Source organism: Panthera uncia, chromosome C2, assembly GCF_023721935.1.
Source record: "Panthera uncia isolate 11264 chromosome C2, Puncia_PCG_1.0, whole genome shotgun sequence".
NCBI classification, from domain to species: Eukaryota; Metazoa; Chordata; class Mammalia; order Carnivora; family Felidae; genus Panthera; species Panthera uncia.
In genome coordinates this window covers 119,137,356-119,209,444 of record NC_064810.1, presented here as the reverse complement: position 1 = coordinate 119,209,444, position 72,089 = coordinate 119,137,356, and the positions used below count along the sequence as shown (strand labels likewise).

The 72,089-nt window shown below is 40.9% G+C and overlaps 1 protein-coding gene across 2 annotated transcripts; it reads left to right on the top strand.

The window, feature by feature from the left end:
* Window positions 1–51,360: 51,360 nt before the first annotated feature.
* On the top strand, window positions 51,361–58,034 carry RNF7 (ring finger protein 7). Of its 2 annotated transcripts, none has more exons than XM_049629782.1 (3): window positions 51,361–51,630; window positions 55,231–55,278; window positions 57,088–58,034. In XM_049629782.1, the coding sequence occupies exons 1-3, from the start codon at window positions 51,463–51,465 to the stop codon at window positions 57,142–57,144; spliced, it is 273 nt and encodes a 90-aa protein (XP_049485739.1). In that variant the 5' UTR covers window positions 51,361–51,462; the 3' UTR covers window positions 57,145–58,034. The 2 variants fall into 2 exon arrangements, with proteins under 2 accessions (XP_049485739.1, XP_049485738.1); XM_049629781.1 differs by having other exon boundaries at window positions 51,361–51,637; window positions 57,088–57,606.
* Window positions 58,035–72,089: the final 14,055 nt, after the last annotated feature.

Here is a 72,089-nt window from a genome sequence, read left to right as displayed (position 1 = left end):
CTTGAAAAAGCTTCATAGAGTACCTAAAGCCAGTGAGTCAAGGGGTAGAGACAAAACTAAGATCCCGGTCTTGTTCCCCTTCAAAGCCCATGTTCTTAACCACTATGGATATGCTGCCTCCAGGAAGTATGTCTATAAAGAGAACTATGCCATTTTAAAATCAGTATGTCTTTTCTAATATTTAATGCCCACCATTATTAATTGCATTCCTTTATAGCTGAGTTCCATGGGTTCTGCCCCCGTTTTAAAGAATCTAGAAGAAAGAACATGAATCCATGAATATAGAAATTGGAAATTGAACAATTCTGCTCAACTGTCTCTATGTTGATTTTCCACTCCCATTTTAAGATACATGAGGCACTTTAAAATTTTCAGAGAAGGGTGTGCAGCAATATTTGCCAATTTTTAGTGGGGGAGGTGTGATCTGCTGCTTAAAAAGACTTGTATGTATTGGGTTTCAGGGCAAGTTACAATTTTCAGAATCCATATGGAATCTAACCCTGTAAGACAATGCCAAGAGAGAAAGAAGGAAAACAAAAAACTAAAGGAACACCCCTGCCCATCGTTCCAATTCTTCAAAAGTTCCTGAAGACATATCAGAAGCATTGTGCACAGACTCAGACATCTGTGTGTCCAGCCATCAAACAGGACTTGAAAACCAGCATCAACAACGAACAGATTCTCAGGAAAGTGAGTGTGTGGCCTCCTCTTCTTACTCTTCTCTGAAAGGAACTAAGGTTTACTCCTTAGGAACATGGGTCCTCAGAACTCTCCAGCCCAAACTGGTGGTGTCATCCCCTCTGCTTCCTGCCTGAATGAAGTCCAAAGCCTGCCTCCGGTACCCAGGCTATGTTCAGTACTTCTGCCTTCCTCCTCCTACCTCCAAATCTACCCATCCCAGTCCTGCAGCAGGCCTGCCTTTTCTCATACCACTTTACATCTGGAATAGCCAACCTGCCCCTCCCACTCTACATGGAAAGCCCAGCTCAAAAGCACCATTTTTGTCATCACTGCCCCTCTCCCTAGGTCTTTCTGATTCCTTCCTTTGCGTTGCTTCTCTGGACTCCCCCACACACCTCCCTGCTCATCCCAAATTCAGGAGCTTCTCAGAGCCATCGTTTTATGGTAAAATAATTACTACTTTATTTGTATTCTATACTTCTTATCATTAACCTCCACTACTTAATCATAAGAGTTAATTATAAGCCTTGTTCAAATTTATAGTCCCTTCAGCAATGTTTTCTAAACATTTTAAATTACAATCACTGTCAGAAATACAATTAACTTTGGGATGCCTGGGTAGCGCAGTCAATTAAGTGTCTGACTTTGGCTCAGGTCATGATCTTGTGGTTCGTGAGTTTGAGCCCTGAGTTGGGCTCTGCGTTGACAGCACAGAGCCTGGAGCCTGCTTCAGATTCTGTGCCTCCCTCTCTCTTTCTGCCCCTACCCCCCCTCTCAAAAATAAATAAACATTAAAAAAAAGAAGAAGAAGAAATACAGTTAACATCATGACCCAATATTAAGTACTGAGGTGAATCATAAGACTACAGGGGCTGTTTATGTCGGGTGGGTTGCTTTGGTTGGGTCTCCATTTTGATTTTGAGCATCACTAAAATAAAAGTCTCATGAGATGTTTATTCTTTACTACATAGGATACACTCAGATAATTTCTCTTCTATTTCATTCATTCAAGAAAGAAGAAAAGCTGGTTACAGCCTACTCAATTTATTTCCTAACCCAATAATGGGTAGTAACCTATTGGAAAAATCACTGCCCTGTGAGATTTTTCACGGGGCTTTGCATATGGCAGGAACTCCATAAGTTTTTGTTGAATTACCACCCCAATGCACATGTGATCCAAGGTTAATTACTATTTTAAATGTTCTAATGTTGTCTAATGACAATATTCTTTTCCTACGTATTCAGATGCATGGACATGTCTTTATGATTCCCACCTGTAATTTTTTTCTGACACCCCAGTTTATGCTTGTAAGACCTGATGACTCCCCACCAAGCATCCTGCCAATTTCCTTGGAACCTTTGCTCATGACAATTCAAGATGAGTGCTACCTGCTGGGGAAAGAGATCTGTATCTGGGGCCTTCAGCTGAGTAACCCAGAGATTGCCAGACTGGTGAGTCATGCGTTTTAAAAATATTCCTTCAATTAAACTTAAAATTGAATATAAACATAATATATCTGTATTCCAGCTATAGTTCATTTGGTTATTGACTGATATGCTACAAGCTTTTCTTTTAAAATTTCTTTTAATGTTTATTTATTTTTGAGACAGAGAAAGACAGAGAATGAATGGGGGAGGGTCAGAGAGAGGGAGACACAGAATCTGAAGCAGGCTCCAGGCTCTGAGCTGTCAGCACAGAGCCCGACGCGGGGCTCGAACTCACGGACCGTGAGATCATGACCTGAGCCGATGTCGGACATTTAACTGACTGAGCCACCCAGGTGCCCCTATAAGCTTTACTTTAAAAAAACATGTATTTTTTAAATGTATATTTATTTTTTTTGAGAGAGAGAGAACACAAGCAGGAGAGGGGCAGAGAGAGAGGGAGAGAATCCCAAGCAGGCTCCACGCTGTCAGCACAGAGCCTGATGTGGGGCTTGATATCACAAACCCATGGGATCATGACCTGAGCCTAAGTCAAGAGTGGGATGCTTAACCAACTGAACCACCCAGGTGCCCCAAAACAATGTGTATTTTTTTAAATAAATTTTTTAATGTTTATTTTTGAGAGAGAGAGAGAGAGAGAGAGAGAGAGCATGCGAGCAAGTGGGGGAAGGTCAGAGAGAGGGAGACACAGAATCCAAAGCAGGCTCCATGCTCTGAGCTGTCAGTGCAGAGCCCGACACAGGGCTCAAACCCACGAACCGCGAGATCATGACCTGAGCTAACGTTGGACACTGAGTTGACTGAGCCACCCAGATGCCCCCCAAACAATGTATTTTTAATGAAGCATTTCAAACTTATATAAACGTGCAAAAAATAAAAAAGAAATTATGGTATATTCATATAGTAGGAAACTGTATAGCAATGAAAATACATCAACTACAGCTATGCAAAAACAAAATAGGATGACTCTCATAAGCCTAATGTACAAGTGAAGAAAGACACAAAAGAATACATGCTATATGTTGCATTTTATAAAGTTTAAAAACAGGTAAAACTATAATGTTTGACTTTATAAAATTACTTTTAGGGAGGAAAAAGGAGGTAGAAATTGGGAGAGGACATTAGTGCCCATTTTTCTAGTTTCTTGACTATTGGAAAATGCCTTGTTTTATGTCATTGAATGTGTTAAACTTCTCATCTGTGTCTAATAGTTTCAATAATCTGAATTATTTTGGAGTCTGATACTGCTGACTGGCTTCTGCTGGCTCCTACTCATGGGACATTTCTTCATGTGTTTTTGTGATTTCTTTTGTACTAGAAACTCATATTTCCTGGGGAAAGAGTTGAGGCAATTCCTTGAGCTCTGATTTGAAGATAGAATTCTCCCAGAGGGTTTGCATTTGCTTCTGCCACACACTCAGGGTGATACTAAATTACTCAGAGCTATACTAAATTACTAATTTTTTTTAAGTTATTTATTTTTTGATGGCGGGGGGAAGGACAGAGAGAGAGAGGGACTCCCAAGCAGGCTCTGATCTGACAGGGCTCGAACTCACGAACCTTGAGATCATGACCTGAGCCGACGTCATTTGCTTTAACCCACTGAGCCACTCAGGTGCCCCAAATTAATACATTCTTGATCTGAGGTCTCTGAACCATCCAGGTGGTATCAGTTCAGTGTGCAAATACCTGTGTTAAGACTAGCTTGTGAGTTCATAGTGGGTATATTTTTTTCTGTGTAGTCAGGCACAGTTTGAGAGGCAGTTTTCCCTGGGGAAAGAAGAGTTAGGTTTCTTTCTAGTTCATCCTTAGTCTAAGGACGTAGTGCAGTAGCTCACTTTTATGTTTGGGGCCATACCTTTATGCAGCATTTCCTCTCAGACTCCTCACCTCCAGTGGCCTTGGGCTTTATCCTTGTCCCCTGGACTACCTGATCCATGAAAAGCAAAACTTGACTCTGCTGCTTCACTGATGCTCTCAAACGGAAAGCTGGCTTCAGTGCCCTGCAAATCTCCCTAGGTTCCCATTTTCTCTCATGCACCGACCTTTGGGTATTCCTCACCAACCTGCCAATTGACACATTTTAAAAAGATATTTTTAAAACTCTGAGAAGAAAGCATAGAGGAAAAGCTTCATAATGTTGGACTTGGCACTCATTTCTTATATATGACACTAAAAGCATAGGCAACAAAACTAAATGATTTGGACAAAAAAATTTTCAACTTGCGTGCATCGAAGGACACAGTGAAGTGAAAAGACAACACGCAAAATAAGGAAAAATAATTGCAAATCATGTATTTGATAAGGGGTTAGTATTCTGGATGTATAAAGAACTCCTACAATTCGACCATAACAAAAAACAAACAACTGATTTAAAAATGGGCAAAAGACTTGAGTACACTGTCTCCAAAGAAGGTATACAAATGAACAATAAGCACACAAAAAATGTTCACCATCACTAATCTTTGGAGAAATGCAAGTCAAAACTACATTGAGATACTACCTCAGGTCAAATAGTATGGCATCTATCAAAAAAAGCAGAATAGAATGGGTTGACATGATGTGGAGAAATTGGAAAATTTGTACACTATTGGCAGGAATGTGCATTGGTGCAGCCACTATGGGAAATGGGATGGAAGTTCCTTAAAAAAATTAAAAATAGAATTACCATATGATTCAGCAATTCCACTTCTGGAGATATACCCAAAAGAATTGGAAGCAGGACCTCAAAGAGATATCTGTACGCTCATCTTCATGGTTGCATTATTCACAATAGTCAAAGGTGGAAGCAACCCAAATGTCCATTGGCAGATGAATGGAGAACAAACTGTGGTGGATACATACAATGGAATATTATGCAGCCCTACAAAGGAAGGAAATTCTGACCCATGCTACAACGTGCATGAACCTCGAAGAACTTATGCTAAGTAAGAGAAGTCAGTCACAAAAGGACAAATATTATATCCTTCCCCCGTATGAAGTACCCAGAGTAGTCAAACTCGTAGAGACACAAAATATAATGGCAGTTGCCGGAGGTTTGGAGGAGGGGAGAATGGGAGTTATTTTTTAATGGGTATAGAGTTTCAGTTTTACGAGATGAAAAAACTTCTGGAGGTGAATGGTGTTGAGGGTTGCACAACAATGTGAATATACTCAATGCCATTGAACTGTACACTTAAAAATGGTTAAGATGGGGGCATCTGGGTGGTTCAGTCGGTTAAACATCTGACTTTGGCTCAGGTCATGAGCAGGACTTTGGCTCGTGAGTTCAAGTTCCATATTGGGTCCTTCCCCAGCTTGTGCTCTCAGTCTCTCTCAAAAATAAATAAACGTTAAAAAAAATGGTTAAGATGGTAAATTTTTTAAATGTTTATTTTTGAGAGAGAGAACGGGAGTGGGGGAGGTGCAGAAAGAGAGGGGGACAGAGGATCCTGAGTAGGCTTCACAATGGCAGAAGTGGAGCTTGAATCTATGAACTTACTAGGTCATGATCTGAGCCAAAGTCAGCTACTTAACCGACTGAGCCACCCATGTGCCCCTAAGATGGTAAATTTTATTGTGTATTTGACCGCAATTAAAAAATAAATTTTAAAAAGTTATCTTAAATACAGAACCAGAATTTTTAGTTGTTTTTATTAAAAGGGTCAGTCCATTTAAGCAGGAATAGAACGCTGTCCATCCATGCATATTACAAGTGATCATTAAAAAAAAAGTGATCCTTAACAGTTCTTTAAAATGTAACCCTCTTGGTCACCTGGAGGCTGCTGAGGAATTCTGTTGTAGATGGCTGTGGTCTTGCCCACAGCAGTGCTGGTGCCCCAGGGAGTGACACTGTAAACCACTGGCCGAGATCTTTAGGACGTGGTCAAGAGCCTATTTGCACAGACCAGTGTTACCATAGGCAGTGACATGCCACATTGCCTCCTTGGTCAGAAACACAGCTTGAGAAATCCAATCCAGCACTTAAACTAGGTGTTTTCTCATTAAAGAGGCCTCAAGCACCAGCTCTCTATAGTTAAGGCTGCAAGGGCTTTTATATTCTCAACCGACATATAAATTTGGAATGTTATCTCTGACCAACATGTCATTACCTCAAGAAACCCTAAATCCTCCAAACCCCACCAAAGCCTCTTTTAAGTTTAAATGCTGAACTGAAGAAATCCTTAAGTTGTGGTGATTCTAATTGCTAAAAGGTGGCCTTTGTGATTTATAGCTTTAAATACCTTCTCCAGTTAGGTAGGGATTTAATTGTCACTGGAATCCTGTTACCACAAGAAATGGCCTTCCCATAGATCTCTCCATTCAGGAGACTGAGAGAACTTGAGATGGTTCCAAATGTTCACGTGTTGCCCCCGGTCCTGTGGCTTCACCATGAAAAGCACCTCATTGCTGAATTTACACAGTCTAGTTCTGCGTAGACCTCTAAATGCTAATATCTGGGGACACCTGGGTGGCTCAGTCACCTGGGCGTCCGACTTCATCTCAGGTCATGATCTCAAGGTTCATGAGCTCAAGCCTGACGTCGGGCTCTGTGCTGACAGCTCAGAGCCTAGAGCCTGCTTCTGATTCTGTGTTTCCTCTCTCTCTGCCCCTCCCCTGCTCACAGTTCCTCTCTCTCTCTCTCTCTCAAAAATAAATAAACATTAAAAAAAATAAATCCTAATATCTGTAATAATGGCTATCACTTGTTTAGGAGATAATTTAACTATTATAATTTTGCCTACTTGTAAGAAGATTGGCATAGCGATAGTTATCTACTAAAAAAAATACAACTGTTACAGGATTTTTTTTTACCTCAATACCCAGGATTCCTTGTCGCTTTGAGGAATGAAGAAGGGGACACAGAGTAAAATGAGCAGCAGGCAAAAGTATAAGATCAGAAAGTAAGAATAGTAAGAAAGCTCTTTTTGCAGAGAGGGAGCATTTGAAAATAAATACCCCCAACTATAGGCAAGGGTCTTTGTTTTTTAAGGGTTTGGTCAATGCCCCCTCCCCTTCCCCCTCGTTCCTTGTCAGGTTCCACCCTTACTGGCTGGATAGCTCTAGGTGCTGGGCTGTCCCTTCCAGATTGGCTTCATTCCATTGTGTGAGGAGTCAGAGCGGTCTTACTGTCCCTCAGATAACATAAATTTTATGGTTTATTTAGTTTCGTTAGGTATTTTGATTGTCCAATTCCTGAGGGGAACCTGAAGGGCAGTAGGTGGTGTTTGTTACATTCTTAAGAGGAACTTTATGCCTGAGCGAGTTTGCTGTGGTCAGATACTCCCAGCATTGTTCCAAAATATGTGTTTTTACCCCACCCAGGGACCTCAGGTCCTAACCTTTCCTTCTCTGCCTATTTTATCCTATCTCCCTATCATACAACCATAGGAAAATAAATTTGTTGGTTAGAGTATCAACATCTGTATTAGTCTGCTGGGGCTGCCATAACAAAGTACCACAGATTGCAGGGGTTAAACAACAGAACTTTCTTTTCTCACAGTTATGAAGGCTTAGAAGTCTGAGCTCAGGGTGTCAGCAGGGTTGGCGTCTTTGAAGGCCTCACTCCTTGGCCTGTAAATGGCCACTTTTTCCCTGTGTTTTCATGTTGCCTCCCTCTCTATACGTGCCTGTGTCCAAATATCCTTTCCTTATAAGAAAGTCAGTCATATTGGGTAAGAGCCCACCCTAATGACCTCATTTTAAATTCATACCTCCTTGAAGACCTTTTTCCAAATGCAGTCACATTCTGAGGTACTAGGGGGTAAGACTTTGGCATATGAATGAGGGGAATGACGCAATTCAGCCCACAGCATCTAAAAAGATATGCTGCAGTATATCTCATCACGGAGCGGCATTTCCCATTTAATTCTTCATAGTCTGCCTTTAAAAAAATTTTTTTAACATATATTCATTTTTGAGAGACAGAGAGAGAGAGAGACAGAGCATGAGTGAGGGGGAGGCAGAGAGAGAGGGAGACATAGAATCCGAAGCAGGCCCCAGGCTCCGAGCTGTCAGCACAGAGCCCTACGCGGGCTCGAACTCACGGACTGCAAGATCATGACCTGAGCCAAAGTCGGACACTTAACCAACTGAGCCACCCAGGCGCCCCTAGAGTCTTCCTTTTAATTTTTTTTTTTAATGTTTATTTATTTTTGAGACAGAGAGAGACAGAGCATGAATGGGGGAGGGTCAGAGAGAGAGGGAGACACAGAATCGGAAGCAGGCTCCAGGCTCTGAGCTGTCAGCACAGAGCCCGACGCGGGGCTCGAACTCACGGACCGTGAGATCATGACCTGAGCCGAAGTCGGACGCTTAACCGACCGAGCCACCCAGGCGCCCCTAGAGTCTTCCTTTTAAAGGGAAATTATTTTATCTTCATGTCACTTTCTCCTCGGACATTGGAAAGTTGTCTTAAAGGCAAAAATGTTGGGGTAATTAACGTAATCAACTTTTAAGAAACATTAAAACACAGAGCGTATTTGTCTTCATTGTGTAAGCCCTTTCTCACCTCACGTTCTTAGGCTTCACTTCTGGAATTGAAGGGGCGCACCACCTGCCCATTTACCACCCTGGAACTCATTGACTGCAGGATGGATCTGTGGTCTCTGCAGAGACTGGGCAGGGCTCTGCCATGCAGCTATTTGCATTCTCTTGTCCTGGATTACTGCAGGTGAGTTTGGAAGGCAGAGTTCCTTCAGGGCTCTGACTGCTGAGGGAGGCAAAGGTAAGGAGCTCAGGGTCCTGGTTCCTTGTGGCTCATCAGGTCATCACAACTCAAAAACCTTCTTAGAACTAATGTTTCTGAGTAAATGTCAGGGTTCTCTAAAGGATTCTTCCTTCCTCCCTCCCTCCCTCCCTCCCTCCCGCCCTTCCTTCTTATTCATTTATTCTTTTAACAAATATTTATTGATGGCTTGTTTTTGCAAGACACTGTGCTCAGTGCTAAAGAAGATACAAATATATATAAAGCAATGCCACTGTCCAAGGAAGTCCTCTGTATAGTGGAAGAGAGGAGATATGCTCTTGATTATGTATAATGGAAGGTAGATCACAAAGGATGTCCGTATAAATTTTTTTTATTATTTTTTTATTTTTTACAGAGAAAGAGAGCACATGTGCATGGGGCAGAGGGACAGAGGGAGAGGGAGAAAGAGAGAGAATCTCAAGCACACTCCATGCTCAGTGTGGAGCCCAACATAGGTCTCAATCCCATGACCCTGGGATCACACCTAAGCCAAAATCGAGAATCAGATGCCCAACCCACTGAGCCACCCAGGTGCCGGGTTTGTATAAATTTTAGTCGTGGTTTGGATAAGGGAAACCACGATTCCCTAAGGGACAAGTCATTAGTCACCAGCAGAGGAGGTGGGAGGAGAGGTGTGGTGCTAGGGAAGAAAGAGGAAGTCTTTCGAGGGCTATGGCACCAGGCTGTCAGGAGAGAGTCAGGGAGTAATAATAATAATGATAATACCAGCTAATTTTTATTGAGCGCTGTGTGCCAAGTACAGCACATGGATTATCTCATTTATTCTGCCGACAATAGATAGATATATACCGTTACATATGGACGTATGATATATGACAGACGTTTATCATTTCTATCCCTTGACTATAGATGAGCAAAGACTCAGGGGATTAATTGGCTTGTTCCAGGCATTCACCTCTTAGGGATAGAGCCTAGATGTGAATCTAGCTGGCTGAATCGGAGCCCACTTCTGATCCGTGATACTAGATTGCTGGGGGGTCTATAGTTTGCCATCCGTAAATAATTTCAAGCTGCTTGTGTGATGTGGGGTAGGTCCTGCAACCTCTCTGACCTATGAGGTGATCTCTTCCACTTCCCAAGTCTTTGATTCTGTGACTCTTCTTCTGGAGCCAGGTAGGGTCCTGTACTCAGAAGGCCAGTGGGTTGTGAACTGAAAGAGATGATTCGTGCCTGACAAATGGGACCACAGCGACACAAAGGCCCCTTTAAAGAACTAGGGTCTTATTAGGGCCCTGGTGGTGACAGTGGACAAGTCTCCAGCAAAAGCTGAGGAGAAGGACTATCTCTGGAGGTTCTCCATGTTTCTGAAAAGCTTGGAGGAGCCTGAGTCAGGGTCTCCTAACACAGGACAGCAGAAAGCCAGTGCCCTCAGGACACCCTGCAGTGACTGAAGACCGACTTGGGAGTCTCCCAGCTTCCCGCACTGCACTAGACAGACCCAGCCCTGCTGCTGAGACCCCTCTAGTCTCCAGCTCCTCCATTGGTGGGGAGAGAGAAGGAAGAAAGAGGGAATCCTCCTCTTGAGAAAACACCATATTTTAATTGTTGTTTAATATGTTAACACCATATTTTAATAGTTGAAATCCTGCTGCTGCCAAGACTCCTGGAGTTGTCAGTGTTGGGTGGTTGGGAATCACCACTGGTGAAATGGTAGGTTACGGAGGGACTGGAGTTCTTTCCTCCTATTTTCCCTGAGGCTGTGAACTCCACCAGGCAGGATGTCCTTCTTTCTCATACACAGCTACACCCCCACACCCACCACGGTAGCCGCCCACCGTAATTACTTATTGGATAAACTAGTAAATTTAAGAAGTTGTTTCTGTTAATACGACTCACCTCATTGGAAAGGTCAAGCCTTGACATTCCAAATTCCCTGAAGATATCCTTTTACCTCACTGATGCTCAGTTTCCTGACCTGATACCTGCACCCAGGGGCTGTGCTAGCATGATGCTTGTGCCTTCTCTCTGCAAACTCCAAGGACTGGGTGGCACAAGGTGAGGAGCAGCATGAGGCCAGGAAGGAGGGCCAAGAGGTTGAACTTTCCTGAACCTGCTCTGGACATACTTTTTTTTTTTTTTTTTAATTTTTTAATGTTTATTTTTGAGAGAGAGAGAGTCAGAGCACAAGCAGGGGGGCACAGAGAGAGAGGGGGACACAGAATCCAAATCAGGCTCCAGGCTCTGAGCTGTCAGCACAGCGCCCGTCACAGGGCTTGAACCTACAAACCATGAAATCTTGACCTGAGCCGAAGTCGGATGCTTAACTGACGGAGCCACCCAGGCGCCCCTGCTCTGGACGTACTTTAAAAGGCTCCCTTCTTACACAGCCTCCTGCTGCTGGAGTCTTCTCAGACCCCTTCACTCCTGTCAGCTGGGCAATCTCTCCTGTCTTCAGGATCCAGAGCTTGCTCTCCATCTGCTCCTTTGGGTATTTCAAACCATGCTCTGCTCCCTTTGCCCACGAGTCAAACTCTGGGTCCCCCTTCCTCCACATGCAGGCTGTCCCCATCAGTCACCCAGCCCACCCCCGTAGCCACCCCGGCTGTGGAAGCCCAAAGTGGGGGTCGGCAAAATCTGATCTGCCTTGGGGGGTCAGGGAGTGCCTTAAAATGAATAATCCAACAGGTGACATAGGTTTTAAAAGTCACTATTTGTTCCCATTTCTTTCTAGATTTGGAAATGAAGAAATTGAGAGTATTTTCTCAGGCCTGGAGAACAACCAAAGGCTTCAGGTCCTCAGTCTGCGCTACTGTGGTCTGGGGCCACAAAACGGGCCACGGCTGGGCTCCATCATATGCCAGAGCTCCATTTGGTGAGATGCGTCCCCTGCTCCCCTCCTGCTTCTGGCTCTGTTCTGTCTTGAGTTGTATAATCAGCTTGTTTACAGAGTCTACGAACCCATGAATTCCCCTGAGTTTTCACGATGTTTTTAGTCATCTTTTTCTACTGTCTAGTTATTTTTGTTTTCTTTTTCTTAACTGCAAGAGAAAGATCCTTTAGTTACATTTAAGAATCAAGGGTAACATGCTAAACGCATATCTTTGGCCCGATGACATGGTCATTAGGTCTATTTTTGACGATGTGGTCTGCTATCTATTATGATTATTTATTATTTTGTAACCAGGTCTATTATGAGGTAAGACCTCAAATCCAAATTTGAGGAAGTGAAAATAATATCAGGTGAACAGTGTATTTCAACTCTTCCCCAGTGAGCTGCACCTTGATGGCAATTACTTACAGTGTTCTGGAGCCCTGGCTCTCCTCAGACCCATAGCAGAGTACGCAGAGATGCAGGGGAAAGACCAGCCAGACACCAGGAACTCCCCTCAGCAGCTGCAGGGTAAGTGCTGGGGAACTTCGCTCAACACTCTTTGGGACCACCTAAAGAAGGAAACTGCTTTGTGATTAAAGTGACCTTTCCTTGGGTGCCTGGGATGGCTCAGTCAGTTAAGTGTCCACCTTTGGCTCACGGCATGATCTCATGGTTCGTGAGTTCAAGCCCCATGTCGGGCTCTGCGCTGACAGCTCAGAGCCTGGAGCCTGCTTCGGATTCTGTGTCTCCCTCTCTCTCTCTGCCCCTCCCCACTTGTTTGCGCGCTCTCTCTCAAAAATAAACATTTTTTAAAAAGGGACCTTTCCAGTGGTCAGTGGAAATCCTTCTTCCTGAGTATGCATGAGAGTAGAATAACAGACCCCCAACAATGTCTTTGTCCTCAGAACCTGTGTTGGTGTTAACCTCACATGGCGAAAGGGACTGTGCAGGTATGATAAAGTTAAGGACCTTGAGATGGGGGCTTATACTGGATCATATGGGTGGGTCCAGTGTAATCAGGGGATCTTTGCAAGAGGGTGGCAGGAGGGTCAGAGCCAGAGAGGAGGAGATTGACCATGGAAGGAAAGGTTGGAGTGATATGAGGAAAGGGCCAGCAGCCAGGAAATGTAGGTGGCCTCTAGGATCTGGAAGGAGCAGGGCAATAGATTCTTCCCCAAAGCCACCAAAAGTCACGCAGTCCCCCAACACCTTGACTGTGAGACCCATTTTGGACTTCTGACCTCCAGAACTGTAAGGTAATACACTCCTATTGTTAGAAGCCACTAAGTTTATGATCGTTCATTATAGCAGCGATGAGGACTTGTACAGCATGTTAATCAGAACTCTTTCAATTAAAAGGGAAAGCAACCCAAACGGAATTAAAGGTAAATAGGGGTTTATTGGCTCACATAACTAGACGTTCATAGCTACCTTCAGAGATAGCCGAGTTCAGGGGCTCAGACCGTGTCATCAGGAGACCCTGAGTTTGCTGCTCTCGACTCTACTTCCCTTCCGAGGGTTGGCCTTCTCCCCCCGGTCCAGCCAGCCTTCCTCTGCATCTGGCTTGTTGACATGTCTACCAGCTGTCCCAGGGCTATAGCATCATGACTTATAATCAGCCAGAAAGTGTGAGCCTCTGTCTTCCAGTGACTGTGGGTCAGATTCCACAGGAGGACTCACACTGGCCACATACATACCTCCTGGACCAGTCCCTACAGCCCAGGTCATGATAAACCGTAACTGGCCGGGACTGACCACACACCCCGTTGGGGGAGGGGTGGAGCACAGGAACGGGCAGCCAAACAAGAATCACACCATTCACAGAGGGGGTGGGGGGGTGGGAAGTGACAGTCCCCCAAACAAGTAAACAGATAAGGACAGATGCTGGACAGATAGGAACAACAGCTGCTTACTCCCTTAATAGATCCCTAATACGCATATTTATGACATGTTTTAAAGCTGACTACCTTTGGGGCGCCTAGGTGGCTTGGTCGGTTGAGTGTCTGACTTCAGCTCAGGTCATGATTTCACGGTCTGTGGGTTCGAGCCCCGAGTCAGGCTCTGTGCTGACAGCTCAGAGCCTGGAGCCTGTTTCAGATTTGGTGTCTCCCTCTCTCTCTGCCCCTCCCCTGTTCATGCTCTGTTTCTCTCTGTCTCAAAAATAAATAAACGTTAAAAAAAATTTTTTTAAAGATAATAAAGCTGATTACCTTTAATCATTGGTAACAGAAACTCTACCAAGTGGCTAATAGCACAGCCTTAAAGTCAGGTCTGGGTTCAGATCCTACCCCAGCTGTGCATTAGTTTGGGCAAATTATCAATTGATCTAACTTTAGCTTTTTCAGCTACAAAATAAACATAATGATAACCACCTCATAGTGTTTAACGAGGAATAAGTGGTGTAATGTAAGGCAGTTAATTTGACATGATGCCTTGCACATAGTAAGTACTTAAGGGATATTAATTATCATCATTACCATCCTCATTATTATAGCAACAACAACCTTTTCCCAGGAGAGTAAACTTGAGGGATGTTGGTGAACATAGTCACTTTACTTGCCTGAAAAAATGAAGATGAAGAGCTCAAGGCCAATGTCCGGCATGGGGACAATAGTTAATAACACTGTATTATATATTTGAAAGTTGTGAAGAGAGTAGATCTTTTTTTTATTAAAAAATTTTTCTTAATGTTTTATTTATTCTTGAGAGAAGGAGAGGCAGAGCATGAATGAGGGAGGGGCACAGCAAGAGAAGGAGACACAGAATCCGAAGCAGACTCCAGGCCAGGCTGTCAGCACAGAGCCCGATGTGGGGCTCGAACTCATGAGCTGTGATATCATGACCTGAGCCAAAGTCGGACGCTCAACCGACTGAGCCACCCAGGCGCCCCGTGAAGAGAGTAGATCTTAAGTTCTCATCATAAGAAACAAAATTTGTGACTTTGTGTGGTGATGGACAACTACCTTACTGTGGTGAATGTTTTACGACGTATACAAATATCGGGTCATTATGTTGTACACCTGAAACTAATATAATGTTAGATGTTAATTTTAACTCAGTAAAAAAAGTATTCACTGACTTGTGCTATTAAAAAAAAAAAAAAGGAACTGGGCACCTGGATGGCTCAGTTAGTTAAGCATCCGATCCTTGGCTTTGGCTCAGGTCATGATCTCACGGTTTGTGAGAGTGAGCCCGCATCGGGCTCTGCGCTGACGGTGCAGAGCCTGCTTGGGATTCTCTCTGCCTCTCCTGAACTCTCTCTCAAAATAAATAAACAAACTTTAAAAAAAAATAGGGGCGCCTGAGTGGCTCAATCGGTTAAGCGTCCAACTTTAGCTCAGGTCATGATCTCACGGTTCGTGAGTTCAAGGCCTGCGTCGGGCTCTGTGTTGACAGCTCAGAGCCTGGAGCCTGCTTTAGATACTGTGTCTCCCTCTGTCTGCCCCTCTGCTGCTTGCACTCTCTCTCTCGCATTGTCTTAAAAATAAATAAACATTAAAAAAATTTTTTTTGATAAAAAATAAAAATAAAGAGAGCTGAAGTCAAGGCCACTTTGTGGAAGTGAGTGCAAAGAACTTGTAACTGTGGGAGATTTGTAAATACAATAGTTATCCTCCATTTAGGAACTTTCATGATATCAGAATTATATAGGTTATTTGTTGAATTTGATAATTCAGTCAACCCAATAAATATATAGAAGAGACCTGGAAAACAGTGTTTGTTATCCAAGTATTACTTTCCCTCTGCGATTTTTACCACCAATCCTGTAAAAGGCCACAGTCCTATTTATGAAGTCTTCTATTATAACTTCAGGCCTAGATAACCAAGTGAATCTGTGCTTTTTAAGAAAAATAATTGGAAATATTGGGATTGGGATTGGCATGTGGCAGGCAGGGACAGGTATGAGGTGTGGGATTGGAAAGGCAAAAAAAAAAATAAGAATGTGGAGAGGGGAAAATGTGGAGATTTCCTTTTATGGTTGTTCTAAGTGGTTTCTGATCAAAGGGGCATTGAGGCTTGATTTTAAAGGTTCTGGATTTTGTTTCCCAGAGACCAAACAAGCCAGGGTCAGAGCTGACCTGAGAGAGTGCCTGCCCTGTCATTCTTCACAGCAACCTGGGACAGGGTGGAAACTGCTCCAGCTGGGCCAGGCCTGCAGTCAGCGGTCAGCACGCAGAACCTCTTTGAAGTTCCTTTCATTATTCATTCACTTGAACCTTGATTTTTAGGCCGGTCAACTGGTACCTTTTAGCTATTCTGCATTCTTTGGGTAACTGTATTAGACTCCCCTGAACTGGCTGCTGTAACAAAATAGCACAGGCTGCGTGGCTTAAACAAATTTTTTTTGTTTAATTTGCACAATTCTGGAAGCTCGGAGTCCCAGATCAAAGTGCTAGCTGATTCTGATCCTGGTAAGAGCTCCTTTCCTGGCTTGCCGAAGGCCACCCCCTTGCTGGGTCTTCACACGGCTGTCCTTAGGTGTGTGCAAGCAGACAGAGGGAGAGACAGAGCTCTCTGGTGTTCCTCTAGTGAAAACACTAATGCTGTCTGATCAGAGTCCCACCCGTGTGACCTCACCTAACCTTAATTACTTCCTTAGAGGCCCCATCTCTAAATACAGCCACACTGGGGGACCAACATATGAATATTTGGGGAACACAAATATTCAGTCCATAGCAGTAACATATGCACCAGCACAGAGTAAAAGTACCTTCTATTTGAAAGCTGGATCGTTAGACCTTTGCTCAGACAAATTTGGTTTTCCCCTCTTGATTTCACTTCTTTGCCAGCAGGATAGTCATAAATGAAAAAAGAGGCATAGGAGGCATAAATAAAAAAAAAAAAATAAAAAAAAAAAATTAAAGAATATTACCAGCCCTCTCCTGGCCACAGATGGGTATTGAAACCAAGCACTGCCACACCAAAAACCTGAGTCTTGAGCAGAGGAACCTGGCACACCACCCCCCACAACAATCTGTGTGTTAGCACATCCTGCCAGATCCCTGGGACTGCCCTGGTCCCTGTCCTTTACAGCTCTTGTCTGGAAACAAGGGTGCTATAGACTGATGTTATGTGCCCCCCACATTCATATGTTGAAGTCCTAATCCTTGAGGTGATGGTTTAGGAGGTGGGGCCTTTAGAAGGTGATTAGACCATGAAGTTGAAACCCTCATGAATGGGATTAGCGCCCTTATAAAGAGAGCCGACGGGCGTCTGGGTGGCTCAGTCGGTTGAGCATCCGACTCTTGATTTAAGCTCAGGTCATTATCCCAGGGTCTTGGGATCAAACTCCACATCAGGCTTTGTGCTGAGCATGGAGCCTGCTTAAGATTCTCTCTCTCTTTCCCTCCCTCTTCCCCTCTCCCCAACTTGTGCTTTCTCTCTCTCTAAAAAAATAAAAAAAAAAAAGAATAAAAATTAAAAATTACAAAAAAAAAAAAAAAGAGTGCAGAGAGCTCCCTTGCCTCTTCTTCCCTGTGAAGTTACAACGAGAAGACAGCCATCTATGAACCAGGAAGCCGGCTCTCGCCAGACACCAAATCTGTCAGTGCCTGGATCTTGGACTTCCCAGCCTCTGGAGGTGTGAGGAATAAATGTTTGTTGTTTATAAGTCACCCAGTCCACAGTATTTTGTTATAGTAGACCAAATGCACTAAGACAGAGAGAGGGTACATGAAAACCGCAGTAGGTGTGTTTGGGAGGTGTGGATTGTTTGAAAGAAATGTCCAGATTCTGAACTTTCATAAGGATCCAGTACTTGTGGTTAATATACTTTGTCACAATCTTTCTACTTTGCGAGAGAAAGGCATGCTTCTCTCACATCCAGTATCTTAGCAGACATTATTTTCCCTAGGGTATGTACCAAAAGCAGAGACAATTCAAAATATTAGTGGAAGTGTTGAGAAAGTGAATGACTGTAGTCAGTGACATGCCAGTTTTCAGATACCACGTGGCTTCCGATTTTTGGTTTTAACAAAATTGAAGGAGGATTTAATCAAGCTATCAATTGACAGATCATCACAAATATTTTTTATTTTGATCAACCGCTGTGTGATATTTAGCCTATCATACAGGGGTTCAAAGAACTGAATAATACTGCTGTGATAAAACTCCTTCTAGGATTACCCAATTAAATTTGAATTTTAGATGGAAAACATGTAATTTTTAATAAGTATATCCCATGCAATGTTTGGGATATACTTAACTAGAATAATTATTCGTTGTTTACCTGAAATTTAAAATTCAATTGTGTGTGTGTGTGGGGGGGCGGGGTGCCTGGGTGGCTCAGTTGGTTAAGCATCCAGCTCTTGATTTCAGCTCAGATCACGATCTTGCAGTTTGTGAGATCGAGCCCTGTGTTGGGTTCTGTGCTGATTGCATGGAGCCTGCTTGATATTCTCTCTCCCCCTCTCTCTCTCTGTCCCTCCCCTGCTAGTGCTTTGTCTCTGTCTTGCTCTCTCAAAATACATAAATAAACATGAAAAAGATTATAAAAAAATAACAATTCAACTGAGTATCCTATATGTTTGGGGGACAAAAGGGGTTAAATCTGGCAACCCTATTTTATCCCCATCTATGTGAACAAGATTTCTCAGTGTCGGAACTATAACAATGAAAAATAGAAATAGCACTGATGCTGAAGTCTGCCTCATGTTAGCAGTAATATTCTTTAATGAATACATGAATTAATTATAAAGGCAAGTAAAACAGCATCCATCTCATAAGAGAGGCATTCAATAAAATTTTATTTCTGTATTAGGATTTATCAAAATGTATAAAATGTATATATTATACTAATCAGTTTTATACTTCTAAAATTGATTAATAACTGCAGAATACATTTTTAATACCTTAGAGTTTTATAATCCCAAGATATTTAAAAATTTTAAATACCCGTAAATGTAGTATTTTTATTACAGAGAAGTATAACAGGATGAAATCGAAAAGACTTGCAAATACAAAATTCAGCAGAGTAAGTAGAATGAAAATACGAGTGAAAACATAAGAGGAGCACCTGTATGGCTCAGTCAGTTGAGCATCCAACTTCAGCTCACGTCCTGCCTGATCTTGTGGTTTGTGAGTTAGAGCCCTGCATCGGGCTCACTGCTGTCAGCACAAAGCCTGCTTCAGATCTTCTGTCCTCTTCTCTCTCTGACCCTCCCCTGCTCATGTTCTCTCTCTCAAAAATGAACAAAAACATTAAAAAAAAATTTTTTTTAACACAATAGTAAAAGGGAATGATGTAAAATTTTCAACCACTGAAGAAGAATCTGCTCACATTTTGGGTTGTTTGGGATTTCTTAATGGATGATGATAGATACCAAATTGCTGGGAATTTAGATTCTACTGGATACACTTAAGAGAGTGGTGTAACAGATTTTATTTTTAAAGGCCAGTATTTGCTATATCCTAGAAATCTCATGCCTTGATATTTTAAAACTTATGATGAGTGAGTTTAGACAACCAACCTAAAACTGTAAAGATAGTACATCGCCTTTCAATATTCCTGTGGGATGTGAGGGGAGCAAAAATGTTTTGAGGCCACTGTGTTTTAAGGCCCAAATGCTTGGTTTTCTCTCTTGTTCTGTGAGCTGCTCCCAGGCCTCCCAGTTACTGCTTCTGCCCACCAGTGTCAGGCACAATGGCTCTCCATCGCTGACAGAGAGGCAGGAACACCTCATGAGCCAATGACAAGTTCTTCTTAATTGTTATAATGTGTAAAATGCAATCTTAATAATGATGTTGCTTCCTTCATCATGTGTGTGTTCGCATGTGTGCATTTCTGTCTCTCCTAACATACACCAACTACTCTTCCTGGTGCTTGGGATACATAGGGTAGAAAACAAAGGTCCTTGCCCCCGAGGAGGGGGCTGGGAATGCAGTGTGCGTGTGTGTGCATGGGTGTGCACATGCGCTGTGTATGTATGGGGTGGGGAAGTCAGATAGTCTTTAAAAGGCATAATAAATATACACATGCTCTAGTTTGTTAGAAGGTGGTCATTGCTATGGAAAAAAGAAAATGTCAAAGGGAGCCTGGCTGCTCAGTTCGAAGAGCATGTGACTGTTAATCTCAGGGTCATGAATTCATGCCCCATGTTGAGTGTAGAGATTACTTAAAAATTAAAAAATAAGTAAACTTTAAAAAAGTGTCCAGCAAGATTAGCAAGTTTGGGAGTCTGGGGAAGGACGATGGTTGGGGTGTGATTTTAAATAGATGGTTGAATGTAGTCCTCCTTGAAAAGACAGCATTTGTGTACAGACCAGGAGGTGAGGGCGTGATCCTGCCAGTGGGGAGAGCGTGCCAGGCAGAGGGAACAGCCTGCGCCAAGTCTCCAAGAGGCCTGTGCACAGGGAGCAGAAGGGTACCTAGGTGATGACAGGGACAAGGGATCACGGGCCTTGTTAGTGACAAGGGAGCAGAGGAGTTAGGACTTACTTAGGACTTAGGTTTGAGAAAGACCTCTCAGTCTGTATAGCAAATGGACCGGGTGGGGCTGGGGGTGGGGGGTGGGGAGGCCTGTTGGAAAGCTGTCCTCATCCAGGGAGCAGTGAGGGTGGGAAGTGAGAGGGGTCTACCCAAGTGAGACCAGGGCAGTGGCAGAGGAGATCATGTTCCACATCTCTCCCATTTCCTGATGCTTGGGATGTGGGGTGCAAGAGAAAGGAAAGGAAGGGACTAGAATGACTCTAGAGTGATAATATACTAATATTTTTAAAAATACGCCAAAAATGTGCTCCTCTCTGCTACATTCTTACTAATCTCAGATGTTTGGAGCCACTTTTATAGAGGGCAGCTGTGGAACGTGGAGAATGTACAAGAGGCCTTTTAGGATGATACTTGGGGCCCTACTTGGTTGCATGCTCTCCTCAAGCCTTTGAGGAAAGAAACATGAGAAAGAAAGAACTGAACTGAAATGAGTGGGATTTGACAATAGGCCGGATAATCCTCTCACGAGAATATCTCTGCTCAAAGTGTACATAAAATGAAGGAAATAATTAATAGCAAAGTGTGTAAAGCCCCATTCATACAATTCTGAACAGGCTTTTTCCCCCATCCTTTTCTTTTCCATGCAGCCAAACAGAGGGCAAGTTCAACTTCGAACCGGATTACAAAGCCATCTGGTGCTGAAACAGGGAAAACTGCTTCAGGGAAAGAGAGGAGAAAAAGAGGTACTTGGTTCTCGCTTCAACTCTCCTTCCCTCTTCCTTCATCTGTAAATCGCTTCCTCCTTTCCCGGGCTGTGCAGTCCTGCTACTACAGTAATTACCCCAAACGGAAAAACTCACTTGGAGAGAAAGAAGACTCCGTGTCTTATGGTGTCACGGAAACCAAACACAGAACAGCTTGGCCTTGTCCACCAGAGGGATTTCTTCGGCACATTCAGCAAGCCAGCATCCATTAGGGGGTGTGGGCTCGTTTGGCAGTATCTCTGCAGTAAACAGCTAGCGGGACCTGGTTGATTCAGCTTGGAGACTTCTCTTCTACCCTCATTGCTTAGCATCAGAAATGGAGTCATTTAGAGGGAATTTTAAGAAATCACCAACTCCATAACCTCAGAGCAGGACTGAACAAAGTGAGAAGCTCTCCAAGCATTAAAGGTGCAAAGCTCAACATTAGGGAACATGGGTTCTGTGCCCAGCGCTTGCCCTGGTGCCTGTATCTCAGCATCCTATTCTGCAAACCAAAGAATTTGCGCTCACAGCTTCCTAAATTCCACTCCAGCTTTAGCATTTTGAGGTTATAAGACACAGCACAAGGGGCACCTTGGTGGCTCAATTGGTTAAGCATCCAACTTCGGCTCAGGTCATGGTCTCTTGGTGGGTTCGAATCCCACATAGGGCTCTCTGCTGTCAGCACATAATCTGGTTCAGATCTTCTCTCCACCTCTCTCTGCCCCTCCCCTGCTCACACATACTCTCTCTCTCAAAAATAAATAGACATTAAAAAAAGTAAAGATAAGCACAAGATGATCACTAGAGGTGTCATGAGCACAGTCTGTGGGAAACTCTTTGTGGAGGCTAACCTAAACTCATGTTGTTTTGTGTTAGTCCACTATATATATATTTTTTTCATACAATTAGTGTGCGGAAGGTGACAGGCCTTTGTGATGTAACTCGTTGCCCTGTGCCTTTTTCTTTCTCAATTTTAATCTGTTTTTGTGGTCTTTTTCCTATTTTTTAAACTATCCTTGTGTCTCCTCTGCGAAATCTCTCTTAAGTAGGTAAATACAAATTCTTAGGATCTAAAAAGCCAAATGAAAGTGAAAAGTGAGAAAATTTATCAGACCTGTCTCTGTCATCTGGTGTAAATACAGTCTTTCCACTGGGTAGTGCTAGTAGATTTTGGAAAACCTACTAAAAGAAAAAAAAAAAAAAAGAATAATAACAAGAGCCATTCTAGGTTATCACTTGTTTTAGACATTTATTTACCATTTGGGGATATTTTCAATCAAAAATCCTTTCGGAGGAGTTGATTTTTGGGCATTCCTTTTGGGATGAGGATGATCATTGGTCTCCAAGGCAGGTGGCCCTACAGAGGACAGTCCTTACACTGGGCCAGATGACATCTGAAGGCAGAGGACTGCTGGGTCACTAGTTCTAACTCTCCATATAGACCTAGCAGAAAGTGGTAATGAGGACAAAGACTGAATCTGTGTATCACGCTGTGCAGTTAACTTGACATTGCACCAAGACCCAAAGGTCAAAATCTGTATGGGAACTTCAAGACTTCTCAAGGCTGGAGAGAGGTTCTGACCACTTCTATTTGTTGGGACTTCCTGATTAAAAAAAAAATTTTTTTTAAGCAAAGAAGGTTAAAAAATTTCATAATACTTAGTCTTTATGTTTAACAAGCTAACTCTTCTAATACATATAAAAACACAGAGAATGCATGCATAACCTCAATAGGCAATGACAGCAGAGTCTGATTGTAAGGCCTTCGTGAATGACACCTCCTGTGTGCCACCCCCCTGACCCAAGCCCCCCAACCTCCCACCCTAATGTAGGCCCTGGAAATGTGTAACCCTCAAGAAGGTAGATAGTTTGAGAGAAAGGTCAAAAAGAGAGCAATACAACTGTTCATCTTCTAGCTTTTAAATAATAGCTTTGTTGAGGCCCATGTCACAATAATACCTTTCAGCTGCTAAAACCTGGCACAAAAATATCAGGCTTGCCTCTTTTGACCTTAAACAACAAAAATGTATTGTCTCACAGTTCTGGAGCCTGGAAGTTAAGATCAAGATGTCGGCAGGGCTGGTTCCTTCTAGAGGTTCTGAGGGGGAATCTGTTCCATGCCTGCCTCCTAGCTACTGGTGGTTTGTTGGCAATCTAGTGTTCCTTGGCTTATAGAAGCATCACCCCGACCTTGGCCTTCATGTTCCCCACACATTCTCCCTGTGTGCATCTGTGTCCAAGATTTCCTTTTTATAAGGACATCAGTCATACTGGATTAGGGGCCAACTCTACTCCAGTCTGACCTCATCTTAACTAATTACATCTGCCACGACCTTACATCCAAAAAAGATCACATTCTGAGGAGCTGGGACTTAGGACTTCAACATAGGAATTTGGGGAGGGAACACAATTCAGTTCATAACTGGGGGGGGCTCAGAATGTAGTTTATAAACAGGATACACATCTAGGAAAACAAATAGCCACACAAGGCAGCATCTTCCAGGGGCCAAACATGGACACTGGGTTTAGAGAACCCAGTGAACCTAGAGAACCCAGGGATGGACACTGGGTTCAGAGAAGGGCATTGTTCCCCAGGGGTGAAACTGAGGAGGAGTTAGAAGTTGACATGTGGAAAGAAAGGACTTACAGGAAGAAGGATTTGAGAGAGGAGAGAGGCTTAACAGTGCAAGCCCGCAAGCCTACAAGTTTAGCTGGAACAAGAGGATGTGGGTGAGTGGACCTGTCAAAAACGCTAGGTCACATTAAGGAAGACTTTGCATGTCAGGCCCAGAGTTGGGACTTGATCCAGTAGACAGTGGGAGCCATTAAAGTCTTTTGGCTCTCAAGGGATTCTGTGCCTCAAATGAATAGAAAAAAAAAATCCTGTGTTTAATACATATTTATTTTATAGCTTCTTGTCAGAGCAGACCGTTTTCCAGAGTTCACAAAGCAAGTGAAAAAATAGCTTCCCACATTGGATAATTACTTTCAGTCATAAGGTATTTGGTTGGGGGTGAGTTTTGTCTTTGGTAGAAGAGTTCTACCTGCATCAAAATAAAGGGTCAGATGGAGCTGATTTATATTAACCTCTCAAGGGTGGAGTCCAGATGGTTTCCATTTGGTCCCAATTGGAAACAGCCAAACTATTTGTATGCTTGCCCCTTTGTGGACAGGAGGCTTTGGCCTGTTGCTTGGAAAGTTGAACTCACAATACTGTATGAATCAAAACCTCCATTCAGAAGCCTGACACCCTTTATTATTCCTCCTGAAACGTGTAATTACAAGAACCTGACAATTTTACATTTAGCAGCCAGTTGTAGGTTGATAGAAGAGGAAAAGTATTCCATTTCTGTGCCTGCAGAATTTAGACATCTGTTCATCTAAGCCAGTCCTGCCTCAAAGCAGCACTGAACATGAAGATTCATTAGATCAGTGGTTCTCAAGCTGAAGCAGCATCAGAGGCACCCAGTAGGCTCATTAAAACACAGATTATGGGGCCCTGCCCCACAAAGCACCGAATCTGTAGGCAGAGGTAAGGCTGGAGAGCTTACATGTCTATCAAGTTCCCAAGTGTTGCTGATGCTGTTAGCCCACTTTGAGATCCACTGCTTTAGAATTAAAAGAAAATCAGATCACCTACTCTTGATTTATTTTGCTCAGTGAAGAAAATCAGGAGGCAGAGTGAGACTCCTAGATGCCTCTTCTCTGCCTCGGAGACCACAGAACAAACAGGGCCCAGGCTTGTTTCTGCTCCAGCTTCTCTGTCTCTTCCAGACCCAGTCTGGCCTATGTCTGAGCCCCCTGGCTCTGTACCAGGGGTCTGTGGGAATTGGGAACCCTGGGTCTGAAGGGTGATTAACACTCAAGTGAGTGATATCTGTTCTGGCCTATGCCTAATCACAAGCCTATCAGGTCCATAAAGAGCCAGAATATGGCAAAAGATGGGAGGTCACCGAATGGTCATCAGGAATAGTCTTCTGCAGATAAGATAGCGTCCCTGAGCCCCATTCAGCAGGTCCTGCCATGTCACCTCAAGGCCCCAAAAGTTGCTAAAAGACTCAGCAAGGACTCAGGCGTGCCCTGTCACCTGGGCCTGCTCTGTTTCCTAGCCCAAACTCCACACTGTAGTTTCTAGGTGTCTTAATTGTCAAGGATTTAGGACTAGGAGGGCCAGTACACGACTTAGACATGTACTGAGAGCAAAATCCAACCATAAAATGGTCGGTCTACAAGCTTGAGATTGATCAGATCTTTGCTACAGTACCAATGCCACCCAAGTGCCAAATTCACATCCCCAAAGAAGGCATTGTTTATAACATAGCCGTGGTCCATAGGAATACTTTGGCATTAAGGAATGCAAGCATCAAGTTTAAAAGACAAGATGTAATCTTCAAAACAGTTTTATTGGTTCCAGATCCAGAAGTTACTGATTAATATCCTGAAATTATTTTACTTGGGATTTTATCCTGGAGTGATAGTCAAACAATGGAAACCTTTGTGGACATGTTCCAAGGTCCAAGGTATGAATCACCCAACACTAATTACACTTTGCCTCCTTAAGTCCTGCAGTCAGTGTTCTGGTTTATAAATCTCTGGTAATTACATAGGAAATCACATATTCCTTGTTGATGGAAGGAAACTATTTTGAGCAAGTTTTGTTTTTTTTTTTTTTAATCAGCCTTATTAAGAAGAAGGTCCTGCTCAGACCTGGCATCTTTAGATGAACATTTGAGTAGTTCTTAAGCCAAATAGAATGTGTGATGTCCAAGAGAATATGCAATGCGCAGCTGTCCTGGTGATCCCAGGAGACACCAGAGAGTGAGGGGAAAAAATGAGGAACCTCTCTGGGGGAACTTCTGGTTCCATGAAAATTTTTTACACTTGACCTTTGAGTACTGGCCCACATAGGAAATAGAGTTCTTTCCAGAAAGACTGAAAAGAGGTTTATCAACTGGGAAAGAGAGGGCATTCTAGGCAAAGGAAACCACATGAGAAAAGGCTCAGGGGGTGAAAGTGCACAGAGTGTTCAGTGTATGGGAAGTGTGATGTTCACTGCATAGTGGTCATTGAGAGAGTGGCTGGAGGTGTAGCTGAAAAGGCCAGAGGACCCACGTGGCCAAAAAGCCATGAATGCAGTTGAGTTGGGGTTTCTGCTGTGTGCAAAGTTAGAGCCATGATTCCTCTGAAGCAAGGCAGTGACATGATGAGAATTGGATTTTTGAAAAGAACCTTGGGCAGCATTGCAGCATGTGTTTTGGAAAAAGGGACGTCTGGGTGAAGGGACACAGACCAGTTTGGAGGCTGTCACGATAGTTCAGACATGAGGAGCAAAAGTGCAGAGTGCAGTGATAGAAAGATGGTCCAGGTATATTTAGGAGGGAAATCTGAAAGGACCAGATAGCCAGTTCAATGAGGGTGAAAGATTCTGCAGTCAGGGACGGTTGGGGGATCTTGGCAATTAACCACAGAGAAAATGGGATGAAGCACAAGGTTGGGTGAGTCCAGACGGATCTGTGGAGAGGCTTCCAGAGGAGGTGTGCAATTATAAGAAGTATGTATCTGATCCTCAGGGAGGCGGTGGCAGAAGGGGAGATACCTTCCACAAGGAGGTTTTCCAGCAGGGCCGCTCTCATTCCAGTGTTTCACTGACTTACAGTTTCCAGAAATGAAACTGAGAAGACAGGCAGTAACATTTGTTGTGTACTAAGTACCTCTACAACCATTACTTCACCATGCTTCCCAGTCGATCCTCCCAGTGCATCTAGGAAATGAGTATTATCTCTGTTAGAGCAGCAAGGAAACTTAGGTTCAGAGAAGGTAAGTGGCTTTCTGGGGAGTCCCACAGAGTTTCTTAGAGAGAGGTTTTAAACCCAGGGATTCTTTCTCTACACCCTCCTGCCTCTTAGTCACAATTGGCATTGCTGTGCCACCACTAAGTTCTCGGAGACAGAGGAGTGTAAATTAAAATAGTCGTTGTCTGTGAACTTGTTTTTGTTTTAAAGAAATGTTAAGATTAGGGGAAAATAGGTTGGGATGAATACAGCTGGGGTGGATCAAGTATTACCAGGGGCTGAGTATGTACTCACCTTTCTTTACTCTGAGGAATTTGTTTACTATTCAGAGAAAAGTATTTGGTTCTGCTTGAATTTTGGATAAAGGCCCAAAGGAGGAAATCCCTGTGCTAAGCAACATCAGCCTTCCTACCCTCTGACAGGGCACTGTGACTCCCTAAATTCTGCAGAATGGTTTGGACCAGCACTTTCCAAATTGGTTATTTTTCATGGGCAGAGATGACATTGCGACCTTGCTTTCCACCAGTTGGAGAGGAATTTGGATTGCTTTTCCCCTGGGGATGCAAGTTGTACCAGGCCAGTCACAGACCCGGAAGCCCCCTTCCTCTCCGATTGCATACATTTGTGCCGTGCTGGCTAAGTCGGTGGGGTGGCAGGGGTAGACTCGCGAAAACTGTTTCTTTCCTTGTAGTGCTCTAGTGCTCAGCAACTGCCCAGGAATTTGGCCTTTGGCCTTAGCTCCACTGGCCTCATGTTTCATCACCACTGCTTTCTGGCAAGAAGGGGACAATAAGAAACGAGTGCCACATGTAATCAGTATCCACATCATTAATTATTCTGAGCAGTAAACTTAACATTTCAAAGGCACTATATTTGTGAAGAGATTTTATAAATAGAAAAGTCATATCCTATTCGTGTTCATAAATGGTCTCAAGGCATTATTAGCTCCCTTGTACTTGGAAAAACAATAAACAGCGAGATAAAAGTTTCCACAGTATGATTACACTCTATATTATTCATTGATTCATTCATTTGTTCAATGGTTATTAAACACCCACAGTGTGTCAGATACTGTCCTAATATATTAGCACTGTTAAATTATTTATAACAGCTGTCATTTGCCATCATTCCTATGCCCTGGATGTAAGAACAAATACATTTGGACAAGTTAGGCTTACCCCCAATGAAACTAAATGATGGGCTAGTTTTCATCCCTCCAACTGTGTTTTGAAGGAAAATAACAAAAAGTCCAGCTATATCACCTTTCCCTAAAAGGAAAATAACAAAAAGTCCAGCTATATCACCTTGCCCTAAAAAGTCATTCTCTTTCATGAATTGAAAACTTATACTTGGTTATCATTGACTCTTCTCTCTTCCTTGTTCTTCCTACACACTAGATAGCGATCACTTCATGTCATCTTCAGATGGCAGGGAGTTTGTCTCTTCTGTTCCCTGTTGGATTCCCAGCACCTAGGACAGTGCCTGACATCTGGTAGAGCTCAAAAATATCTGTTGAAGGGGTGCCTGGGATGGGCATCTGACTTCGGCTCAGGTCATGATCTCACAGTCCTTGAGTTTGATCCCCACGTCGGGCTCTGTGCTGACAGTACAGAGCCTGCTTGGGATATTCTCTCTCTCTCTCTCTCTCTCTCTCTCTCTCCCCCTCCCTCTCTCTCTACCCTTCCCCCCTTGCTCTCTTTCTCTATCCTTATCTCTCTCAAAATAAATAAAATTTTAAACAAAGAACATCCTCTTTTAAAAAAATGTGTTGAATGTTGAATGAATTCAAGTACAGAAGAGTCCTGTCTAGCCCTTGGGATTAGGTTCTCAAGTCAGCATATTAGGCAAAATCAGTGTATAGCTAAATGATTCTTTACAATCCTTTAAACTGTACCCCAGTGTTTATAGCAGCACTTTCAACAATAGCCAAATTATGGAAAGAGCCTAAATGTCCATCAACTGATGAATGGATAAGGAAATTGTGGTTTATATACACAATGGAATACTACGTGGCAATGAGAAAGAATGAAATATGGCCTTTTGTAGCAGCGTGGATGGAACTGGAGAGTGTTGTGCTAAGTGAAGTCATACAGAGAAAGATACCATATGTTTTCACTCTTACGTGGATCCTGAGAAACTTAACAGAAGACTATGGGGGAGGGGAAGGAAAAAAAATTATAGAGGGAGAGAGCCAAACCATAAGAGATTCTTAAAAACTGAGAATAACTGAGGGTTGATGGGGGGGTGGGAGGGAGGGGAAGGTGGGTGAGGGGTATTGAGGAGGGAACCTGTTGGGATGAGCACTGGGTGTTGTATAGAAACCAATTTGACAATAAATTTCATGTTAAAAAATAAATAAACTGCCCACACAATAAATGTATAGAGGTATATTATTTCCAAGTCCCGTGCAGTTTCTTGCCAACTTTGGAACAGGTCATTGTTTGTTAGCTAAGCCCCAGATGAAGTAGTTGGCTAGTGTTTAGGGGGTTATATTGTACACAAAGCATATAATTTCAAACACTTGGAGGCAATCTGGCTTTGGGACCAGAGACTCAGATTTCCCATCTCACACTTACTGAGTGAATTAGCTGGCATGTCCATGGCTATTTATTCTTCTCCATCCTCTTCCTGTCTTTCTCTTTGCCAAACTCCTAAACTTGAATGGGTATAAATTAAATGTGTACATGATGCCATTCCATAGCACTGAGTGACACTGAACTTCATAAAAGCTGAATGGACCAATGGGGGTAAATTAGATTACAGGACCACTGACCTCAGTCATGAAGTCTACAAAGGCAAGATGGTTCTTTCTACTTCATATTTGTCCTCCTAGAGTTCAAAAAATGTGACAACTTTGCAGATTCTGAATCCCTGGGTAAGGACTATCACTTCCCTAGGATCAGTGAACAACTTGCTTATCTTCTACTAGGAAATTTCTAGAAACATTGATTTTCGTCTTTAGCCAAAGTAAAGGCAACAATTTAAATCTTAAGTGAGATTTCCTTTCATACAGAGCAATTTGGGGCTTGCTATTATAAAGAATAAAGGATGTACTGAGTACTTTTTTAAAGGATTTCTTAAATTACATCTATTTCCTTGACTATATTCCAAAATAAATCTACTCACACAAGTCAAATAAGTATAATCTTAAAAATAAAATCAACTTATCTGGTGGTAAGTGGGGGAGCTATTATCTAAAAATAACAAAATGCTATTATTTTCTTATAGGAATCAAAAAAATTAAAGATTTGGCTGGTCCTTGGTTAGTGAAATTGTATTTGGCAGATAATGGCATAGATGGAAAAGGAAAAGAAGGAGAAAATGGCTTGTTGGAATTCACTCAAATTTTAACATGGTGAGTAGAAAATTAAGAGGTTTTATTTGTTCACCTTCTAAAACTTGGTGCTTTAGTTAAATTGTAGGACAACAATGTAATTGCAGTTTATTAACAGTGCTAAGTGAGGGTTTTTAGCTCTGAGAGGAAAGCAGGGACCCACCTTGGTCTTGGTTTGTGATCTTAAGGAAAATCCTGAAATCATAAAAATGGCAGACAGTTGTATGTGAGCCCACATAGTGGTCCCAAAGACCTCACTAGAAGCCCCATTTTATGAAGTTGGCAACAGAGGAAAGGCAGGAGTTACGACCTCTAGATTTTTTTCCCCTAAAGTCAGCTATGTGACCTGAGGAAGAAAGGCAGACTACTCAAGTGTGAGCACTTTTTTGTTTTTGATTACAAAGTTGTCCCAAACTACTTAGGCAGAAAGAGCATTTCTCTAAAGCTCCTGGAAAACAGAATATTTTCTTGCCATGTTTATGCTGACAACCTTGGACATCTCTCTCTCCAGCTCTCCTGAATCCAAATACCCAGTGGGCCAAGCCACAAGTCAGCATTTGCAGCACAATAGGAAAGATTGCCCAGTAGAAGACTCCAGGTTATACCATGTCAGGATATTAGTACTTATAGCACCTTAGGGTAATCAAGGGCAACAGAACATGCCAAGGTTGGAAACTTGAGGTCTTGATTGATGGCTATTATTTTACCAGAAAAAGATTCTTTTTTTTTTTTTTTAATGTTTATTTATTTTTGAGAGAGAGATAGAGCACAAAAGGGGAGGGGCAGAGAGAGAGGGAGACAGAATCTGAAGCAGGCTCCAGGCTCCAAGCTGTCAGCACAGAGCCCGACACAGGGCTCGAACTCACGAGATGTGAGATCATGTCCTGAGCCAAAGTTGGACTCCCAACTGACTGAGCCTCCCAGGCGCTCCTAGAGATTCTTTTTCTAATATGCTTTACTTTTTTATTTAGGAAAGTTAGGAATTTCCAACTTGGATAACTTTGCTGCTATTTTTATAATAATTATATTGATAAACTTCATTTTATTACCCTTTTAATATATTGTTAGATTTACTGTATTGCTGATGGTTTATCCTTTTGTATATTGCTAACATTTTGGTAAGAGTTTTCACATCAGTGTTCATGAGGACTATTGGTCTCTACTTTTCCTTTCTTGTAATGTTTTCCTCTGGTTTGGGATCAAGGTGATTTTGGCCTTACAGAATGAGTTAGGAAGTGTTCCCTCCTTTTCTATTTTATGAAAGAGTTTGTGTAGAATCAGCATTATTTTATCTTTAAATATTTGATGAAATTCACCAGTGAAGACATCTGGACCTGGAGTTTTCTTATGAGAAGATTTTAACTACAAATTCAATTTCTTTAGTAGATAGAAGGCTATTCTGGTTATTTGGGGAGGAAGGTGTTAAGCTTCGGTAGTTTATGTCTTTCAAGCAATTTGTTCATTTTGGCTAAGTTTTCAAATTTATTGCCTTAAAGTTATTTATAATATTTCCTTCTCATCCTTTTCCTATCTGGAGGATCTGCAGTGATGTATCCTCTTTTGTGCCTGACATTGATAATTTGTTTTCTTTTTCCCCCCCCAATAAATGTGATTAGAATTTTATCTATTTTATTTACCTTTTCAAAGAACTCACTTTTGGTTTCCTCTAATGTTTTAGTTTTTTTCAATTTCATTGCATTATATTCTTATTTTTATTATTTCCTTTATTCTGTTTACCTTGGCTTTAATATGTGCTTTTCTTTCTAATTTATTAAAGTAGAAGCTTAAGTTACTGATTTTAAACTTTTTGGTTTTCTAATGTAAATGGTTATATTAGTACCAAGGACTTTTTAATTGTATCCTGCAAATTTTGATACGTATTTTTATTGTCATTCAATTCAAACTATTTTCTAATTTTCCTTCTGATTTCTTTGACCTGTCGGCCTAGTTTCCACATATTTGTAAATGTTTCAAATATCTTTCTCTGGTTGATTTCTTATTAAATTCTGCTGTGATTGGAGAACATACTTGTTTTATGGTCCAGATTATGATCTGTCTTGGTAAATGTTCCATGTTTACTTGAAAAGAATGTGTATTCTGCTGTTTTTGGATGGAATGTGAATAAATGTCAATGAAGTTTAGTTGGTTGGCAGCATTGTTACAGTTTTCTGTATCTTTACAAATTTTCTGTTTACTTGTTCTATCAGTTGTTGAGAGGAGAATTGTGACTTTGTTCATACCTCTTTGCAGTTTAATCAGTTTTGTTTCATATATTTTTAAGATCTTTTGTTGGGTGCAAAATATTTAAGATTAAGTCACTTGAAGAATTGGCTCATATTATCATTATGGAGTCCCTAGTAATATTTTTCTTTTGTCTCTGATAATATTTCCTTTTCTGAAATCTACTTTGATGAATATTAATATAGTCACTTGAGCTTTCTTTGGATTAATGTTAATATGATATATCTCTCTCTGTCCTCTTACTTTTAACCTATCTATGTTTTTATCACAATTTCTCTGTAAGTCGGTTTCCTTTTTTGTAAAAATGGGGATAATAATAGTGTCTAACTCAAGAGATTCTTATAGGATTAAATTAGATCATGGAAGGTGCTAAATATAGTGCCTAGGGCTCCAGCAAGTACCTTTATACAAATTAGAAAAAGAGCCTCTCTGGGCAGATGAGTTAAAAAACGTACCACCTCTGGCCAATGAGTGGGAGGAGGTTAACCTTTCTAGGTCTATGCTCCAGGGCCCAGGACTTGACCAGCAAAGCTTGGCAGATTTCAGCTCCACTCCTACCCTTGGAAGGCCCATTTGTGCTGGGCGCAAGTGCTTAAGCATGTGGGTGGCCCTCATCACATCTGATGTATAAAGAACCGTAATTCATGCGAGGCTGAATAGCATAGTGATTAAATCCTTGGCCTCTGGAATCAGAGTTAGATGTAAAATTGTCGACTTGTGAAGTTCGTCTTCAACATTCTTCATTCTCTTCCTGCTTCCTTCTGAAGCATCCCTGTTCTCACCCATCTTACCTGAAGGAATTGGATATAGGCAGGCAGTTCAGGAAGCCAAAGCCAGGCCAGTCCTGATTAGACAGGCTATGTTGGAGAGCAAGACCTTTGAGAGGGAGAGTCTGGTGGAACCACTCAGCCCCACCCTTGAATTCTGGCTGCTGAATCAATAGAAAATGTGTACAGGGAGCAAGAGAATGACCTTATATTCACTACTGATCCTGACTAAAATTTCATATCCTCAGTGTGTGGTAAGGACTCAAAATTGTTTTATTGGAAGTCAGATGATAATTTCTTTCAGAGCAGAGGCCATGAGTTAAATTCCTTTGATCTCTGCAATGTTAGACATATATGCATTTAATAAGCCTGCACTCAGTGTGATAGCATCATTGATACTGCATTTTGCAAGATACTTTCACAGGAACTGCTTCATTCTGTTTTCACCACAACCTTATGAAATAGGCAGAACAGCCAATTTGGAGGCCAGTTTTACAGATGAGAAAGGTGAGACCCAAGAGGACACATGACCTGCCCATGACTACACGGTTGACAGGAGGTATAAGCTAACCAGGAACCCAGGCCTTCACCCAGATTTCACGTCCACTCATCATGCCAGAGATTCCCAAAGACCAGTTGTCAGGCCAGTGCTAGGGCATGAAGGAATTTTCAATAATCCTCAAAGAGATTAGAAAAAAAAAAAAAAAGACAGATGGTGTGTTCATTTTTCATAAAGCTAAACTTACTCAATTTTAAACGCAATCCTTTATTTTGAGACTATGCCCTTCTTAATTTCATGTAAAAATATTTGTTCTTTTATTTATTGACAAGATGAGAATTGCTATTTATTTGACATACTAAAAGTTGCCAAACCATTCCCTCCCAAGTTTTTGACATTTTACCGGTGTGCAAAATCTAAAAGACTGGGAAACCCTGCACAACCCCCACATCTTATGAATAAATAAATGAATGGAATATTGAAGGCAACTAAGTCTTTATCCTACCAACTTGCTGAAGGGGGCCATCCAATCTAGAGAGATTGAATTGGAAAAGCCTGAATTCAGGATATCTTCAGTTTTCAAATTGGGTCAGTGCATCATCTTTGGAAGTGGGGTCAAGGAGAGTATTGAGGACCTAAGAAGAAAGATCATACTCCAAAATTAGTGGATTGAGTTTCTTTGAGTAACATTGCCATTTTGATTTGTCATTTTCTTTGTCCAGCCTGATCAAATACTCTGCTCACTTAAGGGAAATTGACCTTGGAAACAATGTCCTGGGAGAAATGGCTGCTACTGACATACTTGAAGCATTAAGAGCCAGAAAGACAGGTAGAGTGTTTGCAGTTTGTGTTCCCCTCCACTTGTCCACATCCGTTCACTCCTAAATGCTATTCTACTCACAGCTTGCTCTACTTTTTTCATTAAATAACTGATCTGAGCTAAGTGATAACCAAGAGCACTATCATAAACCGCCTACCCTTGTACCAATTTGCCCAGTGATTTGCACAGAGTTCAAGAACTTCTAGGATGTCGTATGTCATCTTTGACCTAAGTACAGTAGTCTCCCCTTATGCGTGGGGGACATGTTCTAAGATCCCAGTGGATGCCTGAAACTGCAGATAGGATCAAACCCTGTATGTACTAGGTTTTTTCCTATGAATACATACCTATGACAGTTTAATTTATAAATTAGGCACAGAAAGAGATTAACAATAATAACTAATAGTAAAATAGAATGCTTATGATAGTATATTGTAATTAAAGCTATGTGGGAGTGCCTCGGTGGCTTAGTCGGTTGAGTGTCCAACTCTTGATTTTGGCTGAGGTCATGATCCCAGAGTCATGGGATTGAGGCGTTGGACTCCATGCTGAGTGTGGAGACTGCTTAAGATTCTCTCTCTTGGGGCGCCTGGGTGGCTCAGTCGGTTAAGTGTCCGACTTCAGCTCAGGTCATGATCTCACAGTTTATGGGTTCAAGCCCTACATCAGGCTCTGTGCGAACAGCTCAGAGCCTGGAGCCTGCTTCAGATTCTGTGACTCCCTTTCTCTCTCTGTCTCTGCCCCTCCCCTGCTTGTGCTCTCTCTCTCTCTCAAAAAATAAATAAACTTAAAAAAAAAAAAAAGATTCTCTCTCCCCCACTTCCTCTCTCTCCCGCTCATGCTCTATAAATAAATAAATACATACTATGTGAAAATGGCTTGCCTCTCTCTCAAAATATCTTACTGTACTGGAGTCACCCTTGTAATGATGTGAAATAACAAAGCCTACGTGAGGAGGTGAAGTGAGGAGAATGACAGGCATTAAGCTCCTACTGACCTTCTGATGACTCCTCAGAAGGAAACTCATCTGCTTCCTGACCGCCGATGACTGAAACTGTGGAAAGAGAAAGCCCGGGTGAGGGGGTGGGGGATGGGGCTACTGTAACGATTGTCATTAGACTGAAATTTTCTCAGTTGCTCTTTCTTTTCCCTCTCTTCTCTGAGTCTCACTTATTCTCTGAGGGACTCTGTCCTATTCTCTATTCTCCTTCCCAACCCACCTGCAGATATTCCTCCAGATAGCAATTGGAAAACTCAGGTGACATCTCTCATAAGATTCTGATGTGCTTTCTGGACCATCAAAGATGGCTTCAATTTGATTGGCATCGGGAGAGCAGTAAGGGTGGTTTATGACCATGTAATCCTTTGAAAATGAGAGACTCACATATGGAATGAGTTATTTATTACGCATTGGCCAACGCTGCCCTCTTCCTTTCATTAATATGCATGACCAGAATTAACGATAGCCATACTGACAGCTGACAGAGGGATGAAGTAACGCCATTTTAAATAAAGCTCAATGAAAGACATATAAACAGATTTGAACATCCAAATTCAGTGTTTAAAAGGGGGAAAGAGATGTACATGGGTGGCTCAGTCAGTTGAGTGTCCAACTCTTGATTTGGCTCAGGTCATGATCCTGGGGTCTTTTGATGGAGCCCCGTGTAAGGCTCCACTCAGAGCCTGCTTAAGATTCTCTCTTTCTCTTCCTCTCTCTCTCTCTCTCTTAAATAAAAATTTTTTAAAAGGGTGGGGGAGAAATCTTGGTGCATTATCTGGCAGGTTATGTGGAGAGAATTAAGTAGTAGAAGTATTGGTCTTTGTCATCTCTTCAATAAAATGATCTTAGAGACATGGCATAGTTTTAGGTTGCATTTTTTTTTTTAACAGTGGCAGTTTTACAAGAATTACACTATTACTTCACCAATAGTGAAGTAATCACCACTTTAAAACTAAAACCACCAGGGTGCCTGAGTGGCTCAGTAGATTAAGTGTCTGACTTTGGCTCAGGTCATGATCTCACAATTCATGAGTTTGAGGCCCCGCGTCAGGCTCTGTGCTGACAGCTTAGAGCCTGGAGCCTGCTTCGGATTCTGTGTCTCTCTCTCTCTCTCTCTCTCTCTCTGCCCCTCCCCTGCTCACACTCTCTGTCTCTCTCTCAAAAATAAAAATAAAAGATTAAAACTACTGTACTGCCATTTCTTCACAAGCCAATCAAATGATTCCAAGATTTTTAAATTATCCCTTTATTTTGGAGAAACAAAACATCTTCCTAGTCCATTTGAATTGAATTCAAATTCAATGGAATTATTAAAAATAATTTAAACTTAACTTTAATTTGAGCTTAATAAACTGAAAGCAGGTTAATGATTTCATTTGGTTTTCCTTAGTATGGGAGTAACTTACTCACTATACCCTGTGGCAAAAGATATTATAAAATACCACAGGCAGTGTTCTGATCTTTATTGTAGTTAAGTGCTAATGATGGGCAGTCTCAGATGATTTGACGGAAAATGATTCTCATTGAGTACTTATTTGGAGCTGCAAAACATTGTGCTTGCTTAGTAAATAGTTCAATTTGCATAAGTAGGGAAGATAATTATGAAATACCCACCTGAAAATACAGATTCTCATTTAAAAAGCACTTAAAAACAACTTATAGTTCAAGGAAGTATTAATTTCCCAAATATAGTAGTATATATCATGAGTAGCTTTAATACATCCATATTTTGAACCAAAATAATTATGACTTGTTTCCATGGAGCACCTCAGATTGTTAGAAAGACTCCTCAAAACAGGGTTAGCTGGTTGGATTCTACAGGGAAATCTCTTGCCATTTAGCCTTAATGGTATCCTTTTAAACATTAAAAGCAATGAGTGATATCACTGATTATAGAATTAATGTTCTTCTTTTGATTGCTTTTGTGTTCTTATCATTTGCAAGTTAACAAGCTAAGTTCTAATTCTACTTCTTTCATGAAATCCAAATTAATAGCCTAAAGTAATTTATTTGCCTACCAAGGAATTCTTATTGAACTACCTTTAATGATGGAACACACACAATGAAAGCTACCTCAGAAACATCAGCAACCTCACTTGTTACAAAAAAAAAAAAAAAAAAAAAAAAGGTTAGCAGAGGGTTGAACTATCTACATCTTATAGGGTTGCTTTTTGACTAATTTTTAAAAAAACACACACACCAGAATACTTAAGGATCGTTTCACTTATTCGTTCTTACTGATTTATTTATTTATTTCAACATGAATTTATTAATGCTGTAGAGCAAGGCCAAAGGGCCCACGGTGACCACTGAGCTGAATGCAAACAGGCTCACGAAGCGACCCACCTCTAAATAACCATAGGCCCTAACTAACCAATTACCAGTGGGCACAGTTCCTAAAATTATCAAAAAGGGAAAATTCCATACATTTCCTACCTCCTCACTGTGCCCTGTAACTGTGGCTCCTCACCCATGCTTCGTTACAGTATCTCCTTTGCTGTCTTGCCCACTGCTTCCTTACAATGTATTCAGTAAACTTTTATCTCTTTTGTTCTGCCTTGGGTGAACTCTTTTATTGCCTGTGCCCCTGGCCTCCACCCAATCGGAGTGCCCCACATTTGATGGCTACTCCATCTGATCAGGACAACCCACAAATGCCAGGCCTTGTTTGAGTTAAGCAGTGAATTCCTGCTTTTATGGATCTTACTTCCTAGTGAATTACAGACAGTAAACCAACTATAAAAAGAAGTAAAATACACATTATTGTAGATCAGATATCAGATGGGGATCATACTTAAGGGAAAAATAAAGCAAGAAAAGGAGATAAAGCATGTATGTCAGGGGTTGGGAGTTTTAGTTAGGATATCCAGAGAAGGCTGTACGAAGAAGAAACATTTGAGTGAAGGCCAGAAGGTGTGAGGGAGCAAGCCATGTGTATCTGGGGAACGAGAATTCCAGGTAAGCCGAACAGCGAGTGCAAAGGCTTATGGCAGGAGGCTACCTGGTGTGTTCTAAAACCAGTATGGAAGCCAACATGGCTGGAGTGGAGTGAGAGGTAATGGGAGAGTCATAGGACAAAAAAAAAAAATCCAAGAAGTAAGCATGGAGGGCAAGGGGACTTCTAGGCAATTATGATAACTTTAGTTTTTAACTCTATTGAGAATGGGAAGGCATTTGAGAATTTTGAGAGGAGTGACCTGATCTGACCCACATCTCAGCAGGATTACTCTAGCTCTATGTTGAAAATACATTGGAGGAGAGGTGAGGACAGAAGAAGGAAGACCAGTTAGGGAGTTTTCCCTAGAAAAATTAAACAGCCTTTCAGCAGACCCAGCACACCCAGCATGGCAGAGAATGAGAGTGAAGTAAGAAGCTGAAAAGAGGAGGATTAGGGAAAATTCTGCACACTCAACACTTGGGACACAGCCTTTACCATTACTGCAGCCTTCTTTGTCTGCCCTGCTTCCGGAGGCCCAAAGCCATGTAGAAGACTGGGGTATTCTTTGAAAACTGGATAGGCCCAGAGAAAGGAAAAACAGGTGCTGACACCTGGCCATGCCCTCATCATTCAAAGAAGCCCAGCAGGTAAGCAAGCCCTGCTCCTACAGAGGAGCTTCCCATAAGCCTTTGGATGCCTCATGCTTCACTGTGAACAGAAATCCAAACATCTCCAGATACTTGAGGCAATAGTTTGATATAGGAAACCAAGCCTGAGAGAAAAAAGGGAACTCTGAAGATAAAGAGACAATACAGAAAATTAAGAAATTAGTTATGACTCCTCCCAGTGAAACAGAAGATAATGCATCTGTGAAACAAGAACAGGATGCTATGAAAAAAGAATAATCAGAAAATAAGAAAAAGTTCTTGGCAAGTAAAAATGATAGCCAAAATAAAAATTTCAAAATGAATGTTGAAAGATGAATTCAAACAAGGCTTTAAAAAGTAGAACAAAAATAGGAAGATGAAAAATTAGAATATATTAGAGGGGATCAGTCTGTGAACACCAATATTTAACTCATAGCTCAGAAAGAGTGAACAGAGAAAAGTGGGGAGAGGGCATTATCAAATAAATCAAGAACTTTCCCAGAACTAACAGACATAAATCTGTATATTGAAAGAGCCCATTGAGTGCCCTGCACAGTGAATGATAAAAGCTATATCACCATGGCATTTAGAACACTAGGAATAAAGGGAAAAGTCTAACAATTACAGATAAATACTGTATATTCCGTACAAAGAACTGAGAATCAGCATGACCTCAAGACTTCTAAACCGGAAGCTAGAAACAATGAGGCACTGCCATGAAAACTCTATGAGAACTTTATACATTCCCAACTTCTAACCAAGTATGAGGATAAAGTAGTTTTCAGTACACAAGAACTCGAACTCTTTGCCTCCTCTGTTTCCTAGGAAGCTCCCAGAGAACACATTTGAGCAAAATGAGAATAAACCACAAAGATGAAGAATCCAGAATCCAGAAGTCAGGAGAACCAATACAGAAAAGTAGAAAAGAGAGTCCCAGGGGCACCTGACTGGTCCAATTGGTTAAGTGACTCTTGATTTTGGCTCAGGTCATGATCTCACCGTTTGGTTCGTGAGATTGAGCCCTCATCGGGCTCCACACTAATGGTGCAGAGCCTGCTTGGGATTCTCTTTCTCTCTCTCTCTCTCTCTCTCTCTCTCTCTTTCCTCTCCCCTACCTCCCTTTCTATCTCTGTGCCCCTCCCCTGAGCTCTCTCTCAAGATAAATAAACTTAAAAGAAAAAAAAAGAGAAAAAGAAAACAATCCCAGATGATGGTTGAAGGTCAGAACTAGTCCAAATGGACAGAAAAATAGAAGACTTTGGAAAGGAGGAATACTGTGGTAAAAACTGAATCGAGCTTTGGAAATACTTAAGTATTTTGCAAGAAATACTAATGGGTGTATGAAAAATAAAAGAAATGGGGGGAAATATTTAGAATTGGTACACAGGAAACTGTGCAAATGAAAAATTAACACTATTAACTCAGAAGAAAGTTATATAATTGGGGCACCTGACTGGCTCAGTCAGTAGATCATGTGATTCTTGATCTCAGATTGTTCAAGCCCCACATTGGGTGTAAAGATTACCTAAAAATAAAATCTTAAAAGTTTTATGAGTAAGAAAAATACTGTGAACAAAATATATATGACCATACCAGTCAATACAACAAGTGTTGATTTAACTAAAAATTTTGAAATAGAACTGTTGAGAGGTTTGGTGAGAAGATGGGATAACAGTCAATACATAAAATGTTTAATGGAAATATCATATAATATAAAAAGCACTTTCTTTGGAGTAAGGCAGCAAATCTCATGAAAAACAGCTGAATGAATGAGTATCAAGGAGGGCACTTGTGATGAACACTGGGTGTTATGTGTAAGTGATAAATCACCAGATTCTGCTCTTGAAATCAATATTACTCTATATGTTAACTAACTAAATTTAAGTAAAAACGTGAAACCAAAAAAAATAATAATACAAAAGAAAAAAACAACAGCTGAATGAGTTAAAAGTGGTTTTCTTTGGAGAAGAAGCCTGAGGGAAGGGAAAGGGTCTGTTGTTTTTCAGTGTGAACTTTTTAGGCCTGTTTGATTTTTTAGCTATATGTATGCATTACTTTGATTACATTTTTAGAGAATTGAAAAGTGCATAGCTTTTTTAAAAAATATTTTTCAATGTTTATTTTTGAGAGACAGAGAGAAAGAGAGACTGGGGGAGGGGGAGAGAGAGAGAGAGGGAGACACAGAATCCAAAGCAGGCTCCAGGCTCGGAGCTGTCAGCACAGAGCCCAACGTGGGGCTCAAACCCATGAACCGCGAAATCATGACCTGAGCTGAAGTTGGACGCTTACCTGACTGAGCCATCCAGGCACCCCAAGTGCATAGCTTTCTACCATGTGATTCATTGTTATATAATTCCATGTCAATATCTAATACTATCTGAAATCACCTCAGCTTCCACTAAGGAACTGAAGGCCTCACACGCTATAGAGCGTTGCCATATGGCTAGAGTTTTGTAAAGAAAAGCGAAAAGGATGACCAAAAGTGTGGTGTTCAGGGAACATGACAGTCTTTTGTGAGTTTGGCTGCCACATGAATCCTCTGAGGCCTTAAGCTGGCCCCGCCTGCCATACTCCTGGACCCATTTTAAGTGGTTTGCAGCCCCCGGCACTACTCACAGATGAGCCATGCATCCCACACTGCTCCCTCAGCTTCACAGTGATCAAGACTTTAGACCTTGTTTTCCTATTGAAGCTCTGTCCTCCTCTACATTTGTGCTTGCCTTTTTTTTAAAAAATAACTCTGAGTTTTGTTTTTCTCCATGACGATGATTTATACCTATTTGCTGTTAAATTCTGCATCAGTGAGAGATGATGTTTGGCTACATGGAACAGAACCAGCTATAGTGGCTTAATCAAGTAGAGGAAGACTGAGCAGGTACAGATGTGCCCCAACATCATTCCTTTCTCTTTCTCCACCATCTGCCTTAGCAGGTGGTTTTTATCCTCATAGTTTTAAGGTGGCTGCTTCACTGAAAGCCTCCCATCTCCATTCCAGACCAGAAGAAGAAGAAAGGGACAAGGAGATAGTGCTGGTACCTGTATGAGGGAATCTCAGAAATCCTCAGCGACTTTTGCTTATTTGCAGTTGGCCAGAAGCATGTCACATGCTCATCCCTAATTTTTAACTGGGAACATTGCTGCCATAAGAAAAATGTGAGCTCTGTTAGAAAATAAGGTCAGAGGCACCTACGTGGCTCAGTCATTTAAGCGCCTGACTCTTGGTTTAGGCTCAGGCCATGATATCACCATTTGTGGGTTCAAGCCCCACATCAGGCTTGCGCTGACAGCACAGAGCCTGCTTGGGATTCTCTCTTCCCCTCTCTCTGCCCCTCCTCTGCTCACATCCTCTCTCCCTCTTTCTCTCTCAAAACAGATAAAGAAAGAAAGAAAGAAAATAAAGTCAGAAAAGATATTAGGCAGGGAACTAGAAGTATTTGCCTTAAGCTCTTTTAGATTGCAATAAATAGGTCCACTGGTCCTTTCTACCCTAGACGTGGTCAAAGAGGCCTTTGCAGCCAGTGACCCCTCTGGAGTGGCCCAAGTGAGACACCAAGGTCTATATTAGACATTTGGCATGGCCCCTCATGTCACCTAGCAGACTTATGTCTATATAACCTGCTGCTCTACAAGGAAACATGGAAGACACTGGGCCAAAATCAGACCCAGGAAACATGAAGGGCTACTGCTCAACCTCTCAATCTAGGCACGTTCCTGGGAGACTTCTTGCCCTAGATTTTGTTATGGCCCAGCCCCACCCTGAGGTTCCAGAGCAACTTTCCCTGCGACCCCACCTGATTTTTTGTGATGACCTGTATGTAGGATGGAATGACCCCAGCACACCAAGCATCAATAAGCACTGCTCACCAGAGGAAAAGATCCAAATAGGACACTGACTTTGCTTCTCTTCCAGGCACATATGTACGACTCAAGCCCCCAGCGACATGGTTTCTGGCCCTTTCCAAGCCTTGAAATTACAAACTGTATTGTCTTATACCTCCTGGTCCCTTATCCATATTCATCCACCTTGCCCTCCACTACCTTTTACTGTGCCAAGCCTGATTTGTTCTCACAACCTTACAACCATTTTCATGTTTCAACCTCAACTGACCCTCTGGAGGTGACATTCAGTACTATTTTTAAGGTTCATAATTTTCCTCTCAACCATATGTCTTACTTACCTGTCTGCTTCTAGCCTCTTCCTGGTGTATCCTGGCCTCCACAAACTACAGCTTGAGGCACCTGTGATACAAGCAGGACCTGGACATTGGCTAGATGAGATACAGGAAGGGGGAGAAGGGCAAGTGCCATGGGAAATAAAAGAAGGATGGGCTGACACAGGCTCTCGGAATGGCATACTAGGTATTTGAGTCTTATTATTCTGACCCCAGTTTTGATGTGTGGGCGTAGGTCTTTCCCCTGACCACGAAACAACTGCCAAATGTGAGCGGGGTGTCCTACAATTCAACTCAATTCTGACCCTATGTATCTGGAGATAGCATTAGATTCTACAGGTTAAGGGCTCTGTCACACGAGACTATCCCCTCCCCTCCACCACCACTTTAGACACCAATCACAAGTCCAAGTTGTTACTGTGCTTCTGACTGACAGGCTGTAAATCTGAGGTTCTCATGACCCCCTCCTTGAGTTTTATTAATTTGCTAGAACAGCTAATAGGACTCAGGAAACCAGTTTATTTACTGGATTACTGGTTCATTACAAGGATATTAAATCAATAGCCAGATGAAGAGATATTTAGAGGGTGAGGTCTCAAACAAAGGAGCTCTGTCCTCATGGAGTTTGGGGCCCAGCATGGTGGCACACAGAAGCATTCTGGTTTCCCAGCCTGGAAGCTCTTTGAATCCTGTCCTTTGGGTTTTTATGGAGGTTTCATACATAGGCATGATTGATTAAATCCTTGACCACTGGTGATTGATTCAACCTCTAGCCCCTTTCCCCTCCCTGGAAATCAGGGGGTAGGACTGAAGGTTTTAACCCTCTATTTATGGTTGGTTTCCCCTGGCAACCAGCCCCATCCTTAGGTGCTATCCAAAAATCACCTCGTTATCATAAACTCCGGTGTGGTGGAAAGGGGCTTGTTATGAATTATAAGGCACCCATTTCCCCTTTGTGGCTCTAAGGTGTTTTCAGGAACTGAGAACAAGGGACCAAATGTTATATTTTTCAAATCTTCTTTTTTAAATGAATTCCAGTGTGGCTAACATAAGTGTTATATTAGTTTCAGGTGTACCATATAGTGACTGAACAATTCTCTACATTACTCAGTGCTCATCGTGATGTGTACTTTTTAACCCCCGTCACCTATTTCACCCATTCCCCTACATACACCTAAGAGGCCAAATGTTATAAGAAAAGATGCTCCCATTGCTCTTATTGCTCAGGAAATTCCAAGGGTTTGGGAGCCAGGAACCACGGACAAAGACCAAATATATATGAGAAATACGAATGACCAAATATATATTTCTTCTAATCACAATATTGCAGGTCTTTATAGGAAAATCAGTGAGAAATCTTGGTCTCAAGTGATACAAGACCAACTCAAACTGATTTAAGTACACACACACACACACACACACACACACACAAATTGTTGACCCATATAACTAAAAGCCCATGGGTGGTTCTAGCTACAGGTCCAGGTGGATTCAGGGGCTCAAATAACACTACCTACCTTCATCTCCTGGAAGTTCTGCTTCTGTGTTGACTATATTCTCAAGCAGGTTCTTCCCACACAGTGACAAGTTGGGTAGCAATAGCTAGAAGTTTACATTGTGCCAGTTTAATCTAAGAAAGAGCCTTTCTCCTGATTTCATTGGACCATCATGAGTCACATGCATAGCTGTTAACACATCACTGTGCCAGGGAGAATAAATCAACTAATTGATCAGATTTGGGTTATGTGCCTGTCTAGCCTGAGAGCACAGGGGAGTGGAACCCCAAAGTAAATTCGAGATTCTGTTCCAGAAAGCAGCTAAAATGCAAGCTGGACAAGAAAAACCAAGAGACATCCACTAAAGATGAAGGGCCAGGGGAGCGTGGGTAGGTCAGTCGGTTAAGTGGTGACTCTTGATTTCTGCTCAGGTCATGATCTCGCAGTTCAAGCCCCATATCTTGCTCTGCACTCACAGTGCAGAGCCTGCTTAGGATTCTCTTTCTGTCCCTTCCCTGCTCATGCTCAATCTCTCCCCCTCTCCCCCTCAAAAAAAAAAAAAAAAAAAAAAAAGAGAGAAGACGCCAAAAAAAAGTATTAGAGAAAATAAAAAAAAAGATTAGAATTTCATTTTCAACGTTTTTTTTTTTTTTTTTTTTTTTTTTTAATTTATTTTTGGGACAGAGAGAGACATAGCATGAACGGGGGAGGGGCAGAGAGAGAGGGAGACACAGAATCGGAAACAGGCTCCAGGCTCCGAGCCATCAGCCCAGAGCCTGACGCGGGGCTCGAACTCACGGACCGCGAGATCGTGACCTGGCTGAAGTCGGACGCTTAACCGACTGCGCCACCCAGGCGCCCCAGAATTTCACTTTCAGATGATTAATCTGGAAGTAGAGCCCAGAATGGATTTGGGGCTGGGAAAGTCTGAGGCTAGGAAGACCAGTTAGAAGGCCACTGGAATTATCCAGGTAAACATATGACAGTAGGAATGGAAAAGAAAGGACTAGGGTAAGAAGTTATTACAGAAATAAATTGTTATGGATCACTCACATTAAGAGGGAGGGGTGCCTGGGTGGCTCAGTCCGTTGAGCCTCCAACTGTTGGTTTTGGCTCAGATCATGACCTTATGAGATCAAGCCCCACGTCAGGCATCAGACTCCCCACAGGGTGTGGTGCCTGCTTGGGATTCTCTCTCTCCCTCTCTGTCTGCCTCTCCCCCTCTCAAAATAAATACAGAGACAACTATATAGATATAGATATAGGAAAAAGGTATTAAGTGAAAGGAATTTTGCCCAGTTAATAAGAATGTGGGAGAATGCCCCTCTCAGAAGCCCCAGACTTACTCCATTAAATGGAGTTGTAAAATATCTTATGCATTTACTATTATGTTCTTTCCCCCATCAGGTAAATGTCCAGTCTTAAAAATTACAGTCACTCCTCAAATCTCTTCAGAAACCTTCAGATCTATTTGGAAAAATAGCAAGAAATCTAGTATTACCTGTAAAAAGAAGAAAAAGGTATGCTCTCGGATGTCTGTGTCTGTGAATTTCAGCCACCAGGGGATGGCTGTATGGATTCCTGGGCACTAAACTGGGGTAGATGCCATCCTCAGCAGATTTTGCACTTGATAAAATCATGAGAATTTTGGTTCTGGGTAACAGTATCCTTGTGATGGATGATGATTGGACAAAGGACAAGTAGTAAGGGAACAATATAGTTCCCTCAAATGTTAGTGCAAATCTTGCCTCCTGTCTTCAACTTTCCCACTTCCCACCCAAATCCTGGTTCCTGTTAGCTTATTGTGGATTTGAAATGGTGAATTTACTCAAACTATTTATGAAGCATGTGGGATCTATTAGGGGGTAATGATTTACATATGTTTGCTCTTTATTGTATGAAGTTGAACTTCCTTTTTTTTTTTTTTTTAATTTGTGATTCTTGTTCATTATTTCACAGGCTAAAAACTGAATGTGGATGCCATATCTTTTTATGGGTGCTATCTATCTTCATAGCCTAGAAAGATATTGCTTGTTCAATAATAATAGTTTTCACTGGAACCTCTTTCAAGTTCTAAATTTTGATGACTATTTTATGAAAGTTCAAAGTAGTGTTAATCCTATAATGCTTGTCATTTTCGAAAATGTGGGTTTCACAAGTTGGCCTTAGTAAAAATAGGTAGGATTCTTCTCTGGGGCTTCTTATGTGCATGTGAAATTTATAATTTAAAGGAAGTCGTGATCTTTAAGAAAGAAAGAAAGAAAGAAACTACTTCCATAAGTATATCTATAGTTGGGAACAATAGGAATATTTGGAAGTAATAACCACTTTCTGAAAGACAGCGTCTCCCAAAATGGGGATCTTCCCCAAATGAGGAAACTTCTAATCACTTTATCCCCCTGCCCCATGAAGATATCTGCTCCATGGGAAAGGCAAGAGGTACGGTTGACCGATGTATGGATGATAAATTGGATTAGTTGAAAGTCATATGTATGACAATATGGTGCAGGGATGAAAAACATGGACTGGGGAATGAAATGGACTGAAATTTTCTGGAAAACTGCTGCTTTCCAGGTGTGTGACATTAGCCAAGTCAGTGAGCCTCGCTGAGCCTCAGTTTTCCCTGATGCAAGATACAGATAAGAATAGCACCTGTCTCATGAGATGACACATGTCAAGCATTTTGGGACAATACTTGTTTCATAGTGCATGCTCAAATATAAATATTAGTGGCTACTATTATTGTTGATGTTAGAATTGAATGTTTCCAGTTATTTCACTTGGAACAGCTACACAAGAAAAAAGGAAAAGAAAGAAAAAAAAAAAAGACTTAAGACCTCTTCATTTTTGAAGTTAAAAAAAAAAATCACAACAACCAAGACTGTCGGGGTGCCTGACTAGCTCAATTGGGAAGGCATGAGACTCTTGATTTCAGGATCATGAGTTCAAGCCCCACGTTGGGTGTGGAGCCTGTTTAAAATTAAATTAAATTAAATAGGGGCACCTGGGCGGCTCAGTCAATTAGCTGTCTGACTCTTGATCTCAGCTCAGGTCTTGATCTCAGAGTTGTGAGTTCAGGCTCTGTGTTGGGCACTCTGTGTTGGGCTCTGTGTTGGGCACTGTGTTGGGCACTGGGCTCTGTGTGAAGCCTATTTAAAAAAATTAATTAACTAATTAATTAAAGTTATTTTTTAAAAGGCAAGACTGTCATTCATATTATATACAAATGTAACAAGTTCTGGCAAGTCTGTGGAACCAAACTATCTGTGGAGTTGAGGATGGGTAGAGTAAATTATGTCCGCCCTGAAATATCTTAGCATCTAGCTAGGAAGACAAGATTCTCATCCGTTAAAAGTAAACAATAATAGAGTGTAAGAGTTGAAATAACAGATCTTCAGAACTTACACATCCAGTGTGTGAGGCCTCCTGAGAAATTGTTCCTGCTTAAAAAAAAAAAGACCTTTTTGAAATCTGCCACAGACATCCACTGGGTCGGAGTGTAAAATCTTTGTGCCTCTTTAGAAGTCTTTTGACAATGTCTATCAAAATTAAAAATACATAACTTTTGGCCTAGGCATTCTACTTCTAGAAATTTATTTTACATATATACTCTCACAGATGAGTTAGAAAATATTTATAATGATGTTCACTGCAGCACTGCTTATTATACATTGGAAACAGCTAAATGTCTCTCAAAGGCTTCTCAGAGAAATCCTCAGAGAAATGGGGCAATACTGTGCAACCATCAAGAATACTGTGCATATGGAAGTGCTTATGTGGAAAGTGTCCTCTCATGCTACACAAAAAGAGCAGGCTAGAGAATAATATGTGTAAAAAAACTCATATGAAAAATGTTGTAATATGTAATATGTACCAACAATCCCACTTCTGGGTATATACCCAAAAGAATTGAAAGCAGGGTTATGAAGAGATATTTGTACCCTCATGTTCACAGTGGCGTTATTCACAAGAGTCAAAATGTGCAAGTAACTCAAATGTCTATTGATGGATGAATGGATAAGCAAAATGTGGCCTGTCCACACAATAGAATATTACTAAACATTAAAAAGGAAGGAAATTGGGGCGCCTGGGTGGCTCAGTCCATTAAGCATCCGACTTTGGCTCAGGTTATGATCTCACCGTTCATGACTTTGAGCCCCGAGTCGGGCTCTGTGCTGACAGCCCAGAGCCTGGAGCCTGCTTCAGATTTTGCATCTCACTCTCTCTCTCTGCCCCTCCCCTGCTCGTGCTCTGTCTCTCTCTCTCAAAAATAAATAAACTTAAAAAAATAAATAAATAAAAAGGAAATTCTGACACATGCTACAACATGGATGAAACTTGAAGACACTGTGCTAAATGAAATAAACCAGTCACAAAAAGATAAATACTGTATGATTCCACTCATATGAGATACCTCGGATAATCAAACTCAGAAATCAAGTAAAATGCTGGTTCCTGAGAGAAGAAGGGCAGATAGAAAATCATTTGATGAATATAGTTTCCATTTTGGAAGATGAAAAAGTTCTGGACTTTGTAAATGTAAATGTAAACTTTGACAATGTAAATGTACCTAATACTATGGAACTCTACACAAAATAGTGATAAACTTCATTGTGTGTATTTTATCACAATTAAAATTTTTTAAATGATTTGTATTATGTATCTGTTTGTACATGTATAGGAATTTCTGGAGAGTCTATTAACAGTACTTGCTTTTTTTCATTGTAGATCATTTTACTATTTTAACATTTTTATCATTTATGAGCAGTCAATTTAAATTTCTTTCATTTTTTTAATGTCTATTTGAGAGAGAGAGAGAGACAGAGCATGAGCATGCACACGTGCAAGCAGGGGAGGGGCAGAGAGAGAGAGGGAGAGAGAGAATCCCATGGGGGCTCTGCACTGACGGTGTGGAGCCTGCTTGGGATTCTCTCTCTCTCTCTCTCTCTCTCTCTCTGCCCTGCTTGTGCACTCTCTCTCTCAAAATACATAAATAAACTTTTTAAGAACAAACACTTAAATTGTTTGATAAACATCAGTAATAGCCTTTTTTGGTTGCTATGTGACCTGGTGACAAAAGAGTACAGTAAGTGCTGTGATTTCCCAGAAATATTATAGGAATATATGTTGGCAAAGAGCAGTGAGTGAAGACACAAAGATGAGTACATTTTTCCTCAGTACAGAGAGCAATCCAGCTGGAGCAGGTAGGGGAAGTTCTGTCCGGTTGAAGAGATGTTAAAGTGTAGGGAAAAAAGAGTGTCCTTGAGTTTTCAGCATTTCAACTGCATGTCTCTCCTTTTTCTTTCAAACCGCCCCGTTCCCAACAGCAGAGTGCATTTTATCCTTGTCTAGTACCGGCCTTCCTCCTTTGTTAGATGTTTGCATTTAGAGCCGTCTCTAGTCTGATGTGTGGTCGTTTAACATGAACAGAACATGTGTTTTGTATGGTTCATCTGGGTTTGTTTACAAGCATTTTTATCTGGCTCATAAAGTTAGTGTGGTCAGATTAACATCTGCCACCACTTCTACTGCTCTGTTCTGGCTGACAGCTTGGGAGAGGAGTGCTTTCTTCACTCATTTCCTGGTCTGGAGGGCCTCCCATCTCCCCCCAGTTCAAACTTGACCTCTTCCATGAGGCTTTTCCTGACAGCATCAGTCCTCAGCATTATCTCTGTCCTTCACAGCACTTCACATTCCACTCAACAAGCCGCACACATACCATCTAGCCAAATGTGACCCTGTGTCCATATTTCCATTTTTACATATTTATGCATCCTTGTATCCTCTGCCAAACTCCTTGAGTTTGGTTAGCTCCTATCCAGGCACAAGGCCCAGTATCAGGAGACCAAGAGATGTTGAGAGGCCCATTAAGAGGAGATCGGATGTTCTGAATTCCAAACCTTTGGTAACAGGTGTCCACCACTAGGTGGTGGTGGTGATCAGGCATCTCCTTAGGCGTTCACTACCTCAGCGTTCTTATCTTTTAAATGAAGATGTTGTCTGCTTTGCTTGAGAAAACGGAAGAACATGACCCCGGGCTAAAAGTAGAAGAACCCACGTTTCATAACTGTCAGCTTCACGTAACAGCAGTGTACTCCTTAAATTACTTTTCTGGACCTTATTAAAAGGAGGAGGTCAAACTAGATCAGAGGTTTTCGGAGCCTGGATGCCAGGGTTCTTGGCATCCTTCCAGGGGACCAATAGGTCAAAACTATTTGCATAACAGTATTCAGAGCTATTTCTCTCTTTTCACTCAATTAAAATTTATTAAAAAGCAAATATATGCATCTTACATAAAGTCTCTTTAAGGTCCTAATAATTTTTAAGTATAACGGGGTCCTGAGCCCAAAAAGTTTGAGAAGCACTGAACCAGGTTTCTCAGAACTTCTGAGGCCAGACGTTTCCTAGATACCAAGAAGAAGGTGGTGTTAAAGGCCTGGTCCCAGCTCTGAAAGAGTTTACGAGTCGCGGGGCGGGGGGGGGGGGGGGGGTAGAACGAGACAAATGGTTATATTAACAAGATAATTTGTGAGAGTGGTAAGTTTCACGAAGTCACACAGCAAGGCATCTGATGCCTGCACAGTGTGCTCCGGAGCACGGGAGAACAATACTCAACAGCACACCGCCCGCGGTTCACAACGGAAACTCCCTGGAGGCCCTCAGCCCTTGGGGTTGCCCCAGCGAGCCGAGGTGCAGGGAGAAATGCGCCAAAGCGCTAGCGTCATGTGACGTCACTGGGCCGCGCCAGCCAATCCGGGCGGTCCTTGTCGTAGGCACCGCGGTGGCCCGCGGCCTGCAGGCGGCGCTGTGGGCCCGCCGGGCGGCCCCACAGAGCCGCCATAGCCGCCCGCCTACCCCGACTTAACGTCTCCGCTGTCGGCTCCGCGCCGCCGCCATGGCCGACGTGGAAGACGGCGAGGAACCCTGCGCCCTGTCCTCTCACTCCGGGAGCGCAGGCTCCAAGTCAGGAGGCGACAAAATGTTCTCTCTCAAGAAGTGGAACGCGGTGGCCATGTGGAGCTGGGACGTGGAGTGCGATACGTGCGCCATCTGCAGGGTCCAGGTGATGGGTAAGCGCTGCACGCGAGGCCGGGGCCGAACTACGGCCTCCGCGGGCCGATTCTGGGCGTGGAGGACGGGCGAAGGCTGGGAGAGACCCCAGTCCAGAGGAGTGGGGGCGGGGGTGCCGGGAGCCACCGGTGCTGCTGCTGGCCCGAGGGCTGCTGCTGCCGCCGCCTGGGGCTCAGCAGGCGCCCAGCGCCCGGACCTGGTATTCTAGGGATAGAAACGGGCAGTGAGCTGAGGAATTAAGGTAATTTCTGGTAGTGATGGGTGTGGCCAAGGAAATAAAACTGGATGATTTGTTGGCCGCTGGGAGAAGCCACTTGGGTTTGTTTGGCCAGCTCCATGCCTAAAAGCAAACCGCAGAGGGGTCAGGTTAAAGGCCCTGAATAAGTAGGGCACTTTAATGGTTGTGGTCACGCACCAAAGTGATGCTCTGGAGTCATCTTCCACAGAAACGACACCCTCAGTTCGCTCTTGAGAGGCGAAAGGAAGAAAATGTTCCTAGCCATTGCCATTTCCGAATTAGCTACTGCTATTCTGAGGGCTTTTAACTCTGGATGTTTCAGGATGGGTCAGATGGCACTCGCTTGTCTTGAAGGGGGATACAGTGTGGTTCACGAATATTTTTAAGGTTCATGGGAGTTGAAGAATGTAAGCCCTTTATTCAGAAATATAAAACTTTTTCTGGCCCCTCCTATCAAAGGATGCCATTTTCTGAAGATCCTGCCCTGTCTGAGTCAGGCCTTTGTGGAGAGCCCTGTTGTACAAATAAGTCTTAACTTGTTTCTGTGATATTTCGAATAAAACTACTGGGCCACGCGAAACCTTTCAGAACAGCTTCATCCTTTTATATTTTATATCCTGTCTTTTTTAAGATCTCAGACCACCTTGAAAAAGAGATGCTATTCTAAATGCCAGTTATTTTTTTAAACAGAGCATTTAAAACTACTGAGAGAGAATCTTAATTTTGTTTCTTGGGGGTAGGTGAAAACTGAGGTTGTATAGCTTGAAAACTTTGTGTCTTGCTCTGAAAAATGACAGAATTGGAGAAAATAAACAGAATTTCTCTCTCAAGGGATGAAATTTAAACCTACCAGAATCAAGAGATTTTTTTCAATTTACACTCTTTAGTACACACTTGTTTTTTATTCATGAGGACTTGCTTCAAAGAGGATTTACAGCAAAGGGATTCAGATTTTTTTTACTTTTTACTTTTGAAAGAACTTGATTTCAGACATGATCCACTTGTTTTGCATATTAGGTCTTAAAAGTACCTAGCTTATTGGCCTGCAGTACAGCCCCCTTACCCCACCCCTTACTTAAGAACTAGAATCATAATTTCCAGTTTGGGTGGCATTGTTAACTTATCCAGGCCACTTAATCTTTTCTTCTTTTGCAAGACAAGCTTTGCTAAAAATTTATCCCCTAAATATCCTTTAGTTCAAAATGAAGAATGTTCCTGAAAAGTGTGTTTTATATTTCTACCCAAAGAAAAATTTTAGATCTGTAGGTAGAAATGCAGAATTCAGAGTAATGGTTGACATCTTTGCAACACATAAACTTTACTGGGATATTTGGAGTAAGTCAAAATATGGGCTATAAATGTTTCACATTCACATTAGCTTTCTAATTATAGCAAGTGTTCTGCTACTGTGGATTAATTTTGCAGATTTGCAACAGCTGTACTTTGAGTTCAGCAAAGTGTTCTGGACTAGACCTTTGTATTTTCTTTATGAGGTGTTAAAATCCATTTAGTGGTCAGGTGACAGCAGAAGGAAGTTTGTTTTTCAGACTTCCCAAGCTAACCCTAGTTAGCATCATTCTAAAAGGAGTTACTGTTATTGTACTCCTTAGAAATGTTTTGTTTTAGATTTTAGGAATATCGTGAAAAGAATTTTTTTCTTTTATCTAAAACTTTAGGACTTTTTATAGATTTAGGTTGGGTTTTGATAATGAGTCTAAATCAAATGTCAGTCATAATCCCGAGATTCCTAGATTCTGCAAAAGAGGCCACTTAATTCCTTAAATTTTCAAATTCCTCTCATACACCTAAATGATTTGTTACGACTTCTTGATCCAAGATCTGCCTGTCAGCCCATTCTGATGTGGTTAACACTCTCTGGTTTCCTTCGTTCTGAAAGGAGCAGATGGCACAGTGAGCAAGTGTTGAAGAAGAGGAAAATAGGTTTGCTAGTACTGCTGAGTTCTAAAGAGCCAGAGTAACCCTTCATGGCTATTTATGTTAACTTGGACATTTGACATACCTTCTGGAGTCTTGTTTTCCTAATTTGTGAAAGAGGTAGTTGGGTACACAGACTGTAATTCTGTGATTATACAGAACCAGAGCTGTGTCCTCACCCTTATATCATGATCCTTATGATATTTAGTTGTTTGCCTGCCTACCTCCCCATTTCCTGGTGAGACCAGGGACCCAGACTTGGTCATTTTGGTGTCCCCAGTGCATAACTCCATATACAGAGCAGATACTCAGTAATTGTGGGATTGAAGAAAGCCTCAGGAGGCAGTGGTTGTTTTCAGTCCACACCGAAGTGGCCAGGGTGGTGAGTTTTTTTAGGGTAAGAGCATGCAGAGAGGAGCAAACAAATGCCTGAGCATAATCCAGTGTTAAGAAAAGGACCAGGCTTCAGCTCCACCGTGTATCTATTTTTACAGAATTCTTTTTCTCTAATTTATGTTAAAAACTATTTTGTTGTTGTTGTTGGTTTGAACTTCCTTTTACCTATCTTGGACTCCTCTTCCAGCTAGTGAATGAATCCATTTCATTGGTCCCTAAAATATCCTATAGTACCTCCTTCATCAAGCAAATAGTAGTATAGATTAAATTTTGAAAACTAATATACCCTTTACGTTCCCATTCTTAAAATGTACTCCCAAGTAAATTATTAAAATACATTGCCATTGTTGGATAAATGCTTTGGACTCAGACATATTTGTAGAAGGAGCATTTTCTTAAAAAAAAAAAAAAGAGAGAGAGAGAATCTAGTATTTAAGAGGTTCTTTAAAAATTAATTTTAATTTAATTTTTATATAGATCATACAGTCACAAAATTCAGAATTTTAAGAAACTATACAATGAAGACTCCTTCCCATTCCATCTTCTCTTAGGTAGACTTTATTATTAGTTACTTGATTATTCTTCTAGAGTTTCTTTATGTGTGTACAGGCAAATACCAATTTATATGCATGGCTTACGTTTAAAAGGTGTCTTGAAAATAAGCTACCCCCAAGGTTGATCTATGTGAGCATGCCCAGTGAGCTTATAGGAACTTCTAGTATAATGAAGTATGGCATAGTTTTCTCTGGTGGTTGAATCCACCTCGGGGACACGTTTTTATCAGAGCTGGTGAAAATAGAGGGTCAGTAACCCATGTGAAATTGCTCCTGGTCATAAGTAAATGAGTAGAGTGCCTTGCACTTTATTCATCTTTAAACAGTTATGTTTAGATGAGAAATAAATAGTTTGAATCTTTTATCTCCATCTCTAACCCTTTGGGCTTTTATTTGACTTTGAAGTGTCTGGGTTTTAGAAATTGCATTCTGAGCATCAGAATGAGAATTGCTATTTGTTTACTTTTAGATGCCTGTCTTAGATGTCAAGCTGAAAACAAACAAGAGGATTGTGTTGGTATGTTGTAATTTCATTCTCTTGCTTTTTCAACTGAAGGTTTTCTCTCAGTGGGGATGTTTGAATTTGTGATTAAGATTGACTTTATCAATACATAAAAATAAACTGTAAAGCAGTGATCTATTATTAATGTAAAATGTGTTAGTTCTCAAAAGGCCTTAATGGAATTAATCTGCAAGTTCTTTTATTGCCTGTAATTAAGAAGAATTGATTATATATTCCAGACATGGCCATAGTAAATATTTGATAATCAACAAAGAAATAATTCTTTTCTGTTAAGAAAATTGTAAGGGATTACCAAAATGTCATTTAAATTTTAACTGTGTTATAGGTCAGATTTGGTAGGGTTTTATTCTAATAAAGCATTGCAGTTTTCAGTACTGTTATTATTCAGTATTTAACTTTTCAGCCAACATAGAAAAAATTCTAAGTGCTCTCTTTTGCAATGTAGTTTGTATATGGAAATCTGTTGAATTTTGCTAATAGCCTGGGACTACAAAAGTTGTTTTAGGATAAATATTTTAAGCAGTTCAAAGGTTTTTATGTCCTAGTTCTTGAAGTCATCACTTCTAGATTGCTATATATAAAAGCTTTTCTGAAAATGAAAGGTTAACTTTGTACTTTGTGTTTGCGTGGTTTATATATAGCTTTTTAATAATGATGTATTCAGTATTTATCAAATCCTGTTTCTTCCCCCTGAAACACTTAAAGTGATTTCCTTTTGCTTCCTACGCCCTGTAGCCAGTTTTCATAAGAAGTTGGTTATTTTTTTCTTTTTTTTCCATGTTCTTTCATTGTTCTGTTATCATATAGGTCAAGCAAGGGACAAATAAAGCCCACATTTGAGATTGCATTTCAGATTATGGGAGATTGCCCTTGGTTTAAGAAATATTTAACTTGAGGGGCGCCTGGGTGGCTCAGTCGGTTAAGTGTCTTACTTCAGCTCAGGTCACGATCTCGCGGTCCGTGAGTTCGAGCCCCGCGTCGGGCTCTGGGCTGATGGCTCAGAGCCTGGAGCCTGCTTCCGATTCTGTGTCTCCCTCTCTCTGCCCCTCCCCCATTCATGCTCTGTCTCTCTCTGTCTCAAAAATAAATAAAACGTTAAAAAAAAAATTAAAAATAAAAAGAAACCCCATTTAAAAAAAAAAAAAAAGAAATATTTAACTTGAGAATTGTGAGGTTTAGGGCACCTTTCTTTGATCACAGAAAGTCCTCTGTTTCTAGCCAACCACTTTGAAAAGTTCATGTGTTTGTCACATGAGGAATTGCACTGCTTATGGATGACATCAACACTTCTAGAAAATAACTGAGTAGATGTACAGCTGATAATGTTTAGAAGTATGTCATCTATTTATAACAGACTACTATGAACTGAAAACTCATGTTGGTAAATAAAAATCAGGAGGATGTTTTTCAATAAATAAAGATCAAAAGGTCTCCAAGGTCAGTCTTTGACTGAGAAGGTCTGGGATCTAAGGAAGGCTCAAGTTCTTTAATCTCCTAACTTCAGGAAGACAGCATGTGGAGCTGTGTAGGGGCTGGGGGCCACCACATCACTCACAGACTCTAAACAATGATGAAAAAGTCCCCCAGTCACAGCGCCTCATCTCACTTCTTAAGTGTGGTTTACACAGGTAAGTTGTTACTTCTTCATAGATAGAAAAAATGTTGACTAATTAGCCATCTTTATTCAAGATTATGAATCATGATTATTCTTCATAATATAAAATAGCCTGTAATTTTGAGTTGGATAATTTAAATTAAAATATGTAATGTCAAATATTCTTTTTTTTTTTTTTTTCCTTTCAGTGGTCTGGGGAGAATGTAATCATTCCTTCCACAACTGCTGCATGTCTCTGTGGGTGAAACAGAACAATCGCTGCCCTCTCTGCCAGCAGGATTGGGTGGTCCAAAGAATCGGCAAATGAGAGTGGAGGCTTTCTTAGTGCATTTGTTTGGAGCCCTGGTGGATCTTGTTATCAAGTGCCCTACAAAGGCCAGAACACTCCAGGGAACTAATTCTTCAAATAGGAGGAGATGGCTCTGTGGTCCTTTGGTACTCATCAAAGGCATGGCTTAGCATTTTGTTTTATTTTCAGAAATTCTCTACAATTAAGAAGATAATTTATTAAAGATGGTCTTTCCTACCTCTGTGGTATGTATCCCACACACTGCTTAGAAGTGCTTTAAAGGAGGAGAGAGCTACAAATTTAATGACTTTATAATTTGCTTATTGGTATCCAGGGGGTTGTGGAAGCAGTTCCATTCAGAAGAGAACTTGTTGCATGCTTATAGTTGATCAGTTTAAAAAAAAAAAAAAAAAAAAGACAATGTTACAGAAACAAATAAAGTGCAGTTTAAAACCCAACTCTTATCCTTAATTTGTCCCTCATATTTATTTTTGGCTGGGAGGGGGTGATTCATGAAGTCTTTGTATGATATAATGAAAATTTTAAGTTTGGACCAGTGAACAGGGTAAATAAAATTTAATCTTCAGGCATATGGAATTGTGGTTGTCTTTTAGGCTATTATCCTCTATCTTTGGTTCATCAAGAAAACCTAAATCTGTACTCACCTCACTGTCCAAACATTGAATAGTAAAGAACAGAAGTATTTGTTCTGGTCAGATTATGTTGTAATTTAACTGTTTTAGGTAGAATGTTAATGAGGGGGAAATGTTTACCACTGTAGCACTGGGTCAAAAAGTTTATTTTATTACACAGTGTTTTAATAAATGGTTTATTCTGTTTACTTCATTTGAATTGTCATTATTACAAATTTTAAATTTTTTTTTAATGTTTATTTATTTTTGAGAGACAGAGACAGAGTGTGAGCAGGGGAGGGGCAGAGAGAGAGAGAAAGACACAGAATCTGAAGAGACTCCAGGCTTTGAGCTGTCAGCACAGAGCCTGACGCGGGTCTCGAACTCACAAGCCGTGAGATCATAACCTGAGCCGAAATCAAACGCTCAACCGACTAAGCCACCCAGGCTCCCCATCATTATTACAATTTTATGTACAACTTTAAGCTTCATGTTAATAAGGTAATATGTCAAGTGAAAGCTTTAATTTGAAAAAATATTCATATACTCTTATTTGGTAGTAATAAAAGTTAAAGTTTATTACCTGGAAATGTAGAAGTGTGAGAAAATACTTAAATTTTATCAAACTCATTCACATTTAATGGAGGTTATCTGGTAACAGTTTATGGACCACAAGTTTATTTTGAATTATTCCATAATAAAGGCCACAAGCTATGAATTTTGAAAAATCTTTATCATTCACTTCTTCAGTTTGTCAATCTGAATCTTCTTATATCTAAGTGATGCAGATACATAAAAAAATGTTAAAATATAATTTAAAAACTAGAATTCATAGGCTTTCATATTGGTTTTCATATTTCATACTAATCTGATTTCTCTGGAAACTTGCTTTATTATGCATTTTTTCACAGTTTACTGAGAAAATTAATTACCATATGGGGTAAATAAAGCACCTTTTTATCCTATAATATTAAGTATAATACTATCAAGTTTAGGAAACTTAACCATGTGATTAACATAATCATATCTTACAGAAAACTGTGACTAGAGCTATAAGTACAGTCCAGCAAAGACTTTGAAGAGGTTTATGTAAGTTTACATATGGTGAATGTGTGTCTTCAGTGAACACCTGCTGAAACCACAGAGTTGAGGGGCAATATGTAAGTGCAGACTAGGAGGAATGAGACAAGTGGGAAAGTCACCCTGCTTAGATGTAGTTACTTCACTACTTCTGCCCCAAACCATGTATCACAACACATTCTATATATGCTTATTTTTTCAGGGATTTTCTTTCTTTCCTTTTTTTTTTTTTTTTTTTTTAATCTTTTTAATGTCTATTTATTTTTGAGAGAGACAGAGACAGAATGTGAGTGGGTTAAGGGCAGAGAGAGAGGGAGACACAGAATCCAAAGCAGGCTCCGGGCTCCAAGCTGTCAGTACAGAGCCTGATGCCCATGGGGCTCGAACTCATGGACTGCAAGATTATGACTTGAGCCAAAGTCGGTTGCTCAATCGACCGAGCCACTCAGGTGCCCCTTTTCAGGGATTTTCAGTTGAAGAAGAATCAATAGGGGCACCGTGTTTCAGCTTAGAGAAGTAGTTGGAAAGAGTATTGGCTCCCATCTTTGTAATTTATCCAGATCATTTTTCTTTTTTGTAAATTAATGACAGCAGTTTCAAATAATTTTTCTTTTGAGTTATACTTAGGCTTTTTAGTTTGGTGTGTGTGTGTGTCCTTTTGCAAGTTCTGCTATTGAAGATACTTTTCCAGGTCATATTTAATAACTTGCTTATATGGTTCATTTTGTAAAGTCTATTGAAACATGTGTATCCATTAGAAATGAATCTTATTTTGCTTTCATAATCCTGATTGTGTAGTACATGCATATTAAATAATGAGATAAAAAGTTAATTACAATACACAAAAATGTTTGACCACTTGAATGCTTATCATTGTACAGTGAGCTATTTTAGCAGCTTTTGTTTGACATTTTTAAAAGGATATATCCATAAAATGTGAACCAAATATTTGGCTTTGCACTGAAGAGAAAATCAGTAAGAATGTCTAGTTATTTTAGTCAGTATGACAGAACGTAAATGCAGCGTGAAGGATGGAGTCATAAGTAGATTTTCCACACAGCAAAACCACAGGCCCACTGCCGAACAAAGCTCTGTTTCTACTCCGCATCGCCATCTGAGGGTGGAAGAGGAGGAGGGGCTGGGACAGAGCAGCACTGATCCTACCCATCCTGGGATGATATCAGCTCATCTGCATAGCCATCTGAAAGTTTAGCACATATTGTTTCATCAGAAAGACACACTGTGACATTTAATTATGAGTTCTAAAGCAAAAGTTAGGCATTGAACAGCCTTTTCTTTCCATTGGATTAAACAATACTGAATTTTCTTTTGCTAGTATAATGGAAACATGTTGGTCATCTTCACCTATTTAATTTTCCATCAATGCAAGGTGCATTCTTATATCACAAGTAACATCTAAATCAGTAAATCTTCCCCTCTCAAACCCATTCCTTTTTATAAACTATGTCCCCATTACTATCCTGAAATTCATAACTAACACATAATTAAAGTGTATATAATAATTGTAATATATAAATATAAAATAACTGAATTATAAAATACAAGTAAAAGGAAAGTATATTCTAATTCATTTGCATTTCAGTATGTATATACTTGGGTGTAATTACACCAGGAAACATGAAGAAGCAGGCTGATCCACGTATGGATGTGTGTGTGTGTGTGATCACCATATATAGACCGCAGTAAGGTAGACTGTTGTGATTTAGTAACATGGGAGCATTTTCATTGATAGTAAGAACTACCCCCTCAAATGGTAGATCACACTTAGTGTACAGTCTTTTGATTTACATGTTAGTTAGTTGCACGGTTGGAAATTTCAATGACGTAGTTATTGAATATTCACTTGGCAGTCTTCTAGGCATAAGGAATAAGCTCAAAATTGTTTTATTTAACTGAAGCTAATGTAGAAGTCTTTAGGGTCAGAGAAAAAAAAAAGCTTAAATGTTCCTTTAGAAGTTTAGTAGACATCTGATAATAAATGTAACTTTTTAAAAATGTTTTCTGCAGAATTTTTAACAGGGAAGCACTTTTTTTTTTTTTTTTTTTTTTTCAGAGAGAGAGAGAGAGAGAGAGAACATGCAAGCAGGGAGGAGGCAGGAGAGAGATTCTTTAAGCAGGCTTCATGCTCAGCGTGGAGCCTGACACGCAAGGCTCAATCCCACGACCCTGGGATCATGACCTGAGCCAAAATCAAGAGTCAGATGCTCAAACAGACTGAGCCACTCAGGTGCCCCTATTTTTCTGCTTTTTAAAGTTATTGCCAAGAGCTAACTTTTCAGGATAATGCTCTGAAAAGAAAGTTAGAAATTTTCCATGGTTAATTTAGTAAGCCCAGTTAAAAACATATATATTTAGAGGAAAAATACTGCTGGTTTGAATATAAGGAAGATTGGAATTAAAGTATAAATGTATTTCAAATATTTTTAAATATAAAATTTAAATATATTTTATATTGAACATTGGATATAACAAAACACATGACAAATCTTTGTAGAGGAGTTCCTCTTCAGCCATTTTATGTCATTTCCATTTCTGCCACGGTTAGGTTTTGTTCAACAAAATAATGTCCGACAGGAAAAATATCTTCTCTGCATTTTGACGCTCCACTTAATGGCTGAGAGTGGACCCTAGAGCCAGGATACCTGAATTTGAATCCCAGCGCCTCCGCTTGTGTGACCTTCAGAAAGTTACTTAGTTTTCTCCTATACAATGTAAATAACAATAATATCTCCCTCACTAGATTGTTTTGAGAATTGAAGACTACATGAATTAGCACACATGTAAAACTCTGAGAATAGTTAAGCGCTACTGTGACTTCATTTTAGTCAATTTTGGAAGCTCCTTTAATAGAAGTGGCACTTAAAAAATAATGTATTTTTAGTTACGGGGTAGAGCACTCTTCTTAACTGTTCTCAATAAACATTTTGTAAGAAAAAGTTAATTGTTGTAAACATAGGTTACTGGTCGCACTGTGAGCTTTAGTGAAGGGTTGTAATGAGGCCTTTAATGACCTGCCTGTCACATTTATTTCTAATCATGGGGTCAACATGATTTCCAGATTCTATAATAAGAAAAGGTTTTGTAGGATGCCTGAGTGGCTCAGTTGGTTAAGTGTCTGACTTTGGCTCAGGTCATGATCTCACAGTTCATGAGTTCAAGCCCTGCATCAGGCTCTCTGCTGTCAGCACAGAGCTCACTTTGGATCCTCTGTCCCCCTCTCTCTGTGTCCCTCCCTCATGTTCTCTCTCTCTCAAAAATAAAATAAACATTTAAAAAAAAAAAAGAGGGGCACCTGAGTGGCTCAGTCATTTAAGCGTCTGACTTCGGCTCAGGTCATGATCTCCTGGGCTGGGTTCAAGCCCCATGTTGGCTCTGTGCCGACAGCTCAAAGCCTGGAGTCTGCCTTGTATTCTGTGTCTCGCCCTCTCTTTCTACCCCTCCCCCATTCTGTCTGTCTGTCTTTCTCTCTAAAAAATATAAACATTAAAAAAAATTTTTTTTAAAAAGAAAGAGAAGGTTGTATGGGGTGCCTGGGTGGCTCAGTCAGTTGAGCAGCCAACTCTTGATTGATACTGGCTCAGGTCATGATCTCACGGTTGAGGTGAGCCTCCAGGCAGGCTCTGTGCTGGACATGGTGGTGCCTGCTTGGGATTCTCTCCTTCTCCCTTTACCCCTCTCCCCTGCTCATGCTCTCTCTTTCTTTCTCAAAAAAGGAAAGAAAAAGGTTTTGTAAATATTGAGCTCTCACTTTAATTTTAGGTTTTCCATCTCACTAGGAATATTTTATTGACTTGTTGATAAGCATATGGGGTGCATTTTTTGACCACTTGATTTTGCCAGATACCCGTATAGCTTAGAAAATGTACCTTTTTTTGGGGCGCCTGGGTGGCGCAGTCGGTTAAGCGTCCGACTTCAGCCAGGTCACGATCTCGCGGTCCGTGAGTTCGAGCCCCGCGTCAGGCTCTGGGCTGATGGCTCGGAGCCTGGAGCCTGTTTCCGATTCTGTGTCTCCCTCTCTCTCTGCCCCTCCCCCGTTCATGCTCTGTCTCTCTCTGTCCCAAAAATAAATAAAAAAAAATAAAAAAAAAAAAGAAAATGTACCTTTTTTTAAACCCTCAATTTTCATCTTCATAGCCTTTCAGAGTAGTAAGTGTTATAATCAACTTGCTGCCTTCTCCTGTCCATGCACTCAGTAAACCTGAGTCCGTGATCAGAAAAGGACCTGCTTTTCCTAACTTGGCTGCAAGCAAGCTTTCCCTGAGCAAGTGTAGCTGTGGTGTGGAATAGTAGAAGGATTGCAATTTTGGAGCCACTCAGCCTGGCCTGGAATCTTGACTCTATCGTTTACTACCTGTGTGATACTGCACCAGATTCTTAACTTCTCTGTCCCTATCTGCTCAACTAAAATGGGAACAGCAATATTATATACTTCATTCAGTTGCTATGAAGATTAAATGAAATAATACATGGTAACCGCCCAGAACAGTATCTGAACCATAGCAGGCAATCAGTAACTGTTAGCCATTCATATAGTTCACTGTTGTCACTGCTGATCTGTGCCTAGAGGATGGCCTTGAAAAAATTATCTTGTTTTCAATGATGATTCTTGTAGGAATTAGAATGTTTGTGTGCACCCACAACCTGTGCAGAATTGCCAACATGAGTTTTTAGGAGAGGGGTTTTCAACTTTTTAAAAACCACCCCAACACATCTGAGAAGCACATTCCCATCAGCAACAGTGGGCTGTCCCACATGATTTTCCAAGAAGTATGTGTGTATAAACCAGGCAGGGGGGAGAGTTAGAAAAAACTACCCAGATGAACATCGCAGTTAAAAGCTTTTGGAACTATTTCAGTGCAGATGAAATGTTCTATGCCATTTGTATTTTATCCTAGCCTTTAAAGAGCTAGCTACCTATCAACTAAATGTATTGGGACTTATATAAAAAGTCCAACTACATTATTTGTACCAAATTGTATGTAACAAAATAATCAGAATTCTTGCCAGATCACCTGGGACGTGACTTTATAAATCTGAAAAATACATAGTAAAGAACAGGTTTTGTGTGGCTGATGTAATACAATTGTCATCTAACTCTTTAGTGGTGATTCTTAGACCTTCCTTATAAATTATGTCTGCTATACTAACTCCTGCTCTGCTTTTTCTAAACCTTTATAGAAATTATGTATTTATAACATACTTATATTAGAGATTTGTGATTTACTCCTTCCCTCCTATATATGAGGCTTTGCCTTCATGGTAGAAAGAATTTAAATATAAATAAGTTTCCTATCTTCAGAGACTGCAGGGTCTGTTAGGGAATATTAGATTTACAACAGATTTGTGGGTTTAAAAAAAATTTTTTTTTTAATTTTTTTTTTCAACGTTTTTAATTTATTTTTGGGACAGAGAGAGACAGAGCATGAACAGGGGAGGGGCAGAGAGAGAGGGAGACACAGAATCGGAAACAGGCTCCAGGCTCCGAGCCATCAGCCCAGAGCCTGACGCGGGGCTCGAACTCAGGGACCGCGAGATCGTGACCTGGCTGAAGTCGGACGCTTAACCGACTGCGCCACCCAGGCGCCCCTAAAAAATTTTTTTTTGATGTTTATTCCTGAGAGAGAGACAGAGAGACAGAGAGACAGAGCGTGAGTGGGGTAGGGGGAGGGGCAGAGAGAGAGGGAGACACAGAATCTGAAGCAGGCTCCAGGCTCCGAGCTGTCAGCACAGAACCTGATGGGAGACTCAAACCCACAAACCGTGAGGTCATAACCTGAGCTGAAGTCAGACACTTAACCAACTAAGCCACCCAGGTGCCCCTTCAGCAGATTTGTAAAGTGTAACGTAATGAACCTTCTCAGAGATGCATAATGTTTGAGAAGTAGAAGGGACAAACCACATTCACTTGCAGGGTATACAATATAATGATTAGAAGGACCATCTATTGTGTGGATTATGAAAACCCATTTCTATTTTATTTAACAAGATGTGCTATGTCTGTGCTCCATAGCATTTCTGGGGAGAGAAGGGGTGTCCCCTTGAAGTAAGTTGTTCACATTGCTTCCACTTCTTTGCATACCTACCTTGCCTTCATACCTGTCCTTTACATCCACTCATATTTGCCTGGTTGTAACCTTCTTTATAGGGCAAGGAGAAAAGGGGGCCTGCCATAGACAAAAGACATTCCTAAGGAAGAAAATAACAGTTAAAATAATTTCTTGAAGGGTATATGTCTGTGCTATCCAATAATGTAGCCTCTAGCCACATGTAGATATTTAAATTTTAATTACTTCAAATTTAAAATTCAGTCCCTGAGTCACATTAGCCACATTTCAGATGCTCAGTAGTCACATGTATATGATAGCTTCCATATTGGATATCCCAGAATAAAATATTTCCAACAAGAAAGAAAGTTCTGTTGGACACTGCTGGTATAGATCATCTGTTTATAAGGCCTGTTCTATCAGAATTTAGGAATCATGGGGGCCTCTGTTATGTCGAATTTAAGTGATCTTCTACCTTCACTTTCAACGATTATCTTTGGAAACTATAGTGTTGAGCATAAGCCTTATTTTACTAGTTAAAACACGCTTGACAAAGAGAATCACACATTTTTAACTGGCCACTACACTTAACGGGAAAAAATGAACCCAAGTATAAAGGTCCAAAATTATATTGAAACACCTCAGTTCAAAAAAGGATTGTTGGCATAGTTTCCTATTCTTTACATTTTGTAAGCATTTCTTATATTTTCAAAATTACTTAATATTTTTAAAAATTTTTTTAATGTTTTATTTTTTTTGAGAGAGAGAGAACAAGTAGGGGAGGGGCAGAAAGAGAAGGAAGCACAGAATCCGAAGCAGGCTCCAGGCTCTGAGCTGTCAGCACAAAGCCCGACGTGGGGCTCAGACCCACGGTCCAGGAGATCATGACCTGAGCCGAAGTTGGATGCTTTACCAACCGAACCACCCAGTCGCCCTTCAAAATTACTTAATATTTTAAACTATAAATTTATGTAGTTCCTTTTGTAGCCTTGATAGATTTATAGCAGTGGTTCTCAACCAGGTAATGGTTTTGCCCTGCAGGAGACATTTGGCAATGTCTGGAGACATTTATGGTTGTCACAACTGATAGGCGTGCTGGGATCTATTGCATAGGGGATATGGATGCTGCTAAACATCCTAAAATTCACGGGACAGCCCCCCCCCCCCCAACAAAGAATCATTGAGTCTAAAATGTCAATACCATTGAGGTTGAGAAGCCCTGATTAACAGTAATTTATATACGTTTTAATAATATTTTTGAGAAATCAGAATTCCCTATTAAAAAATTGCTGAAATACGGTCAGTAGTAATATTAAAACTTGTATAACACTTACTAGGTACCAAAATATCTTCTAAGAGCTTTACATATGTTAATTCATTTAATTTTTTTATCCTTAAATTTATGAAATATTTAATTAAAAAATTTAAAAAATACCAGTCCTTTACAAACACTTCCAAAACAGAGAAAGAACTGAGAAATTGCCCAAATCATTGACCAATTCATTTTATGAGACCTGTTATTACCCAGAAAAGAGAGCCAGATAAAACCATCATAAGTAAACTACAGATCATTATCTATGATAAACATAGACACAAATTATAAAAAATGTGCAAATTGAATCCAACAACATATAAAAATAATTACATACAGTAAGTGATGAATCATGGATTTCTACTCCTGAAACCAATATCGCATTGAATGTTACCTAAATAAAATTTATTTTTTTATATATAATTTATTGTCAAGTTGGCTAACATGCAGTGTATACAGTATGCTCTTGGTTTTGGGGGTAGATTCCCATGATTCATCGCTTACATACAACACCCAGTGCTCATCCCAACAAGTGCCCTCCTTAATGCCCCTTGCCCAATTAGCCCATCCCCCCACCCACCTCCCTTCCAGCAGCCCTCAGTTTGTTCTCTGTATTTAAGAGTGAGATCTTCTTTTAAACACTAATGAATCAGCCGACAGTACATTTGTCTGGCAATACCAGAACACCCGACTACACTGTCTTAAACAGATAGTGGTTTATTGTCTCTCACAACAAAAAGTCTAGGGGTGGGAAGATTAGGGCTAGTAAGTGACGAGTGTTACCCTTGGGAGCCAAGCTCTCTTCTTTCTGCTCTCAACATCTTTGGCATGAAGCCTCATTCTCATACCTCTTCTTCATAGTCCCAAGATGGCTACTATATTTTCTAGTCTTATATTCACGTTCTTAGGGAAAAATGAGGGGCAAAAGGATATTGTTGTTGTTGTTTTCTTTAGCAAGAAAAAGAAACTTGGGAAGATACTTTTACTTGGGATGGGGTGCCCTCACTGGTGTCTTTAGTCTATTCCTCAGTTGCCTGAATTATGTCCCAGAGCCACTTCCAGAGGCAATAATAATAATAATAATAATAATAGGAGGTGAAGTATTTGGCTTTCCAGCTTTCACAGTAGAGGAACAAAAAGGGAATAGTGATTGTGAATAGTTATTGAATTAATCAGCCTATATTATTTAAAAAAATTTTTTTAATGTTTATTTATTTTTGAGGGAGAGAGCAAGGGCAAGGGGCAGAGAGAGGGAGACACAGAATCTGAAGCAGCTCCAGGCTCTGAGCTGTCAGCACAGAGCCTGACGTGGGGCTCAAACCCACAAGCTGTGAGGTCATGACCTGAACTGAAGTCGGACGCTTAACCAACTGAGTCACCAAGGTGCCCCTAATCAACCTATATTATTGTCCACCATTAGTATTAATGACTAACTTCATTATTGTTAATACTTTGAGAGTTGCTGTTATGCATACTTCTTTGTCATAAACTCTTAGAATTGGAAAGGATCTTAGAGGTCATTTTATCCCTGAAATGACATCTTTATGGCTGTATTTTTTAATTTGCTGACTTGTAAAACAAAACTTTTTTTTTTTTAACGTTTATTTATTTTTGAGACAGAGAGAGACAGAGCATGAACAGGGGAGGGTCAGAGAGAGGGAGACACAGAATCTGAAACAGGCTCCAGGCTCTGAGCTGTCAGCACAGAGCCTGACATGGGGCTCGAACTCACGGACTGTGAGATCATGACCTGAGCCGAAGTCGGACGCTTAACCGACTGAGACACCCAGGTGCCCCTAAAACAAAACTTTTAAGTGAGCCTTTAGCATATGTTCATCGTGACACAAATTTGGATAGTCCTTGAGTAAAATTATGTTTCAAAATATAATGCCGTATGGAAAAAATATTATGTTACCTAGGCTGTGACACTACTTTTAGATATTTCCCCCAACCCTAATTTTATGCTGAGGTTAAAGAGTAATTGTTATTTGTGTTCTAAAACTGAACTGAAATAGCACATGGAGCCTTTTACAAATTAAATGGTTGCTTCTACGGTTGTCCTACGAAATTTAAACTGGAAAGATCCAAGTCTAATGCTCTTTACCAGTTTATTTCTGCCATTGCTGCCTCATTGTCCATACAGCATATAGCTTCTCCATTAAAGAACATGAGCAGTCAACAGAATACTGCCTGATTAGGCCACATTCTCAACAAAAGTTTAATTAAGGAGCTGGATAATGGGCAAAAGAATTGAAAAGATATTTCACAAAAGACATACAAAAAGGCGGTTAAAACATGAAAACGATCCTAACATTTCTCTTCAGAGATGCAAGTTAAAATTACAACAGAACACCTCTACATACCCCTAGAATAGCTCAGGTTACAGAGACTGTTAACACCAAGTCTCAGTAAAGATGTAGAGGACCTGGAACTCTCATACGTTGCTGGCAGGAAAGAAGAACGGAGCAGCCGAAGAGGAAAGCAGTATCGAAAAAGTTAAATATACATCCACTCTATGACTTAGCAGTTTTGCTTCTAAGTATTTTCCCAAGAGCAGTGAAAACTTATGTGCACAAAAAGACATAGATGAATATTCAAAGCTGCATTTTTTGTATTTACAACAGCCCAAGTGGGAAACAACCCAGATGTCCATCACCAGCATAGTGGTACATTCATAGAATGGAATGCTACTCAGCAGTAAAAAAAAAAAAGGAACAAACTACTGATCCGTGCAACAACATGAATGAGCCTCAAAATACTGTGTGGAGCAAAAGAATCCAGACACAAAAGAGTACTTAACTGTATGATTCTGTTTACATGAAGTTCAAGGACAGGCAAAATTAATCTACAGAACTCCGAATAGCTTGCCTCTTGTTGGGGGTATTGACTGGGAAAGGGCACAAGAAAGCTTTCAGTGGTGATGGAAATGTTGCATATATTGATTTGGGTGTGGTTATATGAGTGTATACATTTGTCAAAACTCATAAAACTACACATTTAAGATCTGTATATTTTATTCTGTAAAATAAAACTGAATTTTTTAAAAAAAGAGTGGTAGATATTATTATTTAAGACCACAACCAACACCCTTTTATATTTGCTACTAAGTGGAAAATACAAGAAAATGCATTAATGGTTGTTCCATTTGTCTTATTGTTCAACTCTTCAAGAAAGCACTCAAATCAAAATAATTGTGTTTCTGATCTTGTTCTGGTCCCCTGTGGAGGTAATTTGAGAAAGCTCCTTGGAGTTCATTAGAAGTGTTTCATTTTCAAGAAGTTTATCAAAATGCAGAAGAAATAAGTAATGGAAGAGGTGATTTTTTTAAAAGGGAAAATGTTTTATTCATCCCAGCTCCCTTCTAAAACATTTTTCGGGGTTTTAAGTGCACAAAATCTTAGAGCTGCCCTCAGTCATAAGATGGAAATTTTAGCGTAGCCTGAAATTCCTCACTGAACTCTGAACACCTCACTGAACAACACGGACTCAGAACTTTTCTGACAATGGGCTTAGAACTTAAGGGTACAAGATCTGGACTAGGGTCATTCCCATACCTTCTGCTTTAAAAAGCCCTTAATGGCTCTGAGGTTGTAGTGCTAAGTTTCTGTCGGACAGATGGCCTGGACCTGAGGTCTTATGAGTGAATATACATAGACCCCTTGATAAAGCTTAGGAGGGCTAGAGTCTTTCCTGCTCCACTACAGCCCTGCTGCTGGGTCCCAAGGTGGATGCAAAGTAAAAGGAGTTACTCTTGGTTCTGGTGCAGTCTTCACCTGCAGCCTTCAAACCTGCATCTAACTACAAAAATGCCCCAGATGCTCCCAGCTCAGCTCAAATCACCCCTCTGCCAGATTCACACACATGGACTAGGTGGGCGGGGACCCAAGTATTCTACATAAGACCTCCCACAATTCAGTGGTCAAGTGGGACCAGTGGTCTCAGCTCCAGCATCCTGCAGGCCCACACCAGCCCAGCACCTCTCCCTGCCCCAACACTCAGAGCCTGGCCAGCACCTCTGAGTCGTTCCAGTTAGGTCAGAAAACACAAAAAACCCAGACTTCCCAGGTCAACTCACATTCTCTCAAATCTAACCCCAAGTAGTTGGGTTGTTTGGATTTTTAAAAAAATTTTTTTAATGTTTATTTGTTTTTGAGAGACGGAGACAGAGTGCAAGTGAGGGAGGGGCAGAGAGAGTGGGAGACACAGAATCCGAAGCAGGTTCCAGGCTCTGAGCTGTCGGCACAGAGCCTGATGCGGGGATTGATTGAACTCATGGACTGTGAGATCATGACCTGAGGTGAAGTTGGACGCGTAACCAACTGAGCCTCCCAGGTGCCCCGAACCCCAAGTAGTTTTTTACATCCCCTTTTATTCCTTCCTCTCCCACTCCTCCTCAACTTCTGAAACTTCTTCTGTGCTCTCTGGTAGTTACGCCATCATCAGTTTGTTCTCTGTATTTATATGAGTCTGTTTCTGCCTTTTGCTTGCGTGTTTATTCGTTCATTTTATTTTTTAGATTTTACATGCAAGTGCAGTCACATAGTATTTGTCTTTCTCTGTCTGACTTACTTCGCATAATACCCTCTAGGTCCATCCATGTTGTCACAAATGGCAAGATCTCATTCCTCTTTACGGATAAGTAATGTGCTACTGTATATATACACCACAGCTTCTTTATCCATTCATCTGTCACTCGACACTTGGGTTGCTTCCCTATCTTGGCTATTGTAAATAATGCTGCTATAAACATAAGGGTGCATATATCTTTTCTTTCTTTTTTTTTTTTTTTTAAGAGAGAGAGTGAGGAGGGGCAGAGAGAGGGGAAGAGAGAATCTTAAGCAGGCTCCATGCCCAGTGCAGATTCCAACCCAGGCCTCTATCTCACAGCCCTGAGATCATGACCTGAGCCTAAATCAAGAGTCGGACGCTTAACCAACTGAACCACCCAGGCACGTCGGGAGTGCCTGTATCTTTTTTAATTAGTATTTTCATTGTCTTTGGGCAAATACCCACTAGTGGAATTCTATTCATGGGTAATTCTATTTTAAATTTTTTGAGGACCCTCCAAACTGTTTTCCACAGTAGCTGCTCCAATTTATATTCCCACCAACAGTGCATGGGGGATCCTTTTTCTTCCACATCCTCACCACAACTTATTTCTTCTCTTTCTATTCTAGCCATTCTGATAGGTGTAAGGTGATATCTTATCTTATTGCTTATATATCATTTTTTATTTGCATTTCCCTGATGATTAGTTATGTTGAGCATCTTTTCACGTGTCTGTTTGCCATCTGTGTGTCTTCTTTGGGAAAATGTCTTTTCTGTTTTTCTGCCCATTTATTAACCAGATTATTTGTTGGTGTTGAGTTGTGTAAGTTTATACATTTTAGGTATTTACCCCTTAGTGGATATGTCATTTGCAAATACCCTCTCCCATTCAGTAGGTTGCCTTTTTGTTTTGTTGATGGCTTTCTTTGCTGTGCAAAATCTTTTTATGGTGTATGTAGTCCCAATAGTTCATTTTTGCTTTTGTTTCCTTTGCCTGAGGAGAAATATCTAGAAAAATGTTGCTATGACTGATGTCAAAGAAATTACCGCCTATGTTTTTTTCTAGGAGTTTTATGATTTCAGGTCTCACATTTGGGTCTGTAACCCATCTTGAATTTACTTTTGTGGATGGTGTAAGAAAATGCTCCAGTTTCATTCTTTGGCATATAGCTGTCCAGTTTTCCCAATACCATTTATTGAAGAGACTATCTTTTCTTTTCTTTTTTTTTCTTTTTTTTAATGTTTATTTATTTTTGACAGAGAG

Bases quoted from the DNA above. Each gene is read 5' to 3' on its own strand.
- RNF7 (XM_049629781.1), top strand. From the start codon at position 51,463: ATGGCCGACGTGGAAGACGGCGAGGAACCCTGCGCCCTGTCCTCTCAC. The intron at 51,638-55,230 runs GTAAGCGCTGCA...GTTTACTTTTAG, and splicing joins CTGCAGGGTCCAGGTGATGG to ATGCCTGTCTTAGATGTCAA. The intron at 55,279-57,087 runs GTATGTTGTAAT...TTTTCCTTTCAG, and splicing joins CAAACAAGAGGATTGTGTTG to TGGTCTGGGGAGAATGTAAT.